General features: G+C 39.6%; 5 protein-coding genes and 1 pseudogene across 5 annotated transcripts; all 6 read right to left on the bottom strand.

Annotated features, from left to right (window-relative positions):
• Positions 1 to 5,462: 5,462 nt before the first annotated feature.
• On the bottom strand, positions 5,463 to 6,511 carry LOC129446622 (trace amine-associated receptor 13c-like; annotated as a pseudogene).
• A 5,244-nt stretch (positions 6,512 to 11,755) lies between these two features.
• LOC129446623 (trace amine-associated receptor 13c-like) lies at positions 11,756 to 12,724 on the bottom strand. The gene has a single exon (XM_055207811.2). The coding sequence runs from the start codon at positions 12,722 to 12,724 to the stop codon at positions 11,756 to 11,758; it is 969 nt and encodes a 322-aa protein (XP_055063786.2).
• A 4,705-nt stretch (positions 12,725 to 17,429) lies between these two features.
• On the bottom strand, positions 17,430 to 18,398 carry LOC141369209 (trace amine-associated receptor 13c-like). The gene has a single exon (XM_073874763.1). It carries the CDS (start codon positions 18,396 to 18,398, stop codon positions 17,430 to 17,432), a length of 969 nt encoding a protein of 322 aa, XP_073730864.1.
• Positions 18,399 to 22,749: 4,351 nt separating this feature from the next.
• On the bottom strand, positions 22,750 to 23,773 carry LOC129446245 (trace amine-associated receptor 13c-like). Its single transcript, XM_073874762.1, is given in 2 exon segments — positions 22,750 to 23,724; positions 23,726 to 23,773. Coding segments are annotated over 2 exon segments (1,023 nt in total).
• A 6,323-nt stretch (positions 23,774 to 30,096) lies between these two features.
• LOC141368902 (trace amine-associated receptor 13c-like) lies at positions 30,097 to 31,065 on the bottom strand. The gene is made up of 2 exons (XM_073873727.1): positions 31,003 to 31,065; positions 30,097 to 30,891 (listed from the first exon to the last, which is right to left on the bottom strand). The coding sequence occupies exons 1-2, from the start codon at positions 31,063 to 31,065 to the stop codon at positions 30,097 to 30,099; spliced, it is 858 nt and encodes a 285-aa protein (XP_073729828.1).
• Positions 31,066 to 49,543: 18,478 nt separating this feature from the next.
• LOC141369208 (trace amine-associated receptor 13c-like) lies at positions 49,544 to 50,518 on the bottom strand. The gene has a single exon (XM_073874761.1). It carries the CDS (start codon positions 50,516 to 50,518, stop codon positions 49,544 to 49,546), a length of 975 nt encoding a protein of 324 aa, XP_073730862.1.
• Positions 50,519 to 60,948: the final 10,430 nt, after the last annotated feature.

The following is a 60,948-nucleotide window of genomic DNA, read 5'->3' as shown; positions in this document are numbered from 1 at the left end:
CCTGACATACTTATTTTGCGGTAATACCAGACTCCTTCTAATCTACTGGAAATAATAATTTCTGAAAGAATTAAAATAAATCAATACAATTCCTGAAGAATTCAGATGAATCAAATGTAACAATTTATTATACCAGGCAGGTTTCAGCTTCAAACATAAATTAAACAATATCATACAGAATTTGATTCAATTCCAATTAATTAAAATGATCAACAGTTGCAAAAGTTACAAAATCATACCTGGCAATAGACACTCTGGCTACAGAGTACTTCCATCATGAATATAATATACCCAAAATGGTGTAGGAAAATTCTGTTAAAGATTTCTCCCATAATGTTTGAATACACACACACAAAGTGTGGGGAAGTTTCTTGCTAAAGAATACTTCCCAGAGTCTCTTGCCAAGCCACCTTATATACACAGAACGAGACAAAGAATAGTAACATCTCAAATCAGGATTTGGTTGGTCGGTTCTCGTGACCTTAAGGAGCACCAAATGGGACTGTTAACCATCTGTAATATAGATCTCCTCATGAGTTGACACCCATCACAGGAATACAGACTGTGTCTTAAGTTTTAAACTTTGATATACTTTCTCTTAGCATTATAGAAATTAGACCTTTTTAACCATTGCACCATCACCTTTAAAACGAAACCAAACATGAATATGAAACCTTTGTAGCATCACACCATATGATATACCCAATGTTACATGTGTTTAGTATCCCACACAGCAAAAGGACTCCGTGGCGGATCAGTCGCGGAGGTATCGCGGCTTCCGGAACGGACCCGCGAAACGGACCCGTGTCGGCGTCCACTTGCGCGCAGTGACGGATCCGCAATAAAGGCGGATCGCGGACCCGCCGTGGCCTCGGGCTGCATACGCTCCGCATCCGTGGCGCAAATTCATTCATAACCCTCAATTTCCACCGACTGTGGAGCGGCTGCAGATCGGCTCCGCTGCGTTACGACTCCGCACATTTGGCTAGCCCAATAACAACTTTTAGGGCATTTTATGAAGCATGCAGCGTCAGTGTGCGTCTGTCAAAATAACCCCGGATTTCCACCGACTGCGGAGCGGCTGCAGAGCGGGTCCGCTGCGTTACGGCTCCGCACTCGGCCGTCCGTCAATACCCACCGGATCCGTATTTGTTGCAGAGCGGCTGCGTGCTGAAGTGACGAGGACCCGTGAGTTCTCGCAAATTCACATGAAGATCGCGCGATATCTAGTTCTGTCTCCGCCCATTATGACGTTGAATTATGACGTTATTACAAGCCAGCCCAGATCCCAACACGAGATCTCGCGAATTCAGGTATGATCACGCGATAAAGTCATGGCTCCGCCCTGCGGAACTGTCCGGCATCCGTCAAAAATAGAAGCTCTGCGTATTTGTGCCGGAGAGCTGCGGATGGCCGGAGCTGTGACGGATTCGGAACGCAGTCAGTGGAAATACACACATTGACTTGAATGGAAACCGAATGACTCCGCCGCCGCTCCGCAACGGATCCGCAGCCGCTCCGCAGTCGGTGGAAATTGAGGGTAAGAGACGACTGAGAAGCGAGTTGATATGCGGTAAGCAGAACTGCTTTTAAAACACTATTGTTAGATATCCTCTTAATACAACACAGTCAAAAACACAAATGATAGATCAATGCCTGTTTGCAACATGACAGTGATTACACTGCAATAAAATACAGTGTGGGCAGAATTATTACATCAAACTTTTGATCACAGTTTTTATCAAACATATTTTACTAATTCCAAACCAAATTCCTTTTAATAACTACCATTAATTTTGTAAATAAAGCATTTATAAGTAATACATTATTGTTAATGATGGCTGACTGGAGAAAAAAGCACCTTATATTCAAGTGTGCAGAATTATTAGGTACATTTTCTTTTACATTTAAAATGGGCAAAAATGTTTAACACACACTGGACATTCATTATTTATGTCCATAAGAAAGATGCCATGCATGGAAATTGCAAAATTGAGGTTTGACCATTATACAAGAAATCCTGATTCGGGCAGCAAGGGCATAAAATAGGATGAAAGGAAAATATATATACAAAATTAATGTTGGTTATTAAAATTACTTTGGTTTGGAATAGGTAAAAGGTGTTCAGAAAAAAAGTGATCAAAATTTTGTGCACACACTGTAATGGGGCTTATGGCTTGTCATTGTAACATTTATCTTGTCTCAGTGTTATCATAAGGTGCACAACATTGTGCACTCACTGGCTTATACTATTATTTTTAAAACCTGCAAAGCCTTTTACAGCGCTTACATTTTTGTAATGTCACGTGTCAGCTCTTATACTTTTTTACTTAATCATTATATGGAGTTATAGTCAAGGTTGCACAAAGATTTGTTATCCTATGTAGTGGGCCGGTCTGGGCCAAAATGCCAGGGCCAATTTTTTGTCCCAGTCCAGCCCTGTCCACATAGCAGTGAAAACTTATGTTATGTTTCCTGATGATGTCTCCTAGAGGTAACATATATAAAGAAAACTGGATAGGACCTAAAACTGATCCCTGCGGTACAATGTATTTAACCGGGGCGTGATATGACTCTTCCTCATTTACATAAACAAAATGATAGCGATTGGTTAGATACAATCTAAACCATGCTAGCGCCTGACCATTGATGCCAACATAGTTTTCTAGTCTATTGAGTAAGATTGTGTGATCTATTGTGTCAAAGGCTGCACTAAGGTCTAGTAATATAAGAATTGAGATTTCACCACAATCAAATGTTAACTCTTTCACCGCCATTGACGAGATCTTGTCAATTAAGAGAAAACACTTCCCCGCCAATGACAAGTATTTCCATCTTTACGCAATACCGCTATTATCCACCAGGTGGCGCCCTTCCGCAACTTTGCCCTATGGCAAGCGGCTGCATGTCTGTGTCTGTTTTAAAGATTGCTCTGAATGGGATCTCTATAAAAAGTCTGTCACAAAAATGAAATTATCTCTGCTTTTTGCTCAAAATGTGGAACATTTTCTGGAAGGCATTAAACTTTGGTGAAAATCATGAAAAACGCTGGCGCTGGCTGGCAACTTTTTAAAAAAAACGCTGGCGGTTACAGAGTTAAAAGGAGGTAATTTGTAACTTTAAGCAGTGCTGTCTCTGTGCTATGGTGGGGCCTGAATTCTGATAGGAACTTTTCATATATACTATTATTCACTAAGAATGCGCATGGCTGACTTGCCACTACCTTTTCTAATATTTTAGAAAGAAAAGGAAGATTTGAGAATGGTCTGAAGTTATTAAGATCTCCCTGGTCAAGGTGTGGTTTTTTAATGAGCGGTCTAATAACTGCTAGTTTGAAGGCTGTTGGAACGTAGCCTAGTTTTAGCAATGAGTTAAAGATATTTAATACTGGGTCTGACACTACAGGGAATACCTCTAAGTAATTTTGTGGGAATGGGGTCTAATATACAGGACAATGATTTGGACGATGTTACTAATTTAGAGAGCTCTTCTATTGAAGTAGCCTTAAATGACTCAAGATGTTCGTATGGTAATCTAGTATTAAATATACTACTGGGTAGAGTGGTGGCTGCTTGCGTAGCTACGATGTTTTACCTAAAAAAAAACATAATTTTGTTAGTGAAGAAGTTCATGAAGTCGTTACTAATGTGTTGAAATTTAGTATTGTTTTCTGTTTGTTCTTTGTTTCTAGTCAGTTTCGCAACTGTGCTAAAGAGGAAACGTGGGTCATTATGATTTTCTTTAATGAGCTTGCTGAGATAGGTAGATCTGCCGTTTTTTATCTGCTACATGTTTCATCTTTAGTGGCGGAAATTAATATTCTGGCTAATCGGTAGCATGTTTTGGACCGTGTGATCCTATTTAAGAGTATGGTGTACGAGACAAGGCTGTGGTCTGAAACAGCATCGCTCTGAGGTGATATTTTGATGTCATTAATATTGAGCCCAAATGACAGAATTAAGTCTAATGTGTATTTACGGGTGTGCATGGGCCCTGACACATTTTGCCCTGACACATTATTTTTGAATAATTTATTGTAAATTGTAGCTACACCACCCCCTCTCCCCTTTAAACGAGGTTCATGCTTATAGAAATAGTCTTGTGGGGTGGATTCATTTAAACTAATGTAATCGTCTGCTTTAAGGCAGGTTTCTGTTAAAGCTGCCGTTCTGTCTGTGATTTTGAAGCTTTGGTTGTGTTTATAGTGGGCAATATAACATGTGTTCATGTTTCACGTGTAAAAAACGCGGTAATTTTTCACACAATTTACTTATCTGTATAGCGCTGTTTTCACTGTCCTCAAAACAGGCTGATGTCTTCCTTGTTATGTGAAGTCCCTCCTTCAGAAATATGTATCGAGTTCTGATTGTGTTTGTTTGTTTAGTGTGCTGTGATTCGATAGCAGCTTAGCTTAGCAGAGCCGTTTGAGCCAAAGCTGGTGACTGACATATTCCTGTGGGTGGAGTTTAGTCAACAAACTGTTGGCAGGAAATAGAGGGCTGGAGTCCAAATCGGCCGTTCGTTGTAGGCTTTTAAAGAGGAATTCTATTGAAGAAAATATATCGCCTGGCAGTGAACTTTGAGCTTTATCATTTTACAGGTATTATTTATGCTATTATAGCAACATTACACACAAACTAGGGTTTAAAAAATGGTATCAGGAAGAATGTGACCTGGTCTGTAATTATTTAATTGACAATAGGTTCTTTATTTGTAAGTGATCTAATATTAAGAAAGCCAAATTTTAACATTTGACTTTCATCTGTTAATGTATTGTTTTCTAATTTTATATTATTAAGATTTGTATGAGAGGAGGTAAACGGTGGTCTGTATTTGTTTGTTTTAGGGAACAGACACAGTCGAAATGTGTTGATTCTATGGTAAAATAAGCTCTATGTGCTGGGATATATGTGATCTTGACATGTCAAGGCAGCTAACAGACAGACGAGTAAGCCGATCTGTCTGTTTCCTGACCTGGGCCCTGGATAGTCAGACAATATCACAATTAAGACTCTCTATTCTAGAGATATTGGCAATTCCTTACCAACATAACAACTTATGTTGTTGTCATTACTTTACACCTATACACATGCAGCCTATAATTTATATATTTGGCCTGCAGTTACAATAAACATTTACACAGTTGGCAGACACTTTTATTTAAAGCAACTTACAGTGCAGTAGAAGGTACATTATACATTATCATCAGTATGTGTGTTCCCTTGGTTCAAACCCATGACCTTATGCACTGCTAAATCAATGTTCTACCACTGAGCTATCCAGGAGTCTACTGAGTACCCTGATGGGTTTATTAGTAATATGGCAAACCACTCTTTTAAGCCCTGCCAAATGTAAGCGTAATATCTTGATTTGAACCCCATTGACTGATACAAACAATGCTCTTAAATTCAGAACCTTAATTGTTATTATAATGCACAAGACGAATAGATGTTATGCAGGCTTCAATATTTTTTGGATATATTTAGGATGTGTTTAACTGATGTTCTAAACCAGGGGTAAAATATAGCATAGATGAGAGGATTCAGACCTGAATTAATATACAACATCCATAATATAAAATAGGCTGAAATAGAAGTAATTCTTGTGATAAGTGTTAGAGATAAAATAAAATAGGGAATCCAGCAAAACAGATAAACCGTCACAATGATTCCTAATGTCAGAGCGGCTTTGCTCTCAGATTTCCTCCTCACTGAACCTTCTGTTAGATGTTTTCCACTCCTCATCAGAGAGTTTATCACTTTCACTTGCTGATGTGCAACATAGAAGATTCTCAAATATAAAGTTATAATGACGGTACAAGGAAAAAGGAAAGACATGAACATGTCAGTGATTTTCCAGACAAAAGTAACCGTAAATATACATTCTCCATAACATGTGTATTTTCTTTGTGAGCTAGTTATAACAATTGAAAAGTTATAAGATGAAGAGCAGAACCAGGAAACACAGATCATCATTATTGTTCTAGTCGTTGTTATTTTCTGTGGGTACAGCAGAGGGTGACACACAGCCACATAACGGTCAACAGCTATTAAAACTAAATTACTTAGAGATGTAGAGAGGAGCAATCCTATGGTTATTAAAAACAGTCTACAGATAGTCTCTCCAAAGTACCAACATGTTTCAATCAACCTAATTGCCTCCAAGGGCATGATAATTGATCCTACGAGCAGGTCGGACACAGCCAGAGAGAGAATGAGCATGTTGGTTGGAGTGTGAAGCTTCTTGAAGTGAGAGATGGAGATGATCACCAGCAGATTCAGAAACAGAGTCCATACTGACAGCAATGAAAAAAACACATACATGATATTGTATTCATGTGTGGAGGGTTTTGTCTTGATGCATGATGAGTTAATGGCAGGAAAGCAGTATTGAGTCTCATGATCTTCTGTCTCATAGGCCATGAGTAAAGTCTTCCCCTATTAAGAGTTTGATCTGATCTCCTTACTGTTCTGTCATTTATACAGTATCTAAATAAGACTGACCAACCCATTCACCTCCCACTCTGATGCTGCATAATGATTCAACTTTTTTTTTAATTAGGTGTAAGAGCAAACTAGCAGGTGGTATGGTTATTTGTAACACAGCTACTTTACACAGGGCCCAGTGATCTGTGCTTTTGGTATTTTTCTATAACTCTTAGAAGAAGATCTTCTCTGAATTTATGAAAAGTTTTGTTGTTTTTTCATTTTCTGAGTTGGGTACAGTAAGTCATCAAATCCAACCTTATATTATTTTCTTCACTAGCTGCGTTTACATGGGCATTTGTAATCAGTTTAAATGTGAATAAATGTCAATCTGAATAAAATTGCTCCATGTAAACACCTTAGTCAGATAAAAAAAGAGCCAAGCCAATTAAAAATCTAATCCGCTTGAGAGGAGTGATTTATACCTTTTGTAATCCGCTAAAAAATACATGTAAACACTTGATCGGATGGATAACTGAAACTGGGATGTTCAGCGCATTTGAAATCATCTTATTTTCTTTTGTAATGGTGGTTGGCAAACCCACTGAAAGGTGCATTTTCTCCACCTACAGGACAGAGTGTGGAGCATATGCACACTACAATTATATGTAGAATTGTGACGCAAAGAACTCGAGTTTGTTTTGTTGAAGAAAGTCACATGAAGTGATTGTCTTGCCAGTCTTAAAATGTTCCTTTTCTCTTTCTAATCCCCTGTAAAGTGATACAAGACAATCTCTGTAGCACTGCGTTAAGTAAAATACGCTTTTGGGGCACACGTGAATGGGTGTTTTTGCTGTTGTTTGATAATCAACGAGGCTTCGTGAGTGTAATGAGCTGAGACTGATGTTAGAATCCAAATGCAGACGTCATTAATAAGCCAGGCAAACAAGACAAAGGGGAATCCTATATATGTAATCCAAATAACAGGCATAGGTCAAAATCCAAAACATGAAACAACAGGACCGTGGACCTGTGGGAGGCCTTGGCTGTGGTGCAGAGGCAGACCGGGGAAGTGGAGCAGCAAGGGGCCTCGACCTTAGTGCAGAGGCGGACCAGGGCAGTGGAGATGAAGAGGGCCTAGGCCGTTGCTCTCGGTCTCGTCCCTATATATATATATATATATATTAGGAATAATTTGGCTGGAATCCATATATATATATCCAGCCTTGACCAGCCTCTCAATGCTGCGGTTCTCTCGGATGGTTGTGCATCTTTTTCTTCCACACTTTTCCTTCCACTTAACCTTCTGTTAAAGGCGGAGTCCACGATGTTTGACAGCCAATGTTGACAATTGAAATCACCTAAACAAACACGCCCCTACCCCAAAAGAATCTGGACCTTCGGTTGACAGACCCGCCCCACACATACGCAACCTGGCAAGGATGTCGGTTAGTAGATATGCTCCTTACTGCTGATCGGCTATAAGTGTGTTTTGGTAGTCGGCCTGTCTCCTTTTCCAAAGCATTTTTCAAACATCATGGACTCTGCCTTTAACAGGCTTGGCTACAGCACTTTGTGAACAGCCAGCTTCTTTAACAATGAATGTTTGTGACCTACCCTCATTGTGAAAGGATGTCAATGATTCTCTTCTGGAGAACTCTTCTCTGTACATATGGTTATAAAAGTAGATGGTGTGCACTATTCAGTATTTTTGTTCTTTGGAGCTTGCAGGTCTACTCACCAGTTACTCGAGAAGCAATCCTGTTTTCTCTACTGAAAATGTTAACTGTTAGCATGATGGCGCGACAGTGGATCTGTCTTACTGTTTTTTATGTGTTTTTTACTGTGTTACTGTATTTTATCCCCTGGGCACTTCAGCAGTTAAGCCAGCTAGAGCTTACCTAAACAAAAATTTTCTCACTAAGTGAGCATCCGTTAATGGCTTTCCATTTCTGTGTCCTTGCATGCGTCAGGTTTCTCCTGCTAAACGGCATGATTACTGCCTCGAGTGCTTTGGGCACCAAACCGCCGAGGCGACGTTTATGGAGGGGACTTGTTCTCATTGCGAGAACATGTCTCTGAAAACGTTGCTGTCATCTTTCATTGCGAGGACAGGAGTCACAGAGTCTGCTTCCCATGCTAGTCCATCCTGTTCAAGTGCCACCAGTCTTCACAGCCTGCTTGTCACACTTGCTTGTACCCATGTGTTCAGGACAGGAAGCGGTGTATCCGCCTTCGGAAGATTTTACTGTTACTGTTTTGAATAGAGAGGAAGATGAGCCATTTGCCGTGGTCCTTTCCTCCTAAGGGGAGCGTTTTAGCACCTTAGCCTAATGTACCTGCAGGATGGCCATGGTGAAAAGCATAAGAAAGTGGCTTGACTCGCAGCACTGTAAGCCTCCCACACCAATTCACATAGCCTTCATGCCAATTCATATGGAAATTCCATTCGCACAATTTCATTGGCATTTCACATATCGGTCAAAGAAGATGATAAAACCACTACTGTTGTCATCGGCAACACAGTCTCGTTCCCTCCACCAGGGAACCATTATTACAGACGTAGCTTACGCAAAGATACAGCTCAAATCCATTTTGGCATGAAAGGATTGGTCTATCAAAAATTGAGTGTCTCTAGATCAGTAATAGGCAACGTCGGTCCTGAAGTGCCAATGTCCTGCAAAGTTAAGCTCTAGCTCTTATCAAGAACATCTGAACAACTAATCAAGGTCTAAAGAATCACCTGAATACTACAGGTAGGCGAGATTTTATGAGGATGGGAGCTAAAATCTGCAGGACATCAGCACTCCAGGACAAGCTGATGTTGGCCCGGCTCTAGATTCAAGCCAATTTGAAAATGTAGGTTCATAATAAGATTTAAAATGGTGGACAGGAAGTAGGTTTGACTATTACATATTTAGTACCATCATACTCAGCATGAGATAAAGAATCAGCAGAGTGAAGCCTTATGACATTATGGCAAATTAATCAAATACTAAAAGCATTTTTATGGATTTCTTTACATCTCTTGACCACTAGGTGGCGGTGGCCTAAATGTTTGCAGATGCTCTCAGAACATGTCGTTGATGAACAATAGCAAGATTTGTAGTGATTCGTCAATTACTGAACTTAATGACAAAATAAAAAATGGAAGATGCCCAGTGTGACAGACCAAAAACCACTTAGTATTGTTTGACTCAGCATGGGTCAAGGGATCTATCAAGACCACTCTCATGATTTTAGACTTATGTTTGCAGCAAAAATAGCCAATTTTCATATCTCGACACCACTATGTGACGTTGAGACGGAATGATGCATGTACCCTCAGGTGATGACTGTAGTGACATATACCAAGTTTCATGTCAATAAACAAAAGTTTTGCGAAGATACAGCCTCATTTTCAATCCAGCATGCTCACCACCGGATATACAAGACACGGATTGGCCTATCGAAAAGCTTTTGATAACTTTTCTGGGGTGTCTCTGGGGTGTTTTCTGGGGTGTAGATTTATTCTTGGTTTTTAATTGAATGTTGATTCTATGTTCTACTACTGTATTATTGTATATATACTTATTGTATTTTTTTACCCTGTACAGCACATACCAACGGTCATGCAAATCAGAAAAACACTCTAGGAATTTGGGTTTTTAGAAAAAAAAATGGCGGAAAACGTGATTAGTATCCCCATGAGCCAAGGATCCAGATGATTAAATAATTTTCTTTCCAAGATTTACAAGTCAGCAGTTATGAGCAAGAACATAGATGAAATTTTGTACTGTTGGTGGCGCTAAAGGGTTTGGGTTAGAGACTCCACTGTTGCTACATAGTAAATACTGAGACAGTCCTCTATATGTGTGACAAATTTCATAACTTTATAATTCAGATATTGTGTATTTCCTCTTTGGCCAGTGGAAATACAGATTCAGTGTATTTTCTGCAAGCATGTGTCATAGGTGTTCACAGAAAGGTTGACAACACGTTCTAAATATAACATTTACACAGAAACTACATATTTTTTGGATCTATTCATGCCAGGGAGAAGCAATTTGTTGACCTACAGACAATGTGTAGTCTGGAACATACAGTAATGACTCATTTTCTATTCTTAATGTTTAATGCTTTTTTGCTTTTACATTGGATATAAATTGTATCGTTTAATAAAATTATGTATTTTGATTATACAAATCAATTACAATTTAACTATAGTAATTGTTTTACTAGCTGTTGACCAGCATATTGAATCTCTATGTCTAATTTTATAAGACATGTTGAGTCAGTACATTGTACCTTTCTTGTTAATCAAGTCTTTTGGGGTATCTCATGCCTAGAATTAGTCAAGGAAGCGGATTTATATAACTTCTTTTAAATTTTGAAAAATTTTGCCTAATGACATACCACAAATGCATATATTGATTTACATAATTTAAAGTTTAAGTGCTCTTTATAAATTATAATTCATTATTTTATAAAATAATCATGGCACAGCTTTAAAGCTGAAACTAATAAAATCCTATCAGAGGTCCAGAATGCCATTGAAACACCAGTGGATTTGTCTTCATAAGTACTAAACATGTTAACCCTTGAACCCCACAGAGCCCCCCACATAACAAATCCCACTTTAACCCCTGCTGTTAACACCTATATGGTGCATCCAAAAATAATCCACCAAAGCATCATTAAAAGTAGATTGACAGACTGATTCAATAGTTGCTCTTCATGCAGGTCAGTGTCATGTCATGCATGTTCATGTGAGAAATGTTCAGCCAACATTCAATTATGCACATCAAAATAATTTATATTTCCAAATATTTCAACATTAAAATCAACCTTTTCTTATTGATACATGTGTCATGATAAAATCAGTTACTAATCAAACTAAATAAGACATTTTTATTTAACAGTATCATTGTGCCTGAGTCGCAAGTATGATTCTGATGGATTTAAAACTAAACATCTGAGTACTTATGTTGTTGTTATTACTATACACCTCTACACATGCAGCCTATAATTAATTTATGTGGCCTGCAGTTTCCATAAACATTTACACAGTTGGCAGACACTTTTATTCCAAGCAACTAACAGTACAAGGTACATTATACATTATTATCAGTATGTTTGTTACCTTAGTTCAAACCCATGACCTTATGCATTGCTAAAGCAATGTTATACCACTGAGCCTATTGAGTACCCTGATGGGTTTATTTGTAATATGGCAATCCACTCTTTTAAACCCTGCCAAATGTAAGTGTAATCTTGTGTTAAACCATATTAATCGATTTGATCAAATCCAGAAATGTAATTATTACTAAAATGAACAAGACCCTTTCAAGTTATGCTGCCTTAAATATTTTGGATAGATTAAGAATGTGTTTAACTGAGGTTCTAAACCAGGGGTAAAATATAGCATAGATGAGAGGATTCAGAGCTGAATTAATATACACCATCCATAACATAAAATAGGCTATAACAAAAGTAATTCTTGTGTTTGGTGTTAGAGATAAACTAAATAATGGAATCCAGCAAAACAGATAAACCGTCACAATGATTCCTAATGTCAGAGCGGCTTTGCTCTCAGATTTCCTTTTCACTGAACCTTCTGTTAGATGTTTTCCACTCCTCATCAGAGAGTTTATAACTTTCACTTGATGATGTGCGACATAAAAGATTCTCAAATATAAAGTTATAATGATGGTACAAGGAAGCAAGAAAGACAGAAACAAGTCAGTAATTTTCCAGACAAAAGTAACCATATATGTACATTCTCCATAACATGTGTATTTTCTTTGTGAAGTAGGTATAACAATTGAAAAGTTATATGCTGAAGAGCAGAACCAGGAAACACAGATAATAATTATTGTTCTAGTCGTTGTTATTTTCTGTGGGTACACAAGAGGGTGACACACAGCCACATAACGGTCAACAGCTATTAAAACTAAATTACTTAGAGATGTACAGGTGAGCAAACCCATGATTAATAAAAACAGTCCACAGATAGTGTCTCCAAAGTACCAACATGTTTCAATCAACCTAATCGCCTCCAAGGGCATGACAATAAGTCCTACGAGCAGGTCGGCCACAGCCAGAGAGAGAATGAGCATGTTGGTTGGAGTGTGAAGCTTCTTAAAGTGATAGATGGAGATAATCACCAGCAGATTCAGAAACACAGTCCATACTGACAGCAATGAAAAAAACACATACATGATATTGTATTCATGTGTGGAGCGTTTTGTCTTGATGCATGATGAGTTAATGGCAGGAAAGCAGTATTGAGTCTCGTGATCTTCTGTCTCATAGCCCATGAGTAAAGTCTCTTCCTGATAGGAGTTTGATCTGATATCCTTACTGTTTTCATTTATAAATTGTCAGAATCCGACTGACTCAACCCATTCACCACCCACTCTGATGCTGCATAATGATTTAAACTTTAAAAAAATATTTAGGTGTAAGGCAGGGCACAAACTAACACAGGGTCATTTGTAACACAGCTACTTTACACAGGGCCGAGCAATCTATGCTTTTGGTCTTTTTCTTTTACTGTCAGAAGATGATCCCCTCTGAATTTGTAAAAAAAATTGTTATGTTTTCAATGTCTGGGTTGTGTGTAAGTCACCAATTACAACCTTACAGGTATGTTATTTTTGTCATTGTCTTGTTACTTAAAACAGCATCATTTTAAAATGTCAGCAACTTAGTAATTGAATCCTAGATATCAATTACTAGGAGTTTTACACAGTGTTACAAGCCCCAAGTCTACGATAATAAAATGTCAATACCATTAATCAAAATGATAAATGTAAATGGAATGTTAGGATTGTAATTGACAGTAATGATTTTTTGTCTTAATTGTGCAGTTTAGAATTTTTATGACATGATCCTACTCTTTAGCTTCTCGTGAAATTTTCAGTCAAACCAAATGCTTTCTAGATGCTAAAGCGGCTCGGCTCCTACATTGTGCGAAAGGCAAAGTACTTTTTCCCAATAGAGTAAACATTAAGAAACCAGTGGTTATGTTTTATTTACAACACTGTTTCAGAACAGTACAGCCAAAATGTTTGATTGTGTGCTGCACTTTTTACAGAGAACAAATTTCTAAACGGGGGAGTTACAAGGTTGGATGTACACAAAGGCTTCGTCTAAAAAGTGGAGTAATTCCAACTTTGCAACTACTCTGCTCTGCTGACTGGAGTCTGTAAGTAGACAATGTTTTCATATTTAATGAATTTTTCTACGGATAAACGCAAGTATTAAGCAGTATAGCGCTTGTTTGTCATTTTTACGATCACAAATGCAGAAATGGTTTTATGTTTTAGTATCCTTACCAATCAGCTTAGCCATCTGTGTTTTCTGGGTCACGCTAGTAAAGATGATAGTATCTCCTGGCTTTCACTATTGCTTTTTGAGAGCTCACCTTTCAAACATTGTAAGGAGCGTCACATTTCTGCATGTAATTGAGGTCTTTGGCCAATCACAACACACTGGATAGCTGGCTAATCAGTTCACACCACGCTTTCTCAGAACGATGAGCTTTGTACAATTCCACATGTTACAAAAGGGCTGGACTTAGAGTAGGATGACCAGACATCCCGAAAAATTCGGGACAGTCCCGAAATCTAAGCTGCTGTCCCGAATCCCGCTCTAATTGTCCCAAAAATTATACTGAAGCTAAATCTTAATCCCGAATCCCGCTTTAATTGCACCGAAAATTATACTTAAGCAAAATCTTGAGTAGTAGTTGTCTGATAGAACATGAGTGAGGAGGTTGAGTCATCCTGCAGCCACCCCCCGCCGGCTGCTCATTGGCTGCAGCATCTTGTTTTTTTATACTGTAGGCGTGCATTAAAGCGACACCATGTAATTTTTCAACCTTCATAATACATTTTCAAGACCCTTGTGATAGTACATCGACTTTAAATAGATTGAATGACATGTCTACCATAGCCTGACGGGGTTTGTATCGCTTTTACTCGTACTTTAAAACTCGCACAAAAAAAACTAGAAAATTCGACTGCTTTACGGCATACGTCACTTCCTGAACACAATTTTTTTAACGTGAATTTTGCTGGAGGCTACTTAAGGAGTGTAGAGAGCAACTTCTATTATGTGACTCTGTGGCATTGTGTAAGTGTCACGGACCTATGACACGGGCGACCTGGGTTTGATTCCCCTTTAAGGCAATTTTTTATATAAACTCACGATCTTGATTCATACATAAATGCGATCTTCTTTATAAATGACAGCGATTATCTTGCATATAGTTCCCTGTATTCAGATGCTGCATTCACGTGTTCAAGTATTTACCTTTCTTTTACTGTCTATAGTATTTTCATTACAATCCAGGATGCTATAGCAGTCAAACTTGCTCAAACTCACACAGTGTAAAACCAAACCCTATTCATTCACCAATCAGATCCGAGCGTTTCTCTCTTCTCTCTTCCTCATTTGCTGCGTTCCGCTGTCACTCGCGTGACGTATAACAAAGTGGCAGACCTAAACACATCGGTTTACTTGGATTTGGAGTGACAATTTTCGCACAAAAGAGAGGAAAAACGAGCGCCACTGCAGAAAATCCTGGTGGCGAGGGAGAGAGAGACGATGCAACAATATTTGTTTCGAAAAAGGAAATACTTCTGGTCGTTTCTCAATTGGAAGGCTGCAGCCTCTGGAGGTCAAATATGCAGGCTGCATATGTCATCGAGCCTGGTTTATTAATGTAAACTGAACATTACATTCGCAAGTCATAACCATACTGCAACAATTTATGATTAACTAAGTATAATAGTCAACTTTATAATTGTTAATATTCTGAAATAAGATGACATATGCAGTTAGAAATACGACTGAGGCTGCAACCTTCAGATTGAGAAATGGCTTCTGCCACAAGTTCCTCACCAGAAAGTTGTATTAACATGACTGCGTTTCTCCCTGATGCCTCAAAATGTTGATCGTTTAGCATTCTAAAGGTTTAGTTTTTAGATTAGTTTTAAGGTTGGCCAGTTCTTTTCCTTTGCGACAGTGCTGCGGCGCTTGTGGCCATTAGGCCAAAAAGTTCAGCGGTGTGCCTTTAAGATATGCACTGATAAGGCACGGGAGTGCTGGGAAACATGCTGATGTTGTATTGTTTTTATTAATTTATCTAATTCATCTATATGCACAAAGACAAAAGGACATTTTTGTTTTATATAGTAGATTAAGAGAGCGAAAGTTGCAGCAGACGCGAGGACAGTTGAAAGTGCAGGCAGTGATAGTCATTCGCGTGAAGGAGTCAGATGGTCGAGGGCGAGGCACTTTGTTAAAAAATACTTCTATACGTATTATATCAATTTATATGCATATGTACTTATATAATATATTAATATGATTGGTTCAGTTTGAAATTCGTTGTCTTTTATTATTAAATAAAATTAATAAATTAAACTATTATTAGATGAACACATCTTTTTTATTGTTTTCACTTCTGTGGCAAACGACAGTGGCAAATTTGCTTGTGACCAAACAACATTGCATTAGGCGACATCAAACGGAAGTGAACTGGGGAAGAGTCACAACCTGTGTCTTAAAAAACAATATTGTTTGCACATTAGGCTTCACAGCGAATGTGCTATGGACGTTGGCAATTCGGCAAATAGATTGAAAGCTGTTTTAAACGACTTTGGTGAAGGAATTTGTACGTTAACTGCAGGTGTGCTTGACTTTTAAGCAGCGGTTGTGGAACAGTTCGTAAACAATGCGGGGGTAAACACAACATCTGTATCAAAACATTATGATTGTCCCAAAGCGGTCAGCGCTGTCTGACTTTGTCCTAGTGTTGAATCTTAATTTTTTGTTAAAAATACTGGTAATCTTACAACTTCTCTTACTGGTAAATTGCCAGCACTGATTTACCAGAAAGGTTCTGTTCACACATGACCTTTTAACTGCAATTTACCAGTAAATACTGTATGTGTGAAAGGGACTAATGTGCAGTCTGGAACATAATGACTTGTTTATATAAAGCTTATTGTCTTATGCTTGTATTCAGCCTGATATAAAAATAATTTTTCTTAATTTTGTGAGAGCAGTGAGGCTGGATTTTGGTCTCATTAATAAAAATTGGCATCCTAGAAAGAAAGGTAACTTGGGCTGATCCGTCCTAGATGCAGTAAGAATATCTTTGCTTATTTGACCTCTTGGTTATTTGCTTCCATACTGACAGAATCAAGAAAAAATGAACCCTCTAAGAAATAATTTACCGTAAACTCTTATTATATTTGTTATGCTTTGCTATTCAAAATGTGTGCAGGGTCTTGAGGGTCCTGTTAACACCTATATGCTGAATCTAATCCACCAAAGCATTATTAAAAGTGTGAAACAAACTCACATGTGAGTAGATTGACAGACTGATGCAATACTTGCTCTTCATGCAGGTCAGTGTCATGTCTTGTTAGCCAACAATGTTCAGTTAGCCAACAGTCATTTATGCACATGAAAATTATTAATATTTCCAATTAAATTCAACATTAAAGCATTTTTATAAAATGGTATCATTGTGCCTGAGTAGTAAGTGTGCATGTTTGCTTGTTTCATTTATAACTGCAATGTTGATTGATGATGATGGATTTAATAAACATCTGAGTACTTACTACTTATGTTGTTTTTATTACTATACACTTTACACATATAGCCTATAATTGATATTTTTGGCCTGCAGTTTCCATAAACATGTACACAGATGGCAAACGCTTTTATCCAAAGTAACTTACAGTGCATTACAGGGTACATTATACATTATTATCAGTATGTGTGTTGCCTTAGTTCAATTCCATGACCTTATGTATTGCTACCACTGACCTAATACAGGAGGCTACAGAGTGCCCTGATGGGTTTATTTGTAATATGACAAACCACTCTTTTATGCTCTTCTAAATGTAAGCATAACATCTTGTGTTGAACTCCATTGACCGATTCAAACAAAGCTATTAAATCCAGAACCTTAATTATTATTATAATGAACAAGAACAATAGCAGTTATGCTGGCTTAAATATTTTGTGTAGATTTAGGATGTGTTTAACTGACATTCTAAACCAGGGGTAAAATATAGCATAGATGAGAGGATTCAGACCTGAATTAATATACAACATCCATAATATAAAATAGGCTGTAACAGAAGTAATTCTTGTGTTTGGTGTTAGAGATAAAATAAAATAAGGAATCCAGCAAAACAGATAAACCGTAATAATGATTCCTAATGTCAGAGCGGCTTTACTCTCAGATTTCCTCCTCACTGAACCTTCTGTTAGATGTTTTCCACTCCTCATCAGAGAGTTTATAACTTTTACTTGCTGATGTGCGACATAGAAGATTCTCAAATATAAAGTTATAATGATGGTACAAGGAAACAGGAAAGATAGGAACAGGTCAGTGATTTTCCAGTCAAAAGTAAGCATAAATATACATTCTCCTTTACATGTGTAATTTGTTTGTGAGGTCGTTAAAACAATTGAAATGTTATAAGCTGAATAGCAGAACCAGGAAACACAGATAATAATTATTGTTCTAGTCGTTGTTATTTTCTGTGGGTACAGTAAAGGGTGACACACAGCCACATAACGGTCAACAGCTATAAAAACTAGATTACTCAGAGATGTAGAGAGGAGCAATCCTATGGTTATTAAAAACAGTTTACAGATAGTGTCTCCAAAGTACCAACATGTTTCAATCAACCAAATCGCCTCCAAGGGCATGATAATAAGTCCTACGAGCAGGTCAGACACAGCCAGAGAGAGAATGAGCATGTTGGTTGGAGTGTGAAGCTTCTTGAAGTGAGAGATGGAGATGATCACCAGCAGATTCAGAAACACAGTCCATACTGACAGCAATGAAAAAAACACATACATGATATTGTATTCATGTGTGGAGCGTTTTGTCTTGATGCATGATGAGTTGATGGCAGGAAAGCAGTATTGAGTCTCATGATCTTCTGTCTCATAGGCCATGAGTAAAGTCTGCTTCTGATAGAAGTTTGATCTGATCTCCTTACTATTCTGTCATTTATAAAATAGCTGAATCAGACTGACTCAACCCATTCACCACCCACTCTGATGCTGCATAATGAGTTCAGCTTTTTTTAAAAATATTCAGGTGTAAGCTGGGCACAAACTAAAACCCCATTCTCACAGACCTTTGGTCCCAGAAAATACCCAGAAAATTGCCAGACAAGCGTCTGTGTGTACACAAACACGTCCCGTAAATCTTCTGAGATCATTGCCGGAAAGAGGACCTAGTAAGATACACGGAAAACCCTCTGTGTGAACAAGAAGCCGAAACAATGTCGTAGTGAGGATGTGAGCGTCATCACAACAAAAGTCATGGTTCAGCTCTTTAAAACGAGAGATTTACAAGTATATCAACATTCACAACGAGAAATGTCGCAAACTAGATTGAAGCATTTATCAGGAAATGATAAATGAGATGCATAAACAATGACGCGAGTACGTGCGTGTCATGGCAACATGAAGTTGGTTAAACTCTTTAAAATTAGGGATTTACATGCAATACAACATTCACAACGAGAAATGTCAGCAAACTTGACTGATGCAGATATCAGGTAAGTTAGCTTGTCACTTACTGGGCTGAAGCGGAGTTCATTCAGCAGCATTAAAGAATATCGCGTCATGTGCTCATATGAGCTTAAAATAAACAAAAATGCCTGCGCTTATCCCAAGAAGATATATCGTTCAGGTCCTCAAAACGGGGTTTTTAAATGCATATTAACAATCACGAAGAGAAATGTCTGAAAACTGGATTAAAGCAGAGATCAGGGAGCTCGTCAAATATCCACTCTTGCTGAGATCATTCACCAGCATAGAACGGCACGTCACGCGCTCCTCTATAGTCTAATCATAAACAAAAATGCATGCGAGTGGTTTCTGGAAAGAGAAATAATAAATAATATGCAAACTTAGGACGCTGCGTAGAAGATAGTGGATATGGTAGGACTTTTAACAGGTCACGTGTCTGTCCGGGACCTTGCAGATGCCGGCAAATCATTGGCAGTGTGAATGAAAAAAAATCTAACGATCCCGGAAAATCCAGGATGAATTTCCTCTACGGAAAACTTTAACTGTTAGCGTGATGGCGCGACAGCGGATCTGTCTTACTGTTAGTATTTTTTTTCCCTGGGCACTAAAGGAGTTTAGCCAGAGCTTACCTAAACAAATGATTTTCTCACTAAGGGAGCGCCCTTTAGAGGATGGCTTTCCATCTCTGTGTCCTTGGATACATCAGGTTTCTACCTCCTGCTTGCTGGCACAATCGCTGCCTCGAGTGCTTTGGGCACCAACCCGCCGAGGCGGCGTTCATGGAGGGGACTGGTTCTCATTGTGAGAACATGCCTCTTAAACGTTGCGGTCACAGCTTTCATCTTTTATTGCGAGGACAGGAGTCACAGAGTCTGCTTCCCGTGCTGGTCTGTCCTGTGCAAGTGCCACCAGTCTCCACAAGTGCCACACTTGTTTATAGCCTTGTGTTCAGGTCAGGACAGGAACCGGTGTTTCCGCCCTCGGGCGGTCTTACTGTTAATGTTTCGAATACAGATGAGGATAAGTCATCTGTTGCGGGGTAGCTTGGGTCCTCTCCCCTTCATGGGAGCGGCTTAGCGCCTTGGCCTGATGTACCTGCAGGATGGCCATGGCGTGCAGCACAGAAGTTGCTTGACCCCCAAGCAGTGTGAGCCTTCAACATGAGTACTGATTTACAAAAGTTGACTTCACAGCCGGCGCAGCCTCTGCCTCAGCCTGCGCAGCCACTGCTGCAGCCCCTGCCGTCTGCGCAGCCACCTCTGCAGCCCCTGCCATCTGCGCAGCCACCTCTGCAGCCCCTGCCGTCTGCGCAGCCACCGCTGCAGCCCCTGCCGTCTGCGCAGCTCACCGCAGCACCCCCTGTCCTGGTCCCTGTCTCGTCTCCGCTGCCGGCCGCAGCGCTCCATGTCTTGGCTTCTTTCTCGCCACCGCTGCCATCCGCAGCGCCCCCTGTCCTGGTTCCTGTCTCGCCACCGCTGCCAGCCCCATCTCTCCGGCCCCATCTGCTGCTTCCTCCCGTGCACCATCATCTTGTTTGTCTGCCTGGTCCCCTGCCTCTGTCTCCATGTCCTCCCTGAGCTCTCTCCCCTACCCAGTGAGTCCTGGCTCGCCCCCGTCTGCTCCCTTGTCTGCCCCTGCCATGCCCTGGAACCCTGCCTTGCCTCCATTTGTACCCCCTATTATTCCTGCCTCTACCCTGCCTCAGTTTACTCCTCCTGGAACTGTTCCTCCTCATCCTTCCTGTACCAAGTCTGCTTCCCCCACCAAACCTGCTGCCTCAAAGAACCCCACCAAGCCTGCCCGGACTCCTCGTCCCAAGCCCTCTACTACCCCTGAACCTAAGACTCCTTCCCTACCTAGTCCCACCCAGCCTGGACCACCTCTTGTGCACTTTTTTGTTCCCCCGCCCCCACTCCCTTGTTTGTTGTTTTTACTGTGTCACCCCAACCCTCTTGTAATTTTTTATTGTCTGCCCCTGTGTATATTTGTCATGTTTTCATCTGTCAGTCTGTCATGTCCTGTGTCTAGTGTTCCCCTGGGGAGGGTCTGGAAGCCACTGCTTAAGGGGGGGGGGGTTTCTGTCATGGTTCCGCCATCTTGTCCTTTGTTTTATCTAGTCTTGTGGCAGAATCATGACAGACCCATGTTTTGTGTGGGATCACGTAGTCTTAGTATAGGTTTTACTATACCACGTGTTCCCGGTGTCTTGTCACTTTTACCCCGCTCCCTTGTTAGCCTCATCTTTATTGTTTAACTGCTGTCACCTGTTGCCCTCATCAGTTCTCCCCTATTTAAGGTCCTTGTGTTTGTTGTCCTGTGCTTGTGCATTGTTCCAAAAACCTGTAAGTACGCTGTATAAGAAGTCTTATCTAGTAGTGTTTATTGTATTTAGTCAAGTTCATTGTTTAGTGTCACCCTGTTAAGTGTAGTAAAGATCTAGTCTTGTTTAGTGTTTTCTCCCTCTGTAATAGTATCTTGTTTATGTTGTTTTGCCCCCTGTTTTGTATGTATAATAAAAGTCTTGGTTGAGAGACTGCTGTCTGCATTTGGGTTCGTCCTACAAACCATAACAACTGAGACAGTCCTCTATATGTGTGCCTTTATAATTCAGATATTGTGAATGTTGTCTGCTTTAGGCCAGTGGAAAAACAGATTCAGTGTATTTTCTGCAAGCATGTGTCATAGGTCTTCACAGAAAGGTTGACAAGTCATTTACACAGAACTACATATTTTTGTGGATCTTTTCATGACGGGGATAAGCAATGTGTTGATCTACAGACAATATGCAGTCTGGAACATACAGTAATGACTAATTTTCTACTTTATTATTTATGTTTAATGCTTATTATTTTATACATGTAGTCAATCAGATTAAAAAAAAATCTTAATTACTTTAAAAGGTAAAGGGGGCTTATTCATCATAGACACAGTAACAATATATGTGCTCATTTGACCTCTTGGATACTGACAGGATCAAGACAGAAATGAACCATCTGATAAATCAATTACAGTAAACTCTGATGGCCAATTAAATTTGTTATGCTTTGCTATTCAAAATGTGTTCAGGGTCTTGAGGGTCCTGTTAACACCTATAGGCTACATCTAATCCACCAAAGCTTTAAAGTGTGAAACAAACAAACATGTAAGTAGATTGACAGACTAATGCAATAGTTGCTCTTCATGCAGGTCAGTGTCATGTCTTGCACATTCATGTGAGAAATGTTCAGTTAACCAACAGTCATTTATGCACATAAAGATAATTCATGTTTCCAATTAAATTCAACATTAAAATTAGCTTTCTCTTATTGAGACATCTGTCCTGACAAATTCAGTTACTATTCAATCAAATTAAATAAAACATTTTTAAAGAACAGTATCATTGTGCCTCAGGAGTAAGTGTGCATGTTTGCTTGTTTCTTTTATAACTGCAATGTTGATTCTGATGGATTTAAGACTAAACATCTGAGTACTTATGTTGTTTTTATTAGTATACACATTTACACATGTAGCCTATGATTTATATATTAGGCCTGCAGTTTCCATAAACATTTACACAGATGGCAGACACTTTTATCCAAAGTAACTTACAGTGCAGTACAAGGTACATTCTACATTATTATTAGTATGTGTGTTCCCTTAATTCATCCCATGACCTTATGCACTGCTAAAGCAATGTTCTACCACTGAACTATACAGGAGCCTACTGAGCACCCTGATGTGAATTCAGAACATTAATTATTATTATAATGCACAAGACCTGTAGAAGTTATGCTGGTTTACATATTTTTGATAGAGTTAGGATGTGTTTAACTGACGTTCTAAACCAGGGGTAAAATATAGCATAGATGAGAGGATTCAGACCTGAATTAATATACAACATCCATAACATAAAATAGGCTATAACAGAAGTCTTGCTTGTGATTGGTGTTAGAGATAAACTATAGAAGGGAATCCAGCAAAACAGATAAACCGTCATAATGATTCCTAATGTCAGAGCGGCTTTACTCTCAGATTTCCTCCTCACTGAACCTTCTGTTAGATGTTTTCCACTCCTCATCAGAGAGTTTATAACTTTCACTTGATGATATGCGACATAAAATATTCTCAAATATAAAGTTATAATGATGGTACAAGGAAACAGGAAAAACAGGAACATGTCAATAATTTTCCAGACAAAAGTATACATAAATGTGCATTCTCCATAACATGTGTATTTACTTTGTGAGGTAGAAATAAGAGCTGAAATGTTATAAGCTGAAGTCCAGAACCAGGAAACACATATAATAATTATTGTTCTAGTCGTTGTTATTTTCTGTGGGTACACAAGAGGGTGACACACAGCCACATAACGATCAACAGCTATTAAAACTAAATTACTCAGAGATGCAGAGAGGAGCAATCCCATGATTATTAAAAACAGGTTACAGAAAATGTCTCCAAAGTACCAACATGTATCAATCAACCTAATCGCCTCCAAGGGCATGACAATAAGTCCTACAAGCAGGTCGGTCACAGCCAGAGAGAGAATGAGCATGTTGGTTGGAGTGTGAAGCTTCTTGAAGTGAGAGATGGAGATGATCACCAGCAGATTCAGAAACACAGTCCATACTGACAGCAATGAAAAAAACACATACATGATATTGTATTCATGTCTGGAGCGTTTTGTCTTGATGCACGATGAGTTAATGGCAGGAAAGCAGTATTGAGTCTCATGATCTTCTGTCTCATAGGCCATGAGTAAAGTCTCATTCTGTTAGGAGTTTGATCTGATCTCCATACTGTTCTGTCATTTATAAAGTATCTGAATCAGACTGACTCAGCCCATTCACCACCCACTCTGATGCTGCATAATGATTTCAACTTAAAAAACACAAAAAATATTTATGTGTAACCTGGGCACAAACTAACAGGTGGTATGATTATTTGTAACACAGCTACTTTACACAGGGCCCAGTGATCTGTGCTTTTGGTCTTTTTCTCTTACTGTCAGAAGAAAATCTTCTCTGAATTTGTGAAAAGTTGGGTGTGTACAGTAAGTCACCAAATCTAACATCATATTATTTTCGTTACTATCTGTGTTTACATGGACATTTGTAATCGGTTTAAATGTTCAATCTGAATAAATTGCTTCATGTAATCACCTTTTGGATTAAAAAGAGCCAAACCGATTAAAAATCTAATCCACTTTAGAGGGGTGGCTTATACCTTTTGTAATCCGCTCAAAAGGACATGTAAACACTTGATATGATGGATAACTAAACTGGGATGCTCTGCGATGTGCAATCTTCTTCTTCTTTTCTTTTTCATTGGCGGTTTTCAAACCCACTGAAAGGTGCATTTCCGCCACCTACAGGACAGGGGTGTGGAGCATATGCACACATGCAATGACGTAGAATTGACGTAATGACGTGTGACGCAAAGAACTCAAGTTTGTTTTGTTGAAGAAAGTCATATGAAGTGATTGTCTTTTCAGTCTTAAAATGTTCCTATTCTCCTTCCAATCACCTGTAAAGTTATACGAGACAGCGTTGTCCGGTCAGTCCATGATTTATACTCGCATCCCCAAATGCGCGTGTTTGGATTTTTGTCTATGCAGATGAGGGTACTATATTGGGTTCAGGTCTGGTGAGTTTGCTGGCCAGTCAAACACACCAAAACCATAGTCATTTAACCAACTTTTGGTGCTTTTGGCAGTGTGAGCAGAAGGGCCCAGCTTCTTTGACAATGAATGTTTCTGGCTTACCCTCCTTGTAAAGGATGTCAATGAATGTTTTCTGGAGAACTGTCAGATCATGAACTGTCTTGTGTAGCCTAGTGAACCAAACTGAGAGACCATTTCAAAGGCTCAGGAAACCTTTGCAGGTGTTTAGCTGATTGGCATGTCACCATATTCTGATTTGTTAAGAATCAAATAGGAACAAAAACTAAAATGCTCCTTGTAAAAAGTAATCATTAAGCGCACCGTCATTACACAAAAGTTCCCTTTCCGTCTTTCACTCGATGTTATGTCGATAACAACAGTAGGGGTTTTCTCTATTGAAAACTTTAACTGTAAGCGTGATAGCGCGACAGCGGATCTGTCTTACTGTTAGTAATTTTATCCCCTGTGCACTTCAGCAGTTACGCCACAGCTTCCTAAAGAAATTATTTTCTCACTAAGGGAGCGACCTTTTAAGGATGGCTTTCCATCTCTGTGTCCTTAGATGCGTCAGGTTTCTCTCTCCTGCTGACTGGCACGATCGCTGCCTTTAGTGCTTTGGGCGCTAGCCCGCCAAGGCGGCGTTCGTGGAGGGGACGTGCTATCATTGCGAGAACATGTCTCTGAAAAGGTTGCAGTCGCGGCTCTCATCTTTCATTGTGAGGACAGGAGTCTGGAGCTGTGTCCCAATTCAGGGGCTGCGATCTTCTAAGGACGTATTTTAAGACCGATTGCGTCACAGCAGCTCGACTTCAGGCTGGTAAGGCCGTCCCAATTCGAAGGATGCTTAGAATGAAGCCTCAAAATGCGTCCTCATTTCTCCGCGCTGTTAAGGATAGAACGAATGGATCCTTAACAGCCGAGGATATCCCAAGATTCATTGCGCGCCTGCAACGGCGGCTGGATATTCTAAAATAAACAATTAAAACCTTCATTAAATAAAAGTGTGTATTTATCAAAAAAAGTTTGTCACTGTTTTAGTATTATAAGTTATGTTTTGTGTTAATATTATTATTTTTATTATGCATATATTTCTAAGGTTGATTAATTAAATTTAATATACTGTTGAATAGTTTAATCTACATCAACGTGTCATATTTTATAAACTAAATTAATATTTTTCTGATTTCATATTTATTTTAATAATTCAGAAACGTTTCCGCTATATCCTGCTAACAGGCGCAGCAGGTGACGCCAATTATGGGTCGTCCGAAGGTTAGACCGTCTCATTTCAGTTCTCTTCGCGGATTTCTGAGGCTGCCACCTTGAAAGACCGAGTGCTCATATTTAAGGTCGCATGCTTATAAGGTCGCAGCCCCTGAATTGGGACACAGCTACAGAGTCTGCTTCCCGTGCTGGTCCGTCCTGTGCAAATGCCACCAGTCGCCACAAGTGCCACACTTGCTTATACCCGTGTGTTCAGGGGAGGAACCAGTGTTTTCACCCTTGGATGGTCTCACTGTAAATGTTTCGAATAGAGATGAGGATGAGTCATCTGTCACGGGGTTGGTTGGGTCCTCTCCCCTTGATGGGAGTGGCTTAGCACCTTAGGCTGATGTACCTGCAGGATGGCCATGGCGTACAGTGCAGAAGTGGCTTGACCCCCAGCAGTGTAAGGCCCAATCCCATTTCTCTGTCTTACCCCTTCCCCTTACTCCTACCCCTTAGTTTTGCATGTTCATGAGAGCAGAAGGGCTATCCCGATTGGTCCTTACTCTCACGTGAACATGCAAAACTAAGGGTTAGGGGTAAGGGGAAGAGGTAAGACAAAACAATGGGATTGGGCTTAAGCCTTCGACATGAGTACTGATTTAGATGGAAATTCCATATCTGCAATTTCATTGCCATTTCACATATCGGTCAAAGTGGATTGGCACTCAAGAGCAAAACCACTACAGCTTCAAATAGAAGTGGTGGTGTGGGCCCAGTGGATAAGACACTCGCCTTTGGTGTGAGAGACCTGGGTTTGAATCCACTGTGACACACCATTGTGTCTCTGAGCAAGACACTTAACCCCTAGTTGCTCCAGAGGCCTGCGACCTCTGACATATATAGCAATTGTTGGTCGCTTTGGATAAAAGCTGCAGCTAAATGAATAAATGTAAATGTAAATCAATTTCAGGCATGATCACTATCCAAATATGACATTGCAATATACAAGAACGGATTAATCTATCAAAAGGCAAGTGTCTCCAGATCAGTGGTCGGTCCTGGAGTGCCGATGTACTGCAGAGTTTAGCTCCAGAGCTCCAGCTCTAATCAAGCACATCTGAACAACTAATGAAGCTCTAAAGAATCACCTGAATACTACAGGTAGGCTAGATTTTATCAGGGTTGGAGCTAAAATCTGCAGGACATCGGCACTGAAGGACCGATGTTGGCCCTGCTCTAGATTCAAGCCAATGAAAAATCTTCTAGTGTTACCAACACCCTGATAAAAGCCAGTGGGCCAATACACGTTGGTGTTTTAATGTTTTAGCCCTTGAATATTAATAAAGGCATTTTAACTTTTGCATACTGAGTGCCTGGACTTGGAATTTGTTTTTCCAATTATTTTTTTAATAACTATTTACCCTTCCAAGAACACCGGAGGATACAAGGGATACCAGCAGCCCTCCAGTTCCCCTTTGTTTAGTCTTCTAGGAGGAGTTCGAAAAAGAAGGTTAATAATAAGATTCAAAATGGTGGACAGGAAGTAGATTTGACTATGACTTATTTAGTACCATCGTACTCGTACTCTGATGAATAATACCAAGATTTGTAGTGATTCGTAAATTACTGAATTTAATGGCAAAATTAAAAATGGACGATGCCCGGTGTGACAGACCACAAACCACTTAGTATTGTTTGACCATGGGTCAAGGGATCTATCAAGACCACTCTCATGATTTTAGACTTGTGTTTGCAGCAAAAATAGCAATTTTTAATATCTTGACACCACTAGGGGATGCTAAGACGAAATGATGCATGTACCCTTAGGTCATTTCTGTAATGACATTAAGTTTTTTATGTCAATACACAAAAGTTTTGCGAAGATACAGCCTCATTTCCAATCCGGCGCGCTCCCAATTAAATTTGTTATACATTGCTATGCAAAATGTGTGCAGGGTCTTGAGGGTCCTGTTAACACCTATATGCTGCATCTAATCCACCAAAGCTTCATTAAAAGTGTGAAACAAACTCACATGTAAGTAGATTGATGCAATAGTTGCTCTTCATGCAGGTCAGTGTCATTTCTTTCACGTTGTGTTAGAAATGTTCAGTTAAAGGGAAACTTCACCCATTTGCAATAAGCTTTTGACCGTTAGTACACCAGTGATGTTTTTGAATGGTCGTGAACCTTTCCCTCAGTTTGCCCTGAGAGGGGAGAAATACTGATTTCAGTGAGGCACTTCCTTCTTTCAATGATGTAAAAATCGTCATTTTGCGTCATTGAAAGAAGGAAATCCTGTATCTCTATTGAGTGTGAAAGACTACAGACACTCATTCCTCATTTTTCCAAGGTGGGGGCTATGGGTGGGACCCACTCACGCTTCAGACCAATTACAGATAAGTGGGTGGGACTTACGAAAATATACGAACACAGACCGAAAAAAAATGAGTAGCCGCCATCTTTATGCTAAGCTAAGCTAAACAGAAGTTGTGGAGCGAGCCAGAATTCATGTTACAATAACAGTGGAAGTTAATCAATATTACATGAAAGAGGGTGATTTTACAAGCGTGATGCTCTAATCCGCTGTACATTGCACCTTTATGAGCCACAATACTGCAAAGAGTTGAGGCAGATGTAGGAACAGAAGCCCGAGGAGAAGCCGGAGCCTGGGCGTCGGCTGGGTAGAGGAGCCCGGTGAAGACGCAGCAACCATCGGCCTCTGCTGCGTAGAGAAGCTTGGACAGACTACTGCCTGTATTCTCGCTGTGTGCTTGCTTTATTACATTTCTGCATCAGATAAGGATATGGACGTTTGTTTATTGAAGGTTTCTAGGCAAGAGAGGAAATTTGCGCGCGTTTGGAATGTTTATTTCACGGACATGTTTCGGTTTACGAGCAGACGCGCTGCGGAGTATATAAGCTTGGACGGACTCGCGCCATTTGCTTTCGGTTTAACATTTCTGGATCAGAAAAGGATATGAATGTTTGTTTTGTAAATGTTTCTGGCCGCGTGCTTATTTCAAAGACGTGTTTCGGTTTATGAGCACAAGCTCCAAGAGCTGAGGCAGCGCGTCTGTGGAGATATTATGCAGGGGACACGTTTGTGTGGAGGATGCAGGGATAAACGGACGTCTGACTAAAGTGAGTGTTTATATTTTCTTTGTTATACTAACGTGGCATTTATGTACACAATAGCATATCTGAGCGGTGTTTTATATGTCTATATTGTGAGAGCAGTGAGGCCAATAATAACACAAATGTAATTACAGTAAACAAGAGACAAAAAGAAAATTGGTAAAACTAAATAAACATTTAAAATGCATACCCTTTTTTTAAGTACTTGGAAAGACATTTGTACTGCGGATCTGAAACCGCACGTTACTGTTTGAATAAGACTTTGCTACACACCAGGCCAGAGTGTTATTGTGTGTAACACAATGTAACATCACGTTTAAAAGTAAATCATGATTGGTGTCAGTCAGACACAGTGGTGGTGGCTATTTTCTTTGTTTTACTAACGTGGCATTTATGTACATAATAGCATGTCTGAGCCGTGTTCCGATTAATGGGAGTGGCTTGCAGAGCTGTGCATTGTGGTGCATAGTGGCAGTTGTAGTTTTTCATACAAATGTGCTCTAAAGTCACATTTTGTCTTTTCTCTGTCAAATAGGCACAAAATTCTACATTTATGTTACATTTTGACTACAAATATGACTCACTTTCCATAAAGATTAATGTTCCTATCGGTGAAATGGCCCTTTAACCAACAGTCATTTATGCACATTAAATAATTCATATTTCCAATTAAATTCAAAATTAAAATTAGCTTTCTCTTATTGAGACATCTGTCCTGACGAATTCAGTTACTATTCAAATTAAAATAAATAATTTTATAGAACAGTATCATTGTGCCTGAGTAGTAAGTTTGCATGTTTGCTTGTTTCATTTATAACTGAAATGTTGATTCTGATAGATTTAAGACTAAAAATCTGAGTACTTATGTTGTTTTTATTAGTATACACATTTACACATGTAGCCTCTGATTTATATATTACGCCTGCAGTTTCCATAAACATTTACACAGATGGCAGACACTTTATCCAAAGTAACTTACAGTGCAGTACAAGGTACATTATACATATTATCAGTATGTGTGTTGCTTTAGTTCAATCCCATGACCTCATGCACTGCTAAAGCAATATTCTACCACTGAACTATACAGGGGCCTTAATAATTATTATAATGCACAAGACCTGTAGAAGTTATGCTGGTTTACATATTTCGGATAGATTTAGGATGTGTTTAACTGATGTTCTAAACCAGGGGTAAAATATAGCATAGATGAGAGGATTCAGACCTGAATTAATATACAACATCCATAACATAAAATAGGCTATAACAGAAGTCTTGCTTGTGATTGGTGTTAGAGATAAACTATAAAAGGGAATCCAGCAAAACAGATAAACCGTCATAATGATTCCTAATGTCAGAGCGGCTTTACTCTCAGATTTTGTCCTCACTGAACCTTCTGTTAGATGTTTTCCACTCCTCATCAGAGAGTTTATAACTTTCACTTGCTGATGTGCGACATAAAAGATTCTCAAATATAAAGTTATAATGACAGTACAAGGAAGCAGGAAAAACAGGAACATGTCAATAATTTTCCAGACAAAAGTAAGCATAAATATACAATCTCCATAACATGTGTATTTACTTTGTGAGGTAGTAATAACAGCTGAAATGTTATAAGCTGAAGAGTGGAACCAAGAAACACAGATAATAATTATTGTTCTAGTCGTTGTTATTTTCTGTGGGTACAGTAAAGGGTGACACACAGCCACATAACGGTCAACAGCTATTAAAACTAAATTACTTAGAGAAGTATTAATGAGCAATCCCATGATTATTAAAAACAGGTTACAGAAAATGTCTCCAAAGTACCAACATGGTTCAATCAACCTCATCGCCTCCAAGGGCATGACAATAAGTCCTACAAGCAGGTCGGCCACAGCCAGAGAGAGAATGAGCATGTTGGTTGGAGTGTGAAGCTTCTTGAAGTGACAGATGGAGATGATCACCAGCAGATTCAAAAACACAGTCCATACTGACAGCAATGAAAAAAACACATACATAATATTGTTTTCATGTCTGGAGCGTTTTGTCTTGATGCATGATGAGTTAAAGTCAGGAAAGCAGTATTGAGTGTCATGATCTTCTGTCTCATAGGCCATGAGTAAAGTCTCATTCTGTTAGGAGTTTGATCTGATCTCCTTACTGTTCTGTTATTTATAAAGTATCTGAATCAGACTGGCTCAACCCATTTACCACCCACTCTGATGCTGCATAATTATTTCAACTTTTAAAAAAATATTTAGGTGTAAGCTGGGCACCAACTAACAGGTGGTATGGTTATTTGTAATACAGCTACTTTACACATGGCCCAGTGATCTGTGCTTTTGGTCCTTTTCTCTTACTAGTCCCTTTCACACATACAGTCTTTACTGGTAATTTACTGGTAAATTGCCGTTAACTTGTCATGTGTGAACAGAACCTTTCCGGTAAATCAGTGCTCCCAATTTACCAATAAGACAGGTTGTAAGATTACCAGTAATTTACCGGTAAGCGCTGTGTGTGAACAAAAATTATAGGATTACCGGCATTTAGAACGGACGACGTCAGACCGTGCTGACAGCTTCGGGCCAATCATAGCGTTTTAATACAGATGACGCGTTTACCCCCGCAGTGTTTACTGACGTTTCCACACACATGCTGCTTGAAAGTTGGGCACACCTGAAGTTTACGTCCACATTTCTTCACCAAAGTTGTTTAAAACAGCTTACCGCCGAATTGCCGACGTCCTTAGCACGCCCTCTGTGAAGCCTAAAGTGCAAACAGTACTGTTGTTAAAAACGCATTTTCGGTTTGACGTCGTCTCATACAATGTTGTTTGGTCATGAGCAACTTCGCGACTGTCAGAGTTTACCACAGACGTAAAAACAACAAAATACGGACCGTGGATATGAACGACGTGGATTGTTTTCAAATACAACACTGAGCTCAACGCGCGCCACAGGTACTTCCGCTTTGTCAACGAATTTACCGGTATTTTGATACTGATGTGTGAATGATGTCTTACTGGTAAAAAGACGGAATGTCACTGCATGTGTGAACAGCACATTTTTGTATTTACTGGTAAATTCATGGTAATTTACCAGAATTACTGTGTGAAAGAGGCTACTGTCAAAAGAAAATCATCTCAGAATTTGTAAAAAGTTGGGTGTGTACAGTAAGTCATCAAATCTAACCTTATATTCTTTTCGTCACTAGCTGTGTTTACATGGACATTTGTATTTGGTTTAAATGTTCAATCTAAATAAAATTGCTTCATGTAATCACCTAATTCAGATTAAAAAGAGCCAAACCGATTAAAAATCTAATCCACTTTAGAGGGGTGGCTTATACCATTTGTAATCCGCTCAAAAGGACATGTAAACACTTGATATGATGGATAACTAAACTGGGATGCTCTGTGATGTGCAATCTTCTTCTTCTTTTTTTTTCATTGGCGGTTTTCAAACCCACTGGAAGGTGCATTTCCGCCATCTACAGGACAGAAGTGTGGAGCATATGCACATGTGCAATGACATAGAATTGACATAATGACGTGTGACGCAAAGAACTCAAGTTTGTTTTGTTGAAGAAAGTCATATGAAGTGATTGTCTTTTCAGTCTTAAAATGTTCCTATTCTCCTTCCAATCACCTGTAAAGTTATACGAGACAGCATTGTCCGGTCAGTCCATGATTTATACTCGCATCCACAAATGCGCCTGTTTGGATTTCTGTCTATGGAGATGAGGGTTCTATATGGGGTTCAGGTCTAATGAGTTTCCTGGCCAGTCAAACACACCAAAACCATAGCCATTTATCCAAACTTTTGGTGCTTTTGGCAGTGTGAGCAGAAGGGCCCAGCTTCTTTGACAATGAATGTTTCTGGCTTACCCTCCCTGTAAAGGATGTCAATGATTGTTTTCTGGAGAACTGTCAGATCATGAACTGTCTTGTGTAGCCCAGTGAACCAAACTGAAAGACCATTTTAAAGGCTCAGGAAACCTTTGCAGGTGTTTAGCTGATTGGCATGTCACCATATTCTATTTTTTAAGAATCAAATAGGAACAAAAACTAAAATGCTCCTTGTAAAAAGTAATCATTAAGCGCACCGTCATTACACAAAAGTTCCCTTTCTGTCTTTCACTCGATGTTATGTCGATAACAACAGTAGGGGTTTTCTCTATTGAAAACTTTAACTGTAAGCGTGATAGCGTGACAGCGGATCTGTCTTACTGTTAGTAATTTTATCCCCTGTGCACTTCAGCAGTTACGCCAGAGCTTACCTAAAGAAATGATTTTCTCACTAAGGGAGCGCCCTTTTAAGGATGGATTTCCATCTCTGTGTCCTTAGATGTGTCAGGTTTCTCTCTCCTGCTGACTGGCACGATCGCTGCCTCGAGTGCTTTGTGCGCTAGCCCGCCAAGGCGGCGTTCATGGAGGGGACGTGCTATCATTGCGAGAAAATGCCTCTGAAAATGTTGCAGTCGCGGCTCTCATCTTTCATTGTGAGGACAGGAGTCACGGAGTCTGCTTCCCGTGATGGTCCCTCCTGTGCAAATCACCACAAGTGCCACACTTGCTTATACCCTATGTTCGGGACAGGAACCGGTGTTTTCGCCCTCGGATGGTCTCACTGTTAATGTTTCGAATAGAGATGAGGATGAGTCATCTGTCGCAGGGTTGGTTGGGAGCGGCTTAGCCCCTTAGCCTGATGTACCTGCGAGATGGCCATGGCATGAAGTGGCTTGACCCCCAGCATTGTAAGCCTTTGACATGAGTACTGATTTAGATGAAAATTCCATTTGCGCAATTTAATTGCCGCTTCACATATCAGTCACAGAAGATTAGATTGGCAATCAAGAGCAAAACCACTAGTGTCGCCATCAAAACAATGTCTCATTCTCTCCATTAGGGAACCTTGATTACAGTCATAACCGAGAGGTTTTTCAAAGATACAGCTTCAAATCAATTTCGGCATGCTCACCATCCAAATATGACATTACGATATACGAGAACGGATTGGTCTATCAATAGGCGAGTGTCTCTAGATCAGTGGTAGGCAACGTCGGTCCTAAAGTGCCGATGTACTGCAGAGTTTAGCTCTAGCTCCAATAAAGCATATCTGAACAACTAATCAAGGTCTAAAGAGTCACCTGAATACTACAGGTCGGCAAGATTTTATCAGGGTTGGCCTAAAATCTGCAAAACATCGGCACTCCAGGACTGATGTTGGCCCTGATCTAGATTCAGGCCAATAAAAAAACCTAGGAGGAGTTTGAAAAAATAGGTTGATAATAAGATTCAAAATGGCGGACAGGAAGTAGGGTTGACTATTACATATTTAGTACCATCATACTCGTACACTGATGAATAATACCAAGATTTGTAGTGATTCGTAAATTACTATACTTAATGGCAAAATTACAAATGGACGATGCCTGACGTGACAGACCACAAACCACTTAGTATTGTTTGAGCATGGGTCAAGGGATCTATCAAGACCACTCTCATGATTTTAGACTTATGTTTGCAGCAAAAATAGCCATTTTTCATATCTCAACACCACTAGGGGACGCTGAGACGAAATGATGCATGTACCCTTAGGTCATGACTGTAATGACATAAAGTTTTTATGTCAATACACAAAAGTTTGGCGAAGATACAGCCTCATTTCCAATCCGACGTGCTCGCCACTGAATATACAAAAACACTGAAATGTATTCTATCGAAAAGCTTTTGATTACTTTTCTGTGTCCCCAGATTTCCATGGCTTTTAATTGAACCTTTATGTATTATTCTGTTTAACTACTGTATTATTGTATGTATACTTATTTTTTTACCCTAAACAGCACATACCAAAGGTCATGCAAATTGGAAAAACACTCTAGGAAGATTTCAAAAAATTGGGTTTTTAGGAAAATTCAAAATGGCTGAACGCTTCATTAGAAGATAATTAAATAATTTCCTTTCCATGACTCAAGAGGCAGCTGTTATGAGCATGAACATAAGTGAAATTTTGAAAATATGGGTGTCGCCAACAGGTGGCGCTGAAGGGTTTGAGTTAGAGACTCCACTGTTGGTACAGTATAGTAACTACTTAGACAGTCCTCTATATGTGTCCCTTTATTATTCAGATATTGTGAATTTTGTCTGCTTTAGGCCAGTGGAAAAACAGATTCATTTTTTCTGCAAGCACGTGTCATGGGTCTTCACAGAAAGGTTGACAACTCGTTCTGAATATAACATTTACACAGAAACTACACATCTTTTCATGACAGGGATAACCAATGTTTTGATCTACAGACAATGTGCAGTCTTGAACAAACAGTAATGACTCATTTTCTACTTTATTATTAATGTTTAATGCTTATTATTTTATACATGTAGTCAATCGAATATCAAAAGAAATTCTTAATTTCATGTGTGCAACAAGGCTGGATTTTGATCTCAATAATAAATATTTTCATTCTAGAAAAAAAGGTAAATGGGGCTTATTCATCATAGACACAGTAACAATATCTTTGCTCATTTGACCTCTTGGATACTGACAGGATCAAGACAGAAATGAACCATCTGAGAAATCAATTACAGTAAACTCTGAAGGCCAATTAAATGTTGTATGTTTTGCTATTTAAAATCGTGTGCAGGGTCTTGAGGGTCCTGTTAACACCTATATGCTGCATCTAATCCACCAAAGCTTCATTAAAAGTGTGAAACAAACTCACATGTAAGTAGATTGACAGACTGATGCAATAGTTGCTCGTGTCTTGCACGTTTGTGTGAGAAATGTTCAGTTATCCAACAGTCATTTATGCACATAAAATAATTCATATTTCCAATTAAATTCAACATTAAAATTAGCTTTCTCTTATTGAGACATCTGTCCTGACAAATTCAGTTACTATTCAAATTAAAATAAATAATTTTATAGAACAGTATCATTGTGCCTGAGTATTAAGTTTGCATGTTTACTTGTTTCATTTATAACTGTAATGTTGATTCTGATAGATTTATGACTAAAAATCTGAGTACTTATGTTGTTTTTATTAGTATACACATTTACACATGTAGCCTCTGATTTATATATTACGCCTGCAGTTCCCATAAACATTTACACAGATGGCAGACACTTTTATCCAAAGTAACTTACAGTGCAGTACAATGTAAATTATACTTTATTAACAATATGTGTGTTGCTTTAGTTCAATCCCATGACCTTATGCACTGCTAAAGCAATGTTCTACCACTGAACTATACAGGAGCCTACTAAGCACCCTGATGTAAATTCAGAACCTTAATTATTATTATAATGCACAAGACCTGTAGAAGTTATGCTGGTTTACATATTTTGGATAGATTTAGGATGTGTTTAACTGACGTTCTAAACCAGGGGTAAAATATAGCATAGATGAGAGGATTCAGACCTGAATTAATATACAACATCCATAACATAAAATAGGCTATAACAGAAGTCTTGCTTGTGATTGGTGTTAGAGATAAACTATAATATGGAATCCAGCAAAACAGATAAACCGTCATAATGATTCCTAAAGTCAAAGCGGCTTTACTCTCAGATTTCCTCCTCACTGAACCTTCTGTTAGATGTTTTCCACTCCTCATCAGAGAGTTTATAACTTTCACTTGCTGATGTGCGACATAGAAAATTCTCAAATATAAAGTTATAATGATGGTACAAGGAAGCAGAAAAGACACAAACAGGTCAGTGATTTTCCAGTCAAAAGAAGCATAAAAGTACATTCTCCTTTACATGTGTAATTTGTTTGTGAGGTAGTTATAACAATTGAAATGTTATAAGCTGAAGTGCAGAACCAGGAAACACAGATAGTAATTATTGTTCTAGTCGTTGTTATTTTCTGTGGGTACAGCAGAGGTTGACACACAGCCACATAACGATCAACAGCTATTAAAACTAAATTACACAGAGATGTACAGATAAGCAATCCCATGATTATTAAAAACAGACTACAGATAGCCTCTCCATAGTACCAACATGTTTCAATTAACCTAATCGCCTCCAAGGGCATGACAATAAGTCCTACGAGCAGGTCAGCCACAGCCAGAGAGAGAATGAGCATGTTGGTTGGAGTGTGAAGCTTCTTGAAGTGAGAGATGGAGAAGATCACCAGCAGATTCAGAAACACAGTCCATACTGACAGCAATGAAAAAAACAAATACATAATATTGTATTCAGGCGTGGAGCGTTTGATCTTGATGCATGATGAGTTAATGGCAGGAAAGCAATATTGAATCTCATGATCTTCTGTCTCATAGGCCATGAGTAAAGTCTCATTCTGTTAGGAGTTTGATCTGATCTCCTTACTGTTCTGTTATCTAGTATCTGAATCAGACTGACTCAACCCCTTCACCACCCACTCTGATGCTGCATAATGAGTTCAATTTAAAAAAAAAATATTTAGGTGTAAGCTGGGCACAAACGAACAGGTGGTATGGTTATTTGTAACACAGCTACTTTACCCAGTGCCCAATTATCTGTGCTTTTAGTCTTTTTCTCTTACTGTAAAAAAAACCTTCTCTGAATTTATAAAAAGTTGTGTGTACAGTAAGTCACCAAATCTAACTTTATATACTTTTCGTCACAAGTTGTGTTTACATGGACATTTGTAATCGGTTTAAATGTTCAATCTAAATAAAATTGCTCCAGGTAATCACCTAATTGGGATTAAAAATCTAATCCACTTAAAGGTGCAATTTGTAAGATATTTGCAGTAAAATATCCAAAAACCACTAGGCCAGTGTTATATATTTTGTCCAACTGATTACTATCAATATCTCTAATGTTTTCCACTACTTGTAAACCGTGAGAAAATTGCCATTCAAAACATTGACATGGGGCAGTGCAGTCTCCTGTCAATGACGTTAATATCCACGTGACCCTTTGTTACCGCCTTTACAGACGTAAAAAGCACATGACAATAGTGTCGTCGACAAATGCGGAAGTATGTGTTAGCGCCTGTCGGGCTACGCACTTGTTTATGGACTATGATTACTCTTTACCGGCTGCCGCAGGTTGTGTCAGCAAAGAAAGCTCCCGTAAGCGTACGGGCTAACCAAACGACCCAAGAAGAGTGTCACGAGTGACAAAACAGGCGTAACTAAAAGTGGCAGGAGAAAATTCCGCCCGGACGGATTTTTGCAAACACCTTCACTTCCTGGTTCCCCGGGCAACGCAAATCAGGGGAAAATACATCTCAGGTGCGCATGATGAGGGGGCAGATGATGACTGGATGACTCGCAGGTGCTGTGGACTATAAAGGAAGCATGTGTAACACAGGAGGAGCGTTCGATGTTGAGTAAACACACTTCTGACATGGGCACGATAAGAGCACGACTCCGCTGAAGAGTCCGCAAGCCCCGTTGATCTGGTAGACGCTAGAGTGAACGGAAAGAGTGCAGGGCCGTAAGGGGACGAAAGGAAGGAGTCGTGTTGTTTGGGAAGTGGGGAAGCCATCACATCCATCGATCGGTCGCTGTTTTGAAAGCAGAGAAGCGGCGTTGTGGACCAGGCGGCAACATAGTGGCGTGGAGACTGAACAAACAGGCTAAGCATTTGTGAAAGGATACATTGGAATACCAGGAAGATCGGCTTTTCGCCAGGAGCACCAAGTAGAAGGTAAAAGCGGCGTTGTTGCAACCCAGACCTAACTAATGTGTATGATGCTTTGAAGGCTGTTGGGGTAGTCATCCACAGAGGAAGCCGAGTATATTGTGATCACCGAAAGACTGTAAAGCGAAGGGAACGACACGGAAGCTGTGGGAATAGAGATTCAACGGAGGTTGTGAGTACACACGTTGTTTACTTTCCAAATAAGTCACTGCATAGAAACTTACCGCTGTGTGGGAGGAATTCTCTTTCCGTAGTGGCCCCACCATGGAGGATTGAAGCCGGTGGGTGTGCCAAGGAAGGGCGAGGTACGCAGAGAGCCGCGAGGGGGCTGACAATCTCCATTCCACTCGCTGTGACAGTGCTCCAACGACACAAAGCTGGATCGAGTGAGGAAGTATTGGCCTTATATTTCACAAGAGAGTTTGTGCTGCTGTGGGTGAGTGTGCTATTTTCACATGTGTACACTGGAGTGTTGCAGTGTAGTGCTGTGTCTCCTGCCGCCCATACTTACCCCAGATTCGGCTGAAGCATCGTGTGTGGGGGCTTGTGAGTGCAGTAGCGGTGATACCAACGTGGTCTTACACCATTATTTCCTCTCGCCTGCATGTGTACCGCCGAAAGGAGAAACTGTGAGTACAGTGAATGAAATACTGTAAACCCAAACTTTGTTGTACTTACCTATCATGCCTGTGAGTCCCACGTAGCACGCCAGCGAACCAAGAGCCTGTAGACCCAACCTAAGAGTTACACTTACCCGAAGAGCCTGTGATCGCCACTGGACTCTGAAGGGAGAGGATTCCCTAGCCATAGGTAGCCGCTGGACTTCCCATCATTAATTGTGTGTTTCTCATTTGCCTCCAGGAGCCGAGGAGGGCGCCACGTGTGCACTGAAAAGAGAGAAAGGAAGCCACGATCAGGATCAAAAGAAGAGGAAATACTTACCGAGGACGAAGGAGCCCCGTCCTCTTCCCTTGGCCCCCTCTCTCCCCCTGCAAAGAAGAACACGGCAGACGTTATTTTAAATTCCCCTTTCCTCCCTCCCATTTTGATTTTAATTAATTAAAATAAAGTTGCTTTAAATTTCACTTATCTGGTCTCGTTGCTTGGTCATTGGGGTGCTTTTGGGGACCTCCTCGAGGTGGAACGTCCGGAGGAGCATTAGTGGCCCGCTCCGGCTGGTAACAAGAGTTTGGAACAAGATGAGAAAAAGAATGAGGATCAATATCGGTGTTGCATTATCTTTATAACATTTAACTAGACAGAGATGCTGATCTTGCTTGTGTTTTACTCAACGGGTGAGTTGTTTTGATTTGTAACTCTTCAAAAATCCAACATGATCTCAAAAAGTTCCGTGACATAGTAGCAGAATTTTTTGCTAGTTTTTCCGTGGCATTCTCGCGGATCTCCGCATATTTCCGTGGTCCTGCCACGGACTTTCTTTTCCGTGGCATTCTCACGGATTGGTTACTCAACTGCTTTTTCCTATTTTCAAACCATTGTCGCTTCGGTTTATTCGTGAGATCATGTTGCAAAAATCATATGTTATTATATCGATTACAAGATTAGTGTGTAGACTGTAATCAGTGCGTCTTCCCACGGATGATATAATGCACATCAAGAAGTATTGTACAGCAATAAGACACTTACTAATAGAGTAGAGTTTGGTACTGTACAGTCTATCATAATTTTACATCATAACCTCACAATAAGATTTGTACTGTCAATACATTATGTGAAAAATCATTTTAGATTGTAAGTTTGAACACTTAATTCTGTGCTGTGTTAACACATGACTTTGGACTCGTACTGTAACATCTATGACTAACAATTTCGTTTTGAACATCAAATATAAAATTTTATATTGAAATAAAATGATGTCATCAAACGCAACATTTATAAGACTTGATTACCTTAACCTTCAACGTGATTTCTCGTTCACGTCTGATTACTGGCCGTCAGCGATTGAGTTAAAGTCTACAAATCCCATAATTCCATGCTGCTTCAGTGCGTCATTAAACAACGTCATTTGTTGTTATTGTGTTTTGGGGCCAAAGGGTATTCCACCTTTAATAGGAGTGGCATATACCTTTTGTAATCCACTCAAAAGGGCATGTAAACACTTGATATGATGGATAACTAAACTGGGATGCTCTGCGATGTGCAATCTTCTTCTTTTCTTTTTCATTGGCGGTTGGCAAACCCACTGAAAGGTGCATTTCCGCCACTTACAGGACAGGAGTGTGGAGCATATGGATTTGACATAATGACCTGTGATGCAAAGAACTCAAGTTTGTTTTGTTGAAGAAAGTCATATGAAGTGATTGTCTTTTCAGTCTTAAAATGTTCCTGTTCTCCTTCCAATCACCTGTAAAGTTATACGAGACAGCATTGTCCGGTCAATCCATGATTTATACTCGCATTCACAAATGCGTGTGTTTGGATTTTTGTCTTTGCAGATGAGGATTCTATATGGGGTTCAGGTCTGGTGAGTTTTGCTGGCCAGTCAAACACACCAAAACCATAGTCATTTAACCAACTTGCTTTTGGCAGTGTGAGCAGAAGGGCCCAGCTTCTTTGACAATGAATGTTTGTGGCTTACCCTCCTTGTAAAGGATGTCAATGATTGTCTTCTGGAGAACTGTCAGATCATAAAATGTCTTCTCCATGATTGTGTAGCCTAGTGAACCAAACTGAGAGACCATTTTAAAGGCTCAGGAAACCTTTGCAGGTGTTTAACTGATTGGCATCTCACCATATTCTATTTTTTTAAGAATCAAATAGGAATAAAAACTAAACTGCTCCTTGAAAAAAGTAAGCATCAAGCGCATCGTCAATACACAAAAGTTCCCTTTCTATCGTTCACTCAACGTTGTGTCGATGACAACAGTAGGGGTTTTGCTTTTGAAAGCCAATCTACTCTGACCGATATGTGAAACGCCAATGTAATTCCACTAATGGAATTTGCATGCAAATCTCTGCCCTGTACATATGGGTATGAAAGGAGATGGTGTGCACTATTCTGTAGCTTTGTTCTTTGGACCTTGCTGGTCTACTCACCATCACTAGAAGAGTGATCCAGGACCGATGTTGGCCCTGCTCTAGATTTAAGCCTATAAAAAACCTTCTAGGAGGAGTTCGAAAAAGTAGGTTCATAATACGATTCAAAACGGCGGACAGGAAGTAGGTTTGACTATGACATATTTAGTACCACCGTACTCTGCATGAGACAAAGAATCAACACTGTTAAGCCGTAGGACAGTATGGAAATTTTATGAAATACTAAAAGCATTTTAATGGATTTATTTACATCTCTAGACCACTGGGTGGCGCTGGCCTAAAGGTTTGCAGATGATCTCAGAACATGTCACTGATGAACAATACTAAGATTTGTAGTGATTCATAAATTACTGGACTTAATGCCAAAGTAAAAAATGGACGATGCCCAGTGTGACACATTAAAAAACCACTTAGTATTGTTTGATTCAGTATGGGTCAAGGGATCTATCAAGACCACTCTCATGATTTTAGACTTATGTTTGCAGCAAAAATAGCCATTTTTCATATCTTGACAAGACTAGGTGACACTGAGACGGAATGATGCATGTACCCTCAGGTCATGACTGTAATGACATAAAGTTTCATGTCACTATACAAAAGTTTTGCGAAGATACAGCCTCATTTCCAATCCGGCATGCTTGCCAAAAAGGGCTGTTTGAGAAGCAGGAAGCACAAAGTTTGTTTTGTTTGCGGGAAGCCATTTGTTTACATTGTGCTTTCATGACTGTATGGTTTATCTTGAAGTGAATAGTTGATGTTTGGAGGACACAAAGAACAGAGTTTATTGGATCTGCATTAGAAGAGGAAGAGTGAAGCGGATCTGGTGGGTCAGTGCTTTTGAACATTTGTCATGCATTATGCGAAGTGAAGTATGGATATTTAAAGGGACAGTCCGACATTTTGGGAAATTCCCAGTTTGTATGCTACCACTAGTACTGGTGTTGTCTTCTTGCCAAGCGCCCAAATCCTCCTAAACATCGGAGGTATTGCCCTGCGTTAAGTGGAAATGATTTCTGTTTGGTGTGTTGATGTCTTTCCCTCTATGCCAATATAACTACCAGTGTCTGTTAATCTACCCAGTCTGTTTATATTCATGCTTCCTTGTTGGAGGTGGTAGAGGAGGAGGAAGGAGTCCCCAGTTCGCGACCTCAAAACCCTCTGTGTTTGTCCCACGCCTAAACTGCACTATTGGCCAGGATTTGGAACCCGGGGCTGAATACGTATCACTGGCCTTATATCACAGTGAGTGTGTGGAGTGTGGTGGGTGTTCTCTTTTGAGTGTATACACAAGGAAAATTGCAGTGCCTTTTTCAGTGTTTGTCAGTGATCGTGCTCTAGACCGAGGGAAGAGCTCTGCCTGAGAAGAGCAGAGTGCTGGTGCTTAACAGTATTCCAACACATGTCCAAGACTGGGGGACTCGTCGTCCGGTGGTGGTGCTGTGGCTGTGGAAGTAAGAGTTGGCTTTGATTATTGTGCCTTGAGTCAGGAGAGGGAGTGCCTTTACTTGCATACTGCTGTTGAGTTATTCTCTGGTTATCTTCATGTCTAACAGCTCTATGGTTGAGTGTTTCTAGATGCCAGTTCATGCTACGATGCCACGCTCAGCCGCCTGAAAAAGGAGGTTGGATGTCGCTTGCCTTCCTCAACCAGTAAGCCAAAAGTTAAAGCCTCCATCCTTACTTGCATATCGCCGTGTCTCCTCTCATTGCTACCAGCCACTGGTCTGTATGTTTGCCTGTATGCTCAAGAGCTAAAGTGCTGCATCTTCCCCTGTATGCCCATCCAAGTTAATACTTGTGTACTTACATGTATGTCTTCTTTCACCAGCCTGTACACTAAAGAGCTAAAGCTCTGCATCTTTACCTGCCTGCCCTCCTGAACGCCCAAAAGCCAAAGTCCTGTGTTCTCGCCTGTATACCTGTGAGCGAAGAGTTAAAGGCCTTGTGGTCATGCCTGTATGTCCTCTCCAGCCATTTGAAAGCAGAAGAGCTAAAGCTCTGTGTCCTCACCTGTACGCCCACCTGTAAGTCAAATAATTGAAGCCTGTGTACTTACCTGCATACCTGTAAGTCAGAGAGTTCAAGCCCTGTGTACTCCCCAGTGTCCCACCTGTAGGCCCAAGAGCTAAAGCCCTGTGTCCCTACCTGTAATGTTAAGAGCTAATGCCCTGTGTACCCACCTGTACACTCACCTGTACGCCCAAAAGTTAAAACCTTGTGTACTCACCTTTAAACCCACCTGTATGCCCAAAAGCTAAAGCCCTGTGTACTCACCTGTATACCCACCTGTACACCCAAAAGCCAAAGCCCTGGGTACTCACCTGAATACCCACCTGTACACACAAAAGCTAAAACCCTGTGTACCTACCTGTACGCCCAAAAGCTATAGCCCTGTGTACTCATCTGTTTACCCACCTGTACGCCCAAAAGCTAAAGCCCTGTGTACTTACCTGTATGCCTACCTGTACCCCCAAAAGCTAAATCCCTATGTACTTACCTGTATACCTATCTGTACGCCTAAAAGCTGAAGCCCTGTGTACTTACCTGTATACCCTGCGTACTTACCTGTATGCCCACCTGTGAGCCGAAGAGATAAAGCCCCGAGTACTTATCTGTATGCCCACCTCCGAGCCGAAGAGATAAAGTCCTCAGTACTTACCTGTATACCCATCTGTATGCTGAAGAGATTGAAACTCTGCATTCTAACCTGTATGTCTACCTGTGAGCGAAAGAGTTAAAGCCCCGTGTACTTACCTGTACTACCACCCACAAGTTAAAGAGTTCAAGCCTGTGTTCTTACCTGGGGGGCCGCCTCCACCAGCTGCCTGGAAGCCAAAGCACTAAAGTCTGCATCCTTGCCCGCAAGCGGAGGAGTGGTACCCAGTGCACGTTGTGTCTTTCAGCCTGGCCACAGCAGATTTTAATTAATTAAATCCCCCCTCCCTTTTCCCCTTTCATTTAATAAAGCTTTGTTATAATTTTATTTCTCTTGTCTGTCTGTTCATTGGGGTGTTTCTGAAACTCCTCGGGGTGGAAATAGAGGGAGGAGCGTGACCCACAGTATTGGTGGTCCGCTCCGACCTGTGACAGATGAGTTTGAAGAAAATAGGTTTTTAGGAAAATTCAAAATGGCGGAACGCTTCATTAGAATCGTCATGAGCCAAGGATCCAGAAGATAATTTCCTTTCCATGACTTAACTCTTTCACCGCCAGCGTTTTTTTTTTAAAGTTGCCAGCCAGCACCAGTGTTTTTCATGATTTTCACAAAAGTTTAATGCCTTCCAGAAAATGTTCTTTTTTCAAATATATAAACATACAATATACCAAATGAAAGAACAGACCCTCTGCTTTCAAACAAAAAAAAAACATTTCATCCTACCTTCAGTAGTTCTTTGTAATCAGCTTTTGAATATGGGTAGGTTTCTGCAAAAACCCCACATTTTGAGCAAAAGGCAGAGATAATTCCATTTTTGTGACAGACTTTTCATAGAGATCCCATTCAGAGCGATCTTTAAAACAGACACGGACATGCAGCAGCTTGCCATAGGGCAATACTTCCGGTTTTAAAAAGTTGCGGAAGGGAATACTCGTCATTGGTGGGGAAGTGTATTCTCTTGATTGACGAGATATCCCACTGAAATGTGCATTTCCCCCACCTACAGGACTGGAGTGTGGAGCATATGCATACGTGCAATGACGTGTGACGCAAAGAACTCAAGTTTGTTTTGTTGAAGAAAGTCTCATGAAGTGATTGTCTTGTCAGTCTTAAAATATTCATGTTCTCCTTCCAATCCCCTGTAAAGTGATACGAGACAGCGTTGTCCGGTCAGTCCATGATTTATACTTGGATCCACAAACGCGTGTCTTTGGACCCGCTTCCGTGGACAATCTCTGTAGCACCGCGTGAAGTACTGCTCAGGGTTGAGCGTCAAGCCGGAACTAGCAAGAGAAGTTGCCCATCAGTGCGAACTTCACCCATCGCAAGGACTTCTGGGTTTGTTAGGTCCGTGAAGCCTGCAGCAGTGTGGCCTTTGCCAAAGACTGCATCAAGGGTGCAAAGGGGGTGCTAATAAGCACACTTCGGAGCGTAAAAATGACAGATTGGACACCCTACGGACTCGTAGACTGAGCGAGCAAGCACAATTTAAGGCCACGAGACCGCAAGTCCACATGAAGTGCGCCATTTGGGACAGGGCCATGTAAACATGCACATCAATCCGATCACATTATTAAGTGTTCCTGTAAACACTATGATAGAATTTATCAATCCGAAGGATTTCATTCCGATGGAGGCAAAATGTGTGGATGTAAACGTAGCTACCGTCTTGTTACTTAAAAAGGCATAGTTTTGAAACTTTCTGTCGTTCACTCGACGTTGTGTCTATGACAACAGTAGGGGTTTTGCTCTTGAGAGCCAATCTACTCTGACCGATATGTGAAACGCCAATGAAATTCCATGAATGGAATTTGCATGCAAATCTCCGCCCTGTACATATGGGTATAAAAGGAGATGGTGTGCACTATTCAGTAGCTTTGTTCTTTGGAGCTTGCTGGTCTACTCACCAGTCACTAGAAAAGTGATCCTGTTTTCTCTACTGAAAACTTTAACTGTTAGCGTGATGGCACGACAGGAGATCTGTCTTACTGTTAGTAATTTTATCCCCTAGGCACTTCAGCAGTTTAGCCAGAGCTTACCTAAACAAATGATTTTCTCACTAAGGGAGCACCCTTTTAAGGATGGCTTTCCATCTCTGTGTCCTTGAATGCGTCAGGTTTCTCCTGCTGACCGGCACGATCACTGCCTCAAGTGCTTTGGGCAGCAATCCACCGAGGCGGCGTTCATGGAAGGGCTGGTTCTCATTGCGAGAACATGCCTCTGAAAACATTGCGGTCGCGGCTCTCATCTTTCATTGCGAGGACAGGACTCACCGAGTCTGCATCCCGTGATGGTCTGTCCTGTGCAAGTGGCACCAATCACCACAAGTGCCACACTTGCTTATACCCGTGTGTTCGGGACAGGAACCAGTGTTTCCGCCCTCGGATGGTCTGACTGTTACTGTTTTGAATAGAGATGAGGATGAGTCATCTGTCGCGGGGTTGGTTGGGTCCTCTCCCCTTGATGGGAGCGGCTTAGCGCCTTAGCCTGATGTACCTGCAGGATGGCCATGGCGTGCAGCACAGAAGTGGCTTGACCCCCAGCAGTGTAAGCCTTCGACATGAGTACTGATTTACATGGAAATTCCATTTGCGCAATTTCATTGCCGTTTCACATATCGGTCAAAGTAGATTAGCACTCAAGAGCAAAACCACCACTGTCGTCATCGACACAATGTCTGATTCTCTCCATTAGGGAACCGTGATTAAAGTCGTAACTGAGAGGTTTTTCAAAGATACAGTCTCAAATCAATTTCGGCATGCTCACCACCAAATATGACATTGCGATATACGAGAACAGATTGATCTGTCAAAAAGCGAGTGTCTCTAGATCAGTGGTAGGCAACGTCGGCCCTGAAGTGCCGATGTACTGCAGAGTTTAGCTCGAGCTTTAATCAAGCACATCTGAACAACTAATCAAGGTCTAAAGAATCACCTGAAAACTACAGGTAGACGAGATTTTATCAGGGTTGGAGCTAAAATCTGCAGGACATCGGCACTCCAGGACCGATGTTGGCCCTGCTCTAGATTCAAGCCAATAAAAAAAACTTCTAGGAGGAGTTCAAAAAAGTAGGTTCATAATAAGATTCAAAATTGTGGACAGGAAGTAGGTTTGACTATGACATATTTAGTACCATCATACTTAGCATGAGACAAAGAATCAACAGTGTGAACCCTTATGACAGTATGGCAATTTAATCAAAAACTAAAAGCATTTTTATGGATTTATTTACATCTCTTGACCACTAGGTGGCGCTGGCCTAAAGGTTTGCAGAGGCTCTCAGAACATGTCACTGATGAACAATACCAAGATTCGTAGGGATTTATAAATTACTGAACTTAATGACAAAATAAAAAAATGGACGATGCTCAGTGTGACCAAAAACCACTTAGTATTTTTTGACTCAGCATGGGTCAAGGGATCTATCAAGACCATTCTCATGATTTTAGACTTATGTTTGCAGTAAAAATAGCCATTTTTCATATCTCGTCACCACTAGGTGACGCTGAGACGGAATGATGCATGTACCCTCAGGTCATGACTGTAATGACATAAAATTTCATGTCAATATACAAAAGTTTTGCGAAGATACAGCCTCATTCCCAATCCGGCGTGCTCGCAACTGAATATACAAAATAATGGAAATTTATTCTGTCGAAAAGCTTTTCTGTGCTGTCTCTAGATTGTTCCTTGGCTTTTAATTGAACCTTGATGTATTATTCTATGTTTTACTACTGTATTCTTGTATGTATACTTATTGTATTTTTTACCCTGTACAGCACATATTAAAGGACATGCAAATCGGAAAAACACTCTAGGAGGAGTTTGAAAAAATTGGGTTTTTAGGAAAATTCAAAATGGCGGAACGCTTCATTAGAATTGTCATGAGCCAATAATTTATTTTCTATGACTTCCGAGTCAGCAGTTATGAGCATGAACATAAGTGAAATTTTGAACTGTTGGTGGCGCTAAAGGGTTTGGGTTAGAGACTCCACTTTTGCCAAAGTTCATAACTTTATAATTCAGGTATTGTGAATTTTGTCTACTTTAGGCCAGTGAAAATACAGATTCAGTGTATTTTCTGCAAGCATGTCTCATATGTGTTCACAGAAAGATTGACAACTCATTCTAAATATAACATTTACACAGAAACAACATATTTGGATCTTTTCATGACAAGGATAAACAATTTATTGACCTACAGACAATGTGCACTCTGAAACATACACTAATGACTCATTTTCTACTTTATTATTAATGTTTAATGCTTATTATTTTATACATGTAGTCAATCGGATATCAGATGAAATTCTTAATTTAATGAGAGCAATGAGGCTGGTTTTTGATCTCAATAATAAAAACTGTCATCTTAGAAAGAAAGGTAAAGGGGGCTTATTCATCATAGACACTGTAACAATATCTTTGCTCATTTGACCTCTTGGTTACTGACAGGATCAAGACAGAAATGAACCATCTGAGAAATCAATTACAGTAAACTCTTGAAGGCCAATTATTATATTTGTTATGCTTTGCTATTCAAAATGTGTGCAGGATCTTGAGGGTCCTGTTAACACCTATATGCTGCATCTAATCCACCAAAGCATCATTAAAAGTGTGAAACAAACTCACATGTAAGTAGATTGACAGACTGATGCAATAGTTGCTCTTCATGCTGGTCAGTGTCATATCACATTATGCACATAAAAATAACTCATATTTCCAATTAAATTTAACATTACAGTCAGCTTTCTCCTATTTTTATAAAAAAGTATCATTGTGCCTGAGTAGTAAGTGTGCATGTTTGTTTGTTTGTTTCATTTATACATTTAACTGCATTGTTGATTCTGATGGATTTAAGACTAATGTTGTTTTTATTAGTATACACATTTACACATGTAGCCTCTGATGTATATATTTGGCCTGCAGTTTCCATAAACATTTACACAGTTTATCCAAAGTAAGTTACAGTGCAGTACAAGGTACATTATACATTATTATCAATATGTGTGTTGCCTTAGTTCAAAACCATGACCTTATGCACTGCTGAAGCAAAGTTCTACCACTGAGCTATACAGGAGCCTACCGAGTACCCTGATGGGTTCATTTGTAAAATGGCAAACCACTCTTTTAAGCCCTGCCAAATGGAATTATAATATCTTGTGTTGAACCACATTAACCAATTTGATCAATGCTAGTAAATCCAGAACCGTAATTATTACTATAATGAACAAGACCATTAAATTATGCTGGCTTAAATATTTTGTATAGATTTAGGATGTGTTTAACTGACGTTCTAAACCAGGGGTAAAATATAGCATAGATGAGAGGATTCAGAGCTGAATTAATATACACCATCCATAACATAAAATAGGTTGTAACAGAAGCCATTCTTGTGTTTGATGTTAGAGATAAACTAAATAAGGGAATCCAGCAAAACAGATAAACCGTCACAATGATTCCTAATGTCAGAGCGGCCTTGCTCTCAGATTTCCTCCTCACTGAACCTTCTGTTAGATGTTTTCCACTGCTCATCAGAGAGTTTATAACTTTCACTTGATGATGTGCGACATAGAAGATTCTCAAATATAAAGTTATAATGACGGTACAAGGAAACAGAAAAGACAGAAACAGGTTAGTGATTTTCCAGTCAAAAGTAAGCGTATATATACCTATACATTCTCCTTTACATGTGTAATTTCTTTGTGAGGTAGTTATAATAACTGAAGTGTTATAAGCTGAATAGAAGAACCAGGAAACACAGATAATAATTATTGTTTTAGTCGTTGTTATTTTCTGAGGGTACAGTAAAGGGTGACACACAGCCACATAACGGTCAACAGCTATAAAAACTAAATTACTCAGTGATGTAGAAAGGAGCACTCCTATGGTTATCATAAACAGTATACAGATAGTGTCTCCAAAGTACCAACATGTTTCAATCAACTTAATCGCCTCTAAGGGCATGACAATAAATCCTATGAGCAGGTCGGACACAGCCAGAGAGAGAATAAGCATGTTGGTTGGAGTGTGAAGCTTCTTGAAGTGACAGATGGAGATGATCACCAGCAGATTCATAAACACAGTCCATACTGACAGCAATGAAAAAAACACATACATGATATTGTATTCATGTGTGGGGCGTTTTGGCCTGATGCATGATGAGTTAATGGCAGGAAAGCAGTATTGAGTCTCATGATCTTCTGTCTTATAGGCCATGAGTAAAGTTGCCTCCTGATAGGGGTTTGATCTGATCTCTTTACTGTTCTTTCATTTATACAGTATCTGAATCAAACTGACTCAACCCCTTCACCACCCACTCTGATGCTGCATAATGATTTCAACTTATTAATATTAAAATGTAAAAAAAATTAGGTCTAAGCGGGGCACAAACTAACAGGTGGTATGGTTATTTGTAACACAGCTACTTTTCACAAGGCCCAGTGATCTGTGCTTTCGATCTATTTCTTTAACTGTTAGAAGAAGGTCTTCTCTGAATTTGTGAAAAGTTGGGTGTGTACAGTAAATCACCAAATCCAACCTTATATTTTTTTAATGACTAGATGCGTTTACATGGACATTTGTAATCGTTTTAAATGTTCAATCTGAATAAAATTGCTCCATGTAAACATCTCAATCAAATAAAAAAGAGCCAAGCCAAAAGGTGGGTTTATACCTTTTGTAATCCTCTCATAAAGACATGCAAGCACTTGATCGGATGGATAACTGAAACTGGGATGTTCTGTGCAATCTTCTTCTTTGTTTCCTTTTTAATTGTGGTTGGCAAACCCATTGAAAGGTGCATTTCCCCCACCTACAGGACTGGAGTGTGGAGCATATGCACACGTGCAATGACGTAGAATTATGACCTGTGACGCAAAGAACTCAAGTTTGTTTTGTTGAAGAAAGTCTCATGAAGTGATTGTCTTTTCAGTCTTAAATGTTCCTGTTCTTCTTCCAATTCCCTGTAAAGTGATACGAGACAGTGTTGTCTGGTCACTCCATGATTTATACTTGGATCCCCAAACGTGTGTGTTTGGACTCGCTTCCGTCGACAATCTCTGTAACACAGCATGATGTAAAATAAGCTGGGCACACGTGAAAGGGTGTTTTTGCTGCTGTTTGATAATCAACAAAGCTTTGTGGGCTCGTCGTTTATTAATTATGATCTAAAATAGATGCACAGCGATTTTATGAGGATGATTTGTATGCATTTCTTGAAACAGTGTGAAACTATATTATATATTAACTATACGCATGTCAAATGATCACATCTGATTTAAAGCTTGTGTCATAGGCCCTGTCCCAAATGGCACACTCCGGACTTGTGGATTTCCTCAATAGTCCACACTTTGAAACATCATGTAGTGCAGACTTTAGAGACCCTTGACGCAAGTCCATGAGGATGCACCAGAGCCGCATTTTGGGACTTGAGCGTCACGCCGGAAATAGGAAGAGATGTTGCCCATCAGTATGAACTTCTGGGTTTGTTAAGTCCGTGAAGCCTGCAGCAGTGCAGCTCTCGTCAAAGACCGCATCATGGGTGCAAAGGTTGTGCTTGTGAGGACACTTCGGAGCGTAAAAATGACAAATTGGACACCCTACGGAGTCGTAGACTGAGCGAGCAAGCACAATTTAAGGCCACAAGATCGCAAGTCCCCATGAAGTATGCTATTTGGGACAGGGCCATATAAACATGCACATCAATGTGATCACATTATTAAGTGTTTATTTAAACACTATGATAGGATTTATCAATCCGAAGGAGGCAAAATGTGTGCATGTAAACGTAGCTACTGTCTTGTTATTTAAAAAGTTGTTCACTCGACGTTGTGTCGATGACAACAGTAGGGGTTTTGCTTTTGAGAGTCAATCTACTCTGACCGATATGTGAAACGCCAATGAAATTCCACAATGGAATTTGCGTGCAAATCTCCGCCCTGTACATATGGGTATAAAAGGAGATGGTGTGCCAATATTCAGTAGCTTTGTTCTTTGGAGCTTGCTGGTCTACTCACCATTCACTAGAAGAGCGATCCTGGTTTCTCTACTGAAAATTTTAACTGTTAGCGTGATGGCGCAACAGCGGATCTGTCTTACTGTTAGTAATTTCATCCACTGGCACTTCAGCAGTTTAGCCAGAGCTTACCTAAACAAATAATTTTCTCCCTAAGGGAGCGCCCCTCAAGGCCGTAGCCAGGATTTTTCAAATACCGAGAACAACACCTACATTTTTTATTATTTATATTTTTTCCATATTACATTGTAATAATAAACACGTCCAAACTACGACATAGCACAAATGTAACTGTGTCTGTGAGAATTTTGTTGGTGACTAAAAGCATCCAAAATAAATCAATGGAAGAAGCTTCTTAAATTTTCAATGTAGGATGAATTTTTAAGAGTATAGAAGGAGTTTATATATAATATGGGCTCTTATTGGCAGATTTTTCTTCAAAATATTCATTGTAAGTCATCTATTTCAAAAATACATTTTTGGTTTTCTAATAATTATTAACAACATTAGTCAGTTTGGCACAGATATATTTTTGGTCTACAAAAGTAATTTCAAGCATTTAACCATGCACCTTCAGATTAAATGATTTTTAAGATCATAGTTAACATTTTAGTCAAGTGACCTTAAACTTTTGAAAAGTAGTGTAGGTTTGAATCTAATTGGTAGCTGTATTGCATCTCATATTGTAGGCTATTTGCTGCATAACCATTAACTCTCCCCGTCCCTCCTTTTCTTTGTTTGCTCATCTTTTGCTGGCTTTCCAAATAATAATTTAGTTTGTTGCAGCCTTTTCATTTTCATTTGCTTTATTAGATCGGAGTTTCAGACGTGGAAAGACTCTTTACTCAGCATAAGTTGCACGTTACATAAACATTCTTGCCTTTCTTGCATACTATTCTTGTATAAAAGCAGTGCTTATCATACTTCGTGTTTACCAAATTCAAGCCAAAAAAGAACCTCTAGGAGGAGTGTGAAAAGTAAGGCCCTGTCCCAATTTGTTTCTAGTACTTTCGAGTCAGTGTTATGAGCATGAACATGAACAACTGTTGGTGGCGCTAAAGGGTTTGGGTTAGAGACTCCACTGTTGCTGTGCTGAGACAGTCCTCTATATTTGTGCCAAATTTCATAACTTTATAATTCAGGTATTGTGAAATTTGTCTACTTTAAGCCAGTGGAAATACAGATTCAGTGTATTTTCTGCAAGCATGTGTCGTCAGGTGTTCACAGAAAGCTTGACAACTAAATATAACATTTACACAGAAACTACACACTTTTTTATCTTTTTATGCCAGGGATAAGCAATTTGTTGACCTACATATAATGTTCATTCTGGAACATACAGTAATGACTCATTTTCTACTTCTATTATTAATGTTTAATGCTTATTATTTTATACATGTAGTCAATCGGATATCAAATTAAATTCTTAATTTCATGAGCGAAATAAGGCTGGATTTTGATCTCAATAATAAAAATTGTCATCTTAGAAAGAAAGGTAAAGGGGGCTTATTCATTATAGACACAGTAACAATATCTTTGCTCATTTGACCTCTTGGATACTGACAGGATCAAGCCAGAAATGAACCATCTGAGAAATCAATTACAGTATACTCTGAAGGCCAATTAAATATGTTATGCTTTGCTTTTCAAAATGTGTGCAGGGTCTTGAGGGTCCTTCACCAAAGCATCATTAAAAGTGTGAAACAAACTCACATGTAAGTTGATTGACAGATTGATGCAATAGGTGCTTTAATTTCATGCGGGTCAGTGTCATGTCACATTATGCACATAAAAATAACTAATATTTCCAATTAAATTTAACATTACAATCAGGTTTCTCCTATTTTTATAGAATAGTACCGTTGTCCCTGAGTAGTAAGTGTGCATGTTTGTTTGTTTCATGTATACATTTAACTGCAATGTTGATTCTGATGGATTTAAGTCTAAAATTCTGAGACTTATGTTGATTTTATTAGTATACACATTTACACATGTAGCCTCTGATTTATATATTTGGCCTGCAGTTTCCAGAGCTGCATTTCCAAACATTTCCACAGTTGGCAGAAGCTTTAATCCAAAGAAACTTACAGTGCAGTACAAGGTACATTATACATTATTTGCAGTATGTGTGTTTCCTTAGTTCAAACCCATGACCTTATGCATTGCTGAAGCAATGTTCTACCAATGAGCTATCCAGGAACCTAAGGAGCACCTTGATGGGTGTATTAGTAATATGGCAAACCACTTTTTTAAGCCCTGACAAAATGGAAGCATAATATTTTGTGTTGAACAACATTACCTGATTTGATCAATGCTAGTAAATCCAAAACCATAATTACAAATCACAAACTAACAGGTGGTATGGTTATTTGTAACACAGCTACTTTTCACAAGGCCCAGTGATCTGTGCTTTTCATCTATTTCTTTAACTGTTAGAAGAAGGTCTTCTCTGATTTTGTGAAAAGTTGGGTGTGTACAGTAAATCACCAAATCCAACCTTATATTCTTTTCATGACTAGATGCGTTTACATGGACATTTGTAATCGGTTTAAATGTTCAATCTAAATGAAATTGCTCCATGTAAACATCTCAATCAGATAAAAAAGAGCCAAGCCAAAAGGTGGGTTTATACCTTTTGTAATCCTCTCAAAAAGACATGCAAACACTTGATCGGATGGATAACTGAAACTGGGATGCTCTGCGCATGTGCAATCTTCTTCTTCGTTTCTTTTTTAATGGTGGTTGGCAAACCCACTGAAAGGTGCATTTCCCCCACCTACAGGACTGGAGTGTGGAGCATATGCACACGTGCAATGACGTAGAATTTGTGTTATGACCTGTGACGCAAAGAACTCAAGTTTGTTTTGTTGAAGAAAGTCTCATGAAGTGATTGTCTTTTCAGTCTTAAATGTTCCTATTCTTCTTGTAAAGTGATACGAGACAGTGTTGTCCGGTCAGTCCATGATTTATTCTCGGACCCACAAACGTGTTTTTTATTCGCTTCCGTGGACAATCTCTGTAGCACAGCATGATGTAAAATAATCTGGGCACATGTGAAAGGGTGTTTTTGCTGCTGCTTGATAATCAACAAAGCTTTGTGGGCTCGCTGTTTATTAATTATGAACTAAAATAGATGCACAGCGATTTTATGAGGATGATTTGTATGCGTTTCTTGAAACAGTGCGAAACTATTTTATATATTAACCATACACATGTCAAATGATCACATCTGATTTAAATCTTATAGGCCCTGTCCCAAATGGCACACTCCAGACTTGTGGATTTCCTCAAGAGTCCACACTTTGATAACATCATGTAGTGCAGACTTTAGGGGACCCTTGACGCAAGTCCATGAGGGTGCACCAGAGCCGCATTTTGGGACAGACTTGAGCGTCACGCTGGAAATAGGAAGATAAGTTTCCCATCAGTATGAACTCTACCCATCGCAAGGACTTCTGAGTTTGCTAAGTCTGTGAAGCCTGCAGCTGTGCGGCCTTCGTCAAAGACCGCATCATGGGTGCAAAGGTTGTGCTTGTGAGCACACTTCGGAGCGTAAAAATTACAGATTGGACACCCTACGGAGTTGTAGACTGAGCGAGCAAGCACAATTTAAGGCCAGACGACCGCAAGTCCCCATGAAGTGTGCCATTTGGGACAGGGCCATATAAACATGCACATCAATGTGATCACATTATTAAGTGTTTATGTAAACACTATGATAGGATTTATCCGATGGAGGCAAAATCTGTGCATGGAAACGTAGCTACTGTCTTCTTAAAAAGTCATTCACTTGACGTTGTGTCAATGACAACAGTAGGGGTTTTGCTTTTGAAAGTCAATCTACTCTGACCGATATGTGAAACGCCAATGAAATTCCACAATGGAATTTGCAGGCAAATCTCCGCCCTGTACATATGGGTATAAAAGGAGATGGTGTGCCATTATTCAGTAGCTTTGTTCTTTGGAGCTTGCTGGTCTACTCACCAGTCACTAGAAGAGCGATCCTGGTTTCTCTACTGAAAATTTTAACTGTTAGCGTGATGGCGCAACAGCGGATCTGTCTTACTGTTAGTAATTTCATCCCCTGGCACTTCAGCAGTTTAGCCAGAGCTTACCTAAACAAATAATTTTCTCACTAAGGGAGCGCCCCTTTTAAGGATGGCTTTCCATCTCTGTGTCCTTGGATGCGTCAGGTTTCTCACACTTGCTTATAGTGTTCGGGACAGGAAGCGGTGTTTCCGCCCTCAGATGGTCTCACTGTTACTGTTTCGAACAGAGAAGAGGATGAGCCATCTGTCGCGGGGTTGGTTGGGTCTTCTTCCCTTGAGGGGAGCGGCTTAGAGCCTTGATGTACCTGCAGGATGGCCATGGTGTGCAGGGCAGAAGGGGCTTGACCCCCAGCAGTGTAAGCCTTCGACATGAGTGTTGATTTACATGGAAATTCCTTTGCGCAATTTCATTGGCGTTTCACATTTCGGTCAGAGTAGATTGGCTCTCAGGAGCAAAACCACTACTGTCGTCATCGACACAATGTCTCATTCTCTCCATTAGGGAACCGTGATTACAGTCGTAACTGAGAGGTTTTGCAAAGATACAGACTCAAATAATTTCCGGCATGCTTAGCACCAAATATGATGAGGCGATATACGAGAACGGATTGGTCTATCAAAAAGCGAGTATCTTTAGATCAGGGGTAGGCAATGTCAGTTATGGAGTGCCGTTGTCCTGCAGAGTTTAGCTCTAGCTCAAATAAAGCACATCTGAACAACTAATCAAGGTCTAAAGAATCACCTGAAAACTACAGGAATGCAAGATTTTATCAGGGTTGGAGCTAAAATCTGCAGGACAACAGCACTCCAGGGTCAACGAGTGCGAAAAGTAAGGCCCTGTCCCAATATTCACACTGCGCCCTAAGGTCTTCCTCAAAGTGGACACTTGTTGAAAGTGCACTTAGCAGAGTAAGTGCGCAAGGACCCGAAGCTGTGAAGAGCAGAATTGGGACTGTTTTGAACACAAATATTAAAAAATTTCCTTACATCTCTTGACCACTAGGTGTCGCTGGCCTAAATGATTGACAACTTTTCTGGGGTGTCTTTAGATTTTTGCTTAGCTTTTAATTGAACCTTGATGTATTATTCTGGGGGTTTTACTACTGTGTTATTGTATGTATACTAAATGTATTTTTACCCTGAACAGCACATACCAAAGGTCATGCAAATTGAAAAAACACTCTAGGAAGAGTTAGAAAAACTGGGTTTTTAGGAAAATTCAAAATGGCTGAAAGATTCATTAGAATTACCATGAGCCAAGGATCCAGTATATGAAATTGTTCTAAATTTGTTTCTAGTACTTTCGAGTCAGCAGTTATGAGCATGAACATGAACAACTGTTGGTGGCGCTAAAGGGTTTAGGTTAGAGACTCCACTGTTGCTATGTATAGTAACTGCTGAGACAGTCCTCTATATGTGTGCCAAATTTCATAACTTTATAATTCAGGTATTGTGAAATTTGTCTACTTTAAGCCAGTGGAAATACAGATACAGTGTATTTTCTGCAAGCATGTGTCGTCAGGTGTTCACAGAAAGCTTGACAACTAAATATAACATTTACACAGAAACTACACACTTTTTTATCTTTTCATGCCAGGGATAAGCAATTTGTTGACCTACATACAATGTTCATTCTGGAACATACCGTAAAGACTAATTTTCTACTTCTATTATTAATGTTTAATGCTTATTATTTTATACATGTAGTCAATCGGATATCAAATTAAATTCTTAATTTCATGAGCGAAATAAGGCTGGATTTTGATCTCAATGATAAATATTTTCATCTTAGAAAGAAAGGTAAATGGGGCTTATTCATCATAGACAAAGTAACAATATCTTTGCTGATTTGACCTCTTGGATACTGACAGGATCAAGACAGAAATGAACAATGAAGGCCAATTAAATGTGTTATGCTTTGCTTTTCAAAATGTGTGCAGGTTATTGAGGGTCCTTCACCAAAGCATCATTAAAAGTGTGAAACAAACTCACATGTAAGTAGATTGACAGACTTATGCAATAGTTGCTCTTCATGCAGGTCAGTGTCATGTCAGATTATGCACATAAAAATAACTAATATTTCTAATTAAATTTAACATTAAAATAAGCTTACTCCTATTGAGACATCTGTCCTGACAAATTCAGTTACTACTCAAGACGAGACATAAGACATTTTTATAGAATGGTATTGTTGTCCCTGAGGAATGTTTGTTTGTTTCATGTATACATTCAACTGTAATGTTGTTTCTGGTGGATTTATATGGAAATAAATTAGACTCAATATTATTAACAAATACATGCACAGTTATCTGTGAACTGGATGCATGTTACAAATGTTTTTACTATCCACGAACAAATGTCTTTAGATTTGAATATGTGAAATTCAGAATTTGAATGAACGTGTATCGATTTGTACAAATGTACAAATACACATGTTTTATTGTGTATTCAAATATTATAATTTGCGCATGCAAAAAGGGAGATGTGCATTTGTGGATCAGGTAACACGCGTGCATTAATCCCGTTCTGTTCATTTGTATATTGAGACTTTCATTTCGCCGTTTAAAGCATTTTATGAGCCAAATACAAACAACCATCAATGAATGAACTAAACAGATGTCTTTGATTTTGTGTCTGCGAATTTTTATGTTTTATGTGAATGTGCATCGATTTGTACAAACAGAGACATATTTGTGAATTCAGTTGGCATATTTCGTATCATTATTTCACAGATTGTGCATGCAAAAAAGAGGATGTGCATTTGTGGATCAGGCGACGTGCGTGCATTCATCCTGTTCTGTTCATACGAGTTTTGAGACTTAAGTTGCGTGGTTTGCACTGTGCTCGTGGATCTTTCAATGCAAACCACGCAACTTAAGTCTCAAAACTCGTATGAACAGAACAGGATGAATGCACGCGCGTCGCCTGATCCACATTGTCAGGATCAGATTGACCAACCCATTCATCACCCACTCTGATGCTGCATAATGATTTCAACTTAAAAATAAATTTGGTGTGAGATGGGCACAACCTAACTGGGTTATTTGTAACACAGCTACCGAGGGGCAACCATCTGATCTCTCTGATGAAGCCAACAAGCTGCAATTCAAAATAATATGTAAAGTGTTTTAGTCCATATAGCTAATTTTGCCCTTTATGACAACTGTATGGTGGATGAATTTTTTTGTAACTCATCCATTGAAATTATATTAAGCCTGTAAAATTAAAGTTCTGCATAATTAAGGGCGTGGCCACTTGAGTGATGGGTAAACTCCCACTGCTGTCACTACCATTGTGCATTTTTGTAGCTTTAGATATGCTTCCTTCCTCAAATGCTCTGATTTTGTACAACGCTCATCGATCTGAAAAGCTCTGTGTCACTGATTGGCCACCTAATCTGTACGTTGTGATTGGCCTGAATACCTCTGACGTCATTAACATGTACTTAAACACACTTACAAACCAAAGGAAATGTAAAAACGTGAATCGTACGATAGTTGCTCTTTAATGACACAATTCAAAATGACCGACACACAAAATGGCAGACTGAAAACCATTTAGTATCGTTTTACTCGGCATGGGTCAAGGGATCTATTAAGACCACTCTCGCAATTTTAGACTGATGTTTGCAGTTGCTGTAAGGAAAAATAGACATTTTTTACATCTCAACACCAATACTGTAGGTGGCGCTTTGACAATATGGTGCATCCACTCTCAGGTCATGACTGTTTAATGTCAATACACAAAAGTTTTCCAAAGATACAGCGTCACGTTCATTTCGGAGTGCTCGTCATGAATATGTTGTCACGATATACGATGTATTGGTCTATTAAAAAGCTTTTGATAACTTTTTTGTTTGGGGTGTCTCTATATACCAAAGGTTATGCAAATTGAAAAAGAAAATGGGTTTTTAGGGGGAAAAGTAGATTTTTAGGGAAATTAAAAAAGGCGAAAATATTTTAATTAGAATTGTCATTAGCCAAGGGTTTGGAAGGAATTTTGTTTCTAGGACTTACGAATCAGCAGTTATTATATATTGATTCTGATGGATTTAAGACAAAAAAATCTGAGTATTTATGTTGTTTTTGTTAGTATACAGCTTTACACATGTAGCCTATAATTTTTATATTTGCCCTGCAGTCTCCACAAACATTCTCACATTTGGCAGACACTTTTATTCAAAGCGACTTACAGTGCATTACAGGGTACATTATACATTATTATACAACAGTTCTTTCTAGTTCTCAAATCTGATTGGCTAAGAGGCGTGCAATATTCTACTGATAACGGCACAGTAACCGCTTCACCATTTTGTATCATTCCGCCACCTGCTGGTCATTTTAGTATTAGTGATACAGGCTCATCTCTGACTGGAAAAACTGCACACACACACAGACGGCACATGCTGTTTTTAAACACTCTCCGTGTGTCTCATTAGTTCGGTAGCTTGTGAATCAGTGTGTGAATCCCAATCGGAAGTGATTATTCCGTCAAAGATCAGCGCTTTTGGATGTTACAATAAACTTAATGGGAGTCAGGTCTTGTCACATCGTGTGGACGATTAACACCTGGAAAGAGGAATG

This window comes from Misgurnus anguillicaudatus, chromosome 12 (assembly GCF_027580225.2).
Source record: "Misgurnus anguillicaudatus chromosome 12, ASM2758022v2, whole genome shotgun sequence".
Classification (NCBI taxonomy): Eukaryota; Metazoa; Chordata; class Actinopteri; order Cypriniformes; family Cobitidae; genus Misgurnus; species Misgurnus anguillicaudatus.
The sequence above is the reverse complement of the archived record's forward strand: the minus strand, read 5'-3'. Positions and strand labels throughout refer to the sequence as shown.

What these genes read in the sequence shown, in the direction of transcription:
- LOC141368902 (XM_073873727.1), bottom strand. Translation starts at nt 31,065, where the DNA reads ATGGCCTATGAGACAGAAGATCATGACACTCAATACTGCTTTCCTGAC. An exon ending in CTGACTTTAACTCATCATGC is followed by an intron (nt 30,892 to 31,002) that starts ATCAAGACAAAA and finishes TCCATCTGTCAC; the next exon opens with TTCAAGAAGCTTCACACTCC.
- LOC141369208 (XM_073874761.1), bottom strand. Translation starts at nt 50,518, where the DNA reads ATGGCCTATAAGACAGAAGATCATGAGACTCAATACTGCTTTCCTGCC.
- LOC129446623 (XM_055207811.2), bottom strand. Translation starts at nt 12,724, where the DNA reads ATGGGCTATGAGACAGAAGATCACGAGACTCAATACTGCTTTCCTGCC.
- LOC141369209 (XM_073874763.1), bottom strand. Translation starts at nt 18,398, where the DNA reads ATGGCCTATGAGACAGAAGATCATGAGACTCAATACTGCTTTCCTGCC.